The sequence below is a fragment of the Oncorhynchus clarkii genome, chromosome 15 (assembly GCF_045791955.1).
Source record: "Oncorhynchus clarkii lewisi isolate Uvic-CL-2024 chromosome 15, UVic_Ocla_1.0, whole genome shotgun sequence".
NCBI lineage: Eukaryota > Metazoa > Chordata > Actinopteri > Salmoniformes > Salmonidae > Oncorhynchus > Oncorhynchus clarkii.
Window position 1 is genome coordinate 13,820,759 of NC_092161.1, and position 72,089 is coordinate 13,892,847.

The 72,089-nt window shown below is 43.1% G+C and overlaps 2 protein-coding genes and 1 pseudogene across 4 annotated transcripts in view; 1 reads left to right on the forward strand and 2 right to left on the reverse strand.

Annotated features, from left to right (window-relative positions):
* Positions 1–14,090: 14,090 nt before the first annotated feature.
* Positions 14,091–40,942, reverse strand: LOC139366919 (hepatocyte nuclear factor 4-gamma-like). Of its 2 annotated transcripts, none has more exons than XM_071104672.1 (10): positions 40,750–40,942; positions 25,840–26,005; positions 25,519–25,613; positions 18,793–18,899; positions 18,500–18,655; positions 17,691–17,778; positions 15,844–15,912; positions 15,219–15,455; positions 14,960–15,079; positions 14,091–14,219 (listed from the first exon to the last, which is right to left on the reverse strand). In XM_071104672.1, the coding sequence occupies exons 2-10, from the start codon at positions 25,998–26,000 to the stop codon at positions 14,176–14,178; spliced, it is 1,077 nt and encodes a 358-aa protein (XP_070960773.1). In that variant the 5' UTR covers positions 26,001–26,005; positions 40,750–40,942; the 3' UTR covers positions 14,091–14,175. The 2 variants fall into 2 exon arrangements, with proteins under 2 accessions (XP_070960773.1, XP_070960772.1); XM_071104671.1 differs by having other exon boundaries at positions 15,760–15,912; positions 40,750–40,937.
* A 462-nt stretch (positions 40,943–41,404) lies between these two features.
* LOC139366794 (probable G-protein coupled receptor 141) lies at positions 41,405–51,925 on the reverse strand (annotated as a pseudogene).
* Positions 51,926–69,865: 17,940 nt separating this feature from the next.
* Positions 69,866–72,089, forward strand: part of LOC139366920 (RAB11-binding protein RELCH homolog) — a 64,727-nt gene continuing 62,503 nt past the window's right edge. For both annotated transcript variants that reach the window (XM_071104674.1, XM_071104675.1), the window contains exon 1: positions 69,866–70,340. In XM_071104674.1, the coding sequence (XP_070960775.1) occupies positions 69,884–70,340 (457 nt within the window). In that variant the 5' untranslated portion in view covers positions 69,866–69,883. The remainder of the gene's footprint in view (positions 70,341–72,089) is intronic.

Consider the following 72,089-nt stretch of genomic DNA (forward strand, 5'->3'; position numbering starts at 1 on the left):
TCTGATGGCACAGCTGGCGCTGCAGTACAGCGCCCTTAACCACTGCGCCATCCGGGAGACACAACTTTCAAAGAAGGAACCACTGTATCTCTCTATCAATCCATTTCTATCTATCTATCTCTCAATCTATTTCTATGTATCTATGTATCTATGTATGTATGTATGTATCTATCTATCTATCTATCTATCTATCTATCTATCTATCTATCTATCCATCTATCCATCTATCTGTGTATGTCTCTATTTCTCTCTCTATCTCTATCTATCGCTCTCGCTATCTATATCCCTATCTCTCTCTATCCTTCTCTTTCTCTTTCATTTTCTTTCACACTCTCTCTACTTCACTCTTTCTCTCTTTCTTTCTCTCTCTCTCTCTCTCTCTCTCTCTCTCTCTCTCTCTCACTTTTACTCTCTCTCTCATTCTCTATTTATTTCTCTCTCTCTATTTCGCTCTCTCTCTCGCCCTTTCACTCTCTTTTACCATAGTGTGTGTGTGTGTGTGTGTGTGTGTGTGCCTGTTTTAGTATACTTCTGAGTACCAGAAGTCCTCACAATAATAGGAAACCAAGGAGAATGTTGACAATGCTGATATGTTGCTGGTCTTCGTAAGGACAACAGCAATTTCAGGCTTAGGGGCTAGGTTAGGTTGAGGTTTAGGGTTACAATTAGAGTTATTGTTAGGGGCTAGGGGTTAGGTTGAGGTTTAGGGTTACAATCAGAGTTATGGTTAGGGGCTAGGAGTTAGGTTCAGGGTTAGGGTTATAATTAGAGTTATGGTTAGGGGCTAGGGGTTAGGTTGAGGGTTAGGGTTATAATTAGAGTTATGGTTAGGGGCTAGGGGTTAGGTTGAAGGTTAGGGTTATAATTATAGTTATTGTTAGGGGCTAGGGGTTAGGTTGAGGGTTAGGGTTATAATTAGAGTTATTGTTAGGGGCTAGGGGGTAAGGGTTAGGAAAAATATGATTTTGATTGGGAGTCAATTGTTCCCCAAAAAGTCCACTCGTGAGGACTCGTGTGTGTGTGTGTGTGTGTGTGTGTGTGTGCGCACAAATATGTGTGTGTGTACAACATTGTGCGTGTGTATGTCTATGCTATTTGATTTGTGTGCCCTCATAGCTAGGCAGTCAAATATATTAAGGAACAACGTGACAGGTTTAATAGAGAAAGATTACTCCTCGCTACATCAATTTGATTTGAATTGAATGCATTTTCCACTACCAGCCGACCGGCGTTCTCGGATGGAGGAGCTGTGTTGATGTTTATGTGTGTGTAAGAGAGAGAGAGAGACAGAGAGAGAGAGAGAGAGAGTGTTGTTGAGTCCTAATGTGTGTCTCCAGGTTGCTTGTCCTATTCCTTCTTCATATATGTAAGACGACAGAAATTAGATTTGTTTTCTTCCTGAACCATAGTGGTTTAATCAGAGAGGATATGTACACGGAATCAGGAATCATTCTGGACAATAGGTCGTTATGAATAAAACATCACAATACGTTTCAGAGCTCTTCATTTGGCTGCTGGGGGGCAAGGAGACCCCCAGCTTCACTAAAACCATTGACAACTGAATGCCGTTTTCAAGGAATTGTTAAATAAATGTAAACTATTGTGTTGTAATATCATCGCCTCTTAAAGAACATAGACAGAACTACACAGTTCCCATTATTCCACATTTAGCTCTATCATCAGAGTGATACAGCAAGCAACTGCATGTTTTTCATGATCAGTAAAACATCAATTGATCATGTAATTTCAGATATGTAAGGGTAGCCTATCAATTTGGCATGTAGCTAGTTAGCTAAGTAACAACGTTAGTCTTTTGGAAAGAGCTTTATATCAGCAAGTCCTCGTCCTGGTAAAGTTGTCAGTCTGACTACTGTCATCGCCACGATAGATGACAAGCAAATCAAACAATAATTGGATAAAGACATCTAGTTTATCCCCTGAAGGTTAACTTGTTAACTAGCCATATTGACTTGATCTGTAGTTAACTTGTTAACTAGTCATATTGACTTGATCTGTAGTTAACTTGTTAACTAGCCATATTGACTTGATCTGTAGGTAACTTGTTAACTAGTCATATTGACTTGATCTGTAGTTAACTTGTTAACTAGCCATATTGACTTGATCTGTAGTTAACTTGTTAACTAGTCATATTGACTTGATCTGTAGTTAACTTGTTAACTAGCCATATTGACTTGATCTGTAGTTAACTTGTTAACTGGCCATATTGACTTGATCTGTAGTTAACTTGTTAACTAGCCATATTGACTTGATCTGTAGTTAACTTGTTAACTGGCCATGTTGACTTGATCTGTAGTTAACTTGTTAACTGGCCATATTGACTTGATCTGTAGTTAACTTGTTAACTAGCCATATTGACTTGATCTGTAGTTAACTTGTTAACTGGCCATGTTGACTTGATCTGTAGTTAACTTGTTAACTAGCCATATTGACTTGATCTGTAGTTAACTTGTTAACTAGCCATATTGACTTGATCTGTATTTAACTTGTTAACTGGCCATATTGACTTGATCTGTAGTTAACTTGTTAACTAGTCATATTGACTTGATCTGTAGTTAACTTGTTAACTAGTCATATTGACTTGATCTGTAGTTAACTTGTTAACTAGCCATATTGACTTGATCTGTAGTTAACTTGTTAACTAGTCATATTGACTTGATCTGTAGTTAACTTGTTAACTGGCCATGTTGACTTGATCTGTAGTTAACTTGTTAACTAGTCATATTGACTTGATCTGTAGTTAACTTGACCTCTTAAGTCTACCCCCTCCTTTTTCGAACATTCTGTTAAAAATCGCGCAACTTTTCAGCGTCCTGCTACTCATGCCAGGAATATAGTATATGCATATGATTAGTATGTGTAGATAGAAAACACTCTGAAGTTTCTAAAACTGGTTAAATCACGGCTGTGACTATAACAGATCGTGTGTTTCATTGAAAAGCGCAAGAAAAACTGCTCTCTGAAAGCTAAAAATTATTTCTATGCGTCACTTTCATGGGTTGTTAAAAGGGCACAAAATTAATTATCGACCTGCATGCAATTCCTACAGATTCCACACGATGTCGCCATTGTCATTTTCAAGGGACTTTTTTCTTGGTAAATCCAACTAACTGGATTCCATTTCTTCCGGTCTCCACCAGGATGTTTTGAATGTGCACATTGGCAGCCATTGATTTGAAAACGAGGAGCTATTGAATATACATCGCCCTGTAATCATTTTGATAGATTATAAACGTTTACTAATACCTAAAGTTGGATTACAAAAGTATTTCGAAGTGTTTTGTGAAAGTTTATCGTCGACTTTTTTAATTTTAAAAAATGACGCAGCGTTTAAAAACAATGTTTTTTTCTGAATGACACAGCTTCCATAGAAAGCTATTTTGGGTATATATGGACCGATTTAAACGAAAAAAAGACCCAATAGTGATGTTTATGGGGCATATAGGAGTGCCAAGAAAGAAGCTCGTCAAAGGTAATGAATGTTTTATATTTTATTTCTGCGTTTTGTGTAGCGCCGGCTAAGCTATATCTTTGTTTACATCGCATTCAGGCATTTTGGGGTGTTGCATGCTATCAGATAATAGCTTCTCATGCTTTCGCCGAAAAGCATTTTAAAAATCTGACTTGTTGGCTAGGTTCACAACGAGTGTAGCTTTAATTCAATACCCTGCATGTGAATTTTGATGAAGGTTTGAGTTTTAACGAGTACATTTAGCATTTAGCGTAGCGCATTTGCATTTCCAGGTGTCTACTTGAGACATCTGCGTCTCAAGTAGGAGCAAGAAGATAACTAGCCATATTGACTTGATCTGTAGTTAACTTGTTAACTAGTCATATTGACTTGATCTGTAGTTAACTTGTTAACTAGCCATGTTGACTTGATCTGTAGTTAGCTTGTTAACTGGCCATATTGACTTGATCTGTAGTTAACTTGTTAACTAGCCATGTTGACTTGATCTGTAGTTAACTTGTTAACTAGTCATATTGACTTGATCTGTAGTTAACTTGTTAACTGGCCATGTTGACTTGATCTGTAGTTAACTTGTTAACTAGTCATATTGACTTGATCTGTAGTTAGCTTGTTAACTGGCCATGTTGACTTGATCTGTAGTTAACTTGTTAACTAGTCATATTGACTTGATCTGTAGTTAGCTTGTTAACTAGCCATGTTGACTTGATCTGTAGTTAACTTGTTAACTAGTCATATTGACTTGATCTGTAGTTAGCTTGTTAACTAGCCATGTTGACTTGATCTGTAGTTAACTTGTTAACTAGTCATATTGACTTGATCTGTAGTTAGCTTGCTAACTAGCCATGTTGACTTGATCTGTAGTTAGCTTGCTAACTAGCCATGTTGACTTGATCTGTAGTTAGCTTGCTAACTAGCCATGTTGACTTGATCTGTAGTTAGCTTGCTAACTAGCCATGTTGACTTGATCTGTAGTTAGCTTGTTAACTGGCCATGTTGACTTGATCTGTAGTTAACTTGTTAACTGGCCATGTTGACTTGATCTGTAGTTAGCTTGTTAACTGGCCATGTTGACTTGATCTGTAGTTAACTTGTTAACTGGCCATGTTGACTTGATCTGTAGTTAACTTGTTAACTGGCCATGTTGACTTGATCTGTAGTTAGCGAGATAGACAATTTGATGTGGCCCATGACCTTCGCCTGCCGAGTAGAAGGTCAAGATTATTTTGTTGCGACAATAATGATCAAATTAATCCTAAACCTGAATATGACCCAGAGGAAGTGGAAGAGTAAGAGAGTTTTGCTTTCTCTCTCCTTTCCATTCCCTGAACCCGAATACAAAGTGAGGCTGTGTAGCAGTATCAGAAATATGAGAAATATTAAATAACTACGCTATATGAGATTTAAGGTCAGACTTAAAGGGTAAGGAAATTAAAATAACTTTGCAAAGAACATCCATTCTTTCTAACATAGTCAGATAATGTTGACAGAGGGTTTTTAGTTCATTCATAACTGCCTTCATGGAGAGGCAGAGAAGGGTTTCTGAAGATACTATAGAGTAGTACTGCCATCTGGTGGTGGAGTTCTGTATATCAAGCTGTCTGAAGCCTGATCCTTTATCAACACAAAGCCCTGGGCTCTGAGGCACTGTGTGTAGAGCGGGAAGGATTGGAAATGTAGAGCATAGGAAAGGATTGGATGTGTGCAAAATATATGCCCAGGGGATATTAGCCAGGTTTTTAATTTGAGATTGGGCAGGTTATAAACTGTAATTCTCTGCCATTGCCTTCATCATGACCATAACCACACAAAGAATTGATGTGTAGAGCAAATGAAAAGGCAAATCTGATTATTCCACGCCATTCCTCCCTCCCTACATCCTTCCTACATCTTTCCATCCCTTCATGTGCCTGCTGGGTGGTAATACAGAGCTGCCAGTCATGAGACGAACGGGGTGTGTGTGTGTGTGTGTGTGTGTGTGTGTGTGTGTGTGTGTGTGTGTGTGTGTGTGTGTGTGTGTGTGTGTGTGTGTGTGTGTGTGTGTGTGTGTGTGGAGGGGGGTGGGGGCAAGGGGGGTTGTCTGAGATGAGATATGTGACCAGAATTTTAACACACAGGTTTGTCTGCTACAGGAACCAGAATCACACACACACACACATACACATACACACACAGAAACACATGCACACAAACACACACAAACACACACACACCATGCAATGTTGTTTCAACCTGACATGGTTTTCTACTTCATTATAGAGTTGATAGAGAGCCATGTTGATTTCAGACACCATCTTCTCCTTCCCACACACACAGAATGGAGTAGGTCAGGCATCAGAGTAAACAGGGTTGGGAAGTAATGAATTACATTTAAACCATTTATTTTATATTAGTAATCCCTTACTTTACCAGCAAAAATATTGTATTCAGATTACAGACACTTTTGAAAAACTAAATGATTGCTTCTAGGATTATTTTTAAATTCAGAAAGGCTGTTTGTGGAAAACAAATATACATGACACATTTTGTTCAATGACATTCAAATTAGCATTGAAAGAAGTTTACGTCTGTTCCGCTTGAGTCAGAGACCACTATGATGACAAACCAATGTGTTTGATGGATTGTGAACAAAGCAGGAATAGGCTTTTTTTTGCAGTCGCATCCAATTTGAATAAACGCCTGGGAGGTTAGGAGACAACAGCTGTAGCCTACTGACAATACCTATATCACTTATTATTGATATCCACATAGCACATTGACATGAATCACACTGCTGCTCTCTCATTTAGCTATTTGCGCATTACAGATTGTGGTTGTTGTGGATGTGTCACGTTCTGACCTTAGTTCCATTGTTATGTCTTTCTTTTTGTATGGTCAGGGCGTGAGTTGGGTGGGTTGTCTATGTTCGTTTTTCTATAATTTGGGATTTCTGTGTTCGGCCTAGTATGGTTCTCAATCAGAGGCAGCTGTCAATCGTTGTCCCTGATTGAGAATCATACTTACAGTGCCTTGCGAAAGTATTCGGCCCCCTTGAACTTTGTGACCTTTTGCCACATTTCAGGCTTCAAACATAAATATATAAAACTGTATTTTTTTGTGAAGAATCAACAACAAGTGGGACACAATCATGAAGTGGAACAACATTTATTGGATATTTCAAACTTTTTTAACAAATCAAAAACTGAAAAATTGGGCGTGCAAAATTATTCAGCCCCTTTACTTTCAGTGCAGCAAACTCTCTCCAGAAGTTCAGTGAGGATCTCTGAATGATCCAATGTTGACCTAAATGACTAATGATGATAAATACAATCCACCTGTGTGTAATCAAGTCTCTGTATAAATGCACCTGCACTGTGATAGTCTCAGAGGTCCGTTAAAAGCGCAGAGAGCATCATGAAGAACAAGGAACACACCAGGCAGGTCCGAGATACTGTTGTGAAGAAGTTTAAAGCCGGATTTGGATACAAAAAGATTTCCCAAGCTTTAAACATCCCAAGGAGCACTGTGCAAGCGATAATATTGAAATGGAAGGAGTATCAGACCACTGCAAATCTACCAAGACCTGGCCGTCCCTCTAAACTTTCAGCTCAAACAAGGAGAAGACTGATCAGAGATGCAGCCAAGAGGCCCATGATCACTCTGGATGAACTGCAGAGATCTACAGCTGAGGTGGGAGACTCTGTCCATAGGACAACAATCAGTCGTATATTGCACAAATCTGGCCTTTATGGAAGAGTGGCAAGAAGAAAGCCATTTCTTAAAGATATCCATAAAAAGTGTAGTTTAAAGTTTGCCACAAGCCACCTGGGAGACACACCAAACATGTGGAAGAAGGTGCTCTGGTCAGATGAAACCAAAATTGAACTTTTTGGCAACAATGCAAAACGTTATGTTTGGCGTAAAAGCAACACAGCTCATCACCCTGAACACACCATCCCCACTGTCAAACATGGTGGTGGCAGCATCATGGTTTGGGCCTGCTTTTCTTCAGCAGGGACAGGGAAGATGGTTAAAATTGATGGGAAGATGGATGGAGCCAAATACAGGACCATTCTGGAAGAAAACCTGAAGGAGTCTGCAAAAGACCTGAGACTGGGACGGAGATTTGTCTTCCAACAAGACAATGATCCAAAACATAAAGCAAAATCTACAATGGAATGGTACAATAATAAATATATCCAGGTGTTAGAATGGCCAGGTCAAAGTCCAGACCTGAATCCAATCGAGAATCTGTGGAAAGAACTGAAAACTGCTGTTCACAAATGCTCTCCATCCAACCTCACTGAGCTCGAGCTGTTTTGCAAGGAGGAATGGGAAAAAATGTCAGTCTCTCGATGTGCAAAACTGATAGAGACATACCCCAAGCGACTTACAGCTGTAATGGCAGCAAAAGGTGGCGCTACAAAGTATTAACTTAAGGGGGCTGAATAATTTTGCACGCCCAATTTTTCAGTTTTTGATTTGTTAAAAAAGTTTGAAATATCCAATAAATGTTGTTCCACTTAATGATTGTGTCCCACTTGTTGTTGATTCTTCACAAAAAAATAAAGTTTTATATCTTTATGTTTGAAGCCTGAAATGTGGCAAAAGGTCGCAAAGTTCAAGGGGGCCGAATACTTTCGCAAGGCACTGTAGGTAGCCTGGTTTCACTTTTGAGTTGTGGGTGTTTGTCTTCCCTGTCAGTGCTTGTTGCCACACGGGACTGTTTCGTTTATTCACGTTTATTGGTTTGTTCCAGTGTTCTGTTGTGTTTTGATTAAACATTATGGACACTTACCACGCTTAGCATTGGTCCTCCGATCCTTCTCGCTACTCCTCTTCAGAAGAGGAGGACGAGATCCTTTACAGGATGGCTGTTCACAAATGTATATGTGTATTTTAACCCAATAATGGTTGAATTTAAGAAGTTTACACTGCCTATCAATCATTGTTTTTGCGACCAGTGGACAGACAGTGAAAAGTGTGCTCTTGCAAGAGGTGCATATTGAGGATCCCAGCCTTTAGTATGGAATAACAGTTTGAGGGAGTCTTCTCTTCTAAACTCATCCATATTGTGCTCCACGTACAATCTAATTTGTGCTGGTTAAAAAAAATCTCCACAGGCATAATGAACACATCCTCAAACTTGCACACTTTTGATATATTTAAACAGTTGCATATTATCAAGATATCAGAGTGTCACCAACCTAAAGGTAAACAATAGGCCTATAGCAAATGCGGCATATGATCTTCATTTTTCACATGCAAATTGCATTTTTCGGTAGTGCTCAAAGTCATTCTGTGACACCAGCATTTATTTTTTTACTCGAAGCAATGAGCCCAACCAGTCCTCCATTACAACATAATGAACAACAGTGTAGGCTACTAAACCGTTCGTTTTTGGATTACGCTCAGCTAAAATGATTAGGCTGATCTATATTTCCATATTTTCTGAGTCCTATTCTTGAAAATTAAAATGAATTGGAATGACTGGAAATCTGACAGACATACTGTAGTTTATAATTAATGTAAAGGAATAGCCTAATCGTTGTATTATCTGTATTGAAGTAGAAAGCGATGGGTAAGAAGAAGCCTACATAACCCATAAAGTAAAATGCAACATTTATGGCTAGCTATGTAAACTCTAGCATTAATTTATCCCGCAATCATTTTGTTCAATTGGTAATATTCATTGTGGTCTTCTTCTAATGCATCTTAAGGGGAAAGTAATCTAAAAGTAACTAAAAGTAATCAGATTATGCTACTGAGTTTGGGAAATCCTAAAGTTACTTACTGAAACTGAAACTGTTTATATGAAGGCACATTTATTTCTAGACTATTTTTGTGTTTTTCTCATTTTCTTTTAGATGAGGGGGCAAAATGAGCTTTCACTCAACTCAAATCAACAAACAGAGCATAACCCAGACCAATCCAGCCATGGGCACACACCACGTAACCCAGACCAATCCAGCCATGGACACACACCACGTAACCCAGACCAATCCAGCCATGGGCACACACCACATAACCCAGACCAATCCAGCCATGGACACACACCACGTAACCCAGACCAATCCAGCCATGGGCACACACCACGTAACCCAGACCAATCCAGCCATGGACACACACCACGTAACCCAGACCAATCCAGCCACGGGCACACACCACATAACCCAGACCAATCCAGCCATGGACACACACCACGTAACCCAGACCAATCCAGCCATGGGCACACACCACGTAACCCAGACCAATCCAGCCATGGACACACACCACGTAACCCAGACCAATCCAGCCACGGGCACACACCACATAACCCAGACCAATCCAGCCATGGACACACACCACGTAACCCAGACCAATCCAGCCATGGGCACACACCACGTAACCCAGACCAATCCAGCCATGGACACACACCACGTAACCCAGACCAATCCAGCCATGGGCACACACCACGTAACCCAGACCAATCCAGCCATGGGCACACACCACATAACCCAGACCAATCCAGCCATGGGCACACACCATATAACCCAGACCAATCCAGCCATGGACACACACCACATAACCCAGACCAATCCAGCCATGGGCACACACCACATAACCCAGACCAATCCAGCCATGGGCACACACCACATAACCCAGACCAATCCAGCCATGGGCACACACCCCATAACCCAGACCAATCCAGCCATGGGCACACACCCCATAACCCAGACCAATCCAGCCATGGACACACACCCCATAACCCAGACCAATCCAGCCATGGACACACACCATATAACCCAGACCAATCCAGCCATGGACACACACCCCATAACCCAGACCAATCCAGCCATGGACACACACCCCATAACCCAGACCAATCCAGCCATGGACACACACCACATAACCCAGACCAATCCAGCCATGGACACACACCACGTAACCCAGACCAATCCAGCCATGGACACACACCACATAACCCAGACCAATCCAGCCATGGACACACACCACATAACCCAGACCAATCCAGCCATGGACACACACCACATAACCCAGACCAATCCAGCCATGGGCACACACCACATAGACCAATAGAACATAGACAGGCATGCACATAGACCAATAGAACATTTATAAGAACAGTCGGGGAAAGGTCATGGAGCAAATGAAATATGGAACCTATCTATACAATGAATTAATAACAAATATCTCACATACTTTCTCATCCTCTCTGACCATATTGACACCTTGGCCATCTAGTGATTACAGAATTGATATGTCTAAACAAACCACATGGGGGAGCCAGTACCCTTCATTTCTCTACTGTGGGACAACGTGGTTGCTGGGTTCGTTCTATTACCTCTGTAAAAGGTTTTCCTCCTCTTCCTCTGAAGAGGTGTAGCAAGGATCGGACCAAGATGCGGCGTGGTAAGTGTCCATGGTTTTTAATATGAAAAAACTCAACATGAACACAAATACAAAATAATAAACGTGAACAAAACCGAAACAGTACCGTGTGGCGAACAAACACATACACAGACACAGAAACAATCACCCACAAAACAACAGTGAAACCCAGGCTACCTAAGTATGATTCTCAATCAGAGACAACTAACGACACCTGCCTCTGATTGAGAACCATACTAGGCCGAACACAGAAAACCAACCTAGAAACACAAAACATAGAATGCTCACCCAACTCACGTCCTGACCAACTAAAACAAACAAATAACACAAGAACTAGGGTCAGAATGTGACAGTACCCCCCCCCCCCCAAGGTGCAGACTCCGGCCGCAAAACCTGAACCTATAGGGGACGGTCTGGGTGGAAATCTGTCCGCGGTGGCGGCCCTGGCACTGGGCGTAGTCCACCATAGTCTTAGTCCACCTCTGTGGCCACCTAGGAACAGCAACCCTTGCCGCCGACCCTGACCTGGGAACTGAGGGACACCCCTGTGGACTTAACAAATTCCTCCGGACTGAGGGGCAGCTCAGGACTGAGGGGTAGCTCAGGACTGAGAGGTAGCTCAGGACTGAGGGGTAGCTCAGGACTGAGGGGTAGCTCAGGACTGAGGGGTAGCTCAGGACTGAGAGGTAGCTCAGGACGGAGAGGTAGCTCAGGACTGAGAGGTAGCTCAGGACTGAGAGGTAGCTCAGGCTGGTTGATGGCTCTGGCAGCTCCTGGCTGGATGACGGCTCTGGCAGCTCCTGGCTGGTTGATGGCTCTGGCAGCTCCTGGCTGGTTGATGGCTCTGGCAGCTCTTGGCTGACTGACGGCTCTGGCAGCTCCTGGCTGGCTGACGGCTCTGACAGCTCCTGGCTGGCTGACGGCTCTGGCAGCTCCTGGCTGGCTGACAGCTCTGGTGGCTCCTGGCTGACTGGTGGCTCTGGCAGCTCTTGGCTGACTGACGGCTCTGGCAGCTCCTGGCTGGCTGACAGTTCTGACAGCTCCTGGCTGGCTGACGGCTCTGGCGGCTCCTGGCTGGCTGACGGCTCTGGCGGCTCCTGGCTGACTGGCGGCTCTGGCGGCTCCTGGCTGACTGCCGGCTCTGGCGGCTCCATGCTGACTGGCGGCTCTGGTGGCTCATGACAGACTGGCGGCTCTGGCGGCTCATGACAGACTGGCGGCTCTGGCGGCTCAGGACGGACTGGCAGCTCTGGCGGCTCAAGACAGACTGGCGGCTCTAGCTGCACTGGACAGGCGGGAGACTCTAGCAGCTCTGGACAGGCGGGAGACTCTAGCAGCTCTGGACAGGCGGGAGACTCTAGCAGCTCTGGACAGGCGGGAGACTCTAGCAGCTCTGGACAGGCGGGAGACTCTAGCAGCTCTGGAGAGAGGGAAGGCGCTAGCAGCGCTGGACAGGCGGGAGCACCTGTAGCCAAAGGATGGAGAGACAGCCTGGTGCGGGGGGCTGCCACCGGAGGGCTGGTGCTGGAGGTGGCACTGGATGGACCGGACCGTGAAGGCGTACTGGAGATCTTGAGAGCAGGGCTGGAGTATGGAGAGCTGACCCAGGTGCCATCAAATCCCCGACACGCTCCATCAGACGAATGCCGTGCCTCATGCACCAACACAGCACCTCCCTCATAACTCTCTCTCTTCCAATTTCCCCATTAACTCCTTCACTGTCTCTGCTTCGCTCACCTCCAACACCGCCCTGACCGGCTCATGTTCCATCCTTGGCTCCTTACGGTAAACAGGGGGAGTTGGTTTAGGTCTGACTCCTGTCTCTGCCACACTCTCCCTGTGCCCCCCCAATACATTTTTGGGGCTGCCTCTCGGGCTTCCAGCCGCGCTGTCATGCCAGCTCCTCGTGATGCCGCCTCTCTGCTTTCGCAGCCTCCAGCTCTGCTTTGGGTCGGCGATATTCCCCCTTCCTTTTCCATCCAACTCGTCCTCCCATGTCCATGAGTCTTGTGATGCTGGCCGCTGCTGCTGCTGCTGCTGCTGCTGCTGCTGCTGCTGCTGCTGTTGCTGTTGCTGCTTCTCCTGCTGCACTTTGGGGCGGCGATATTCCCCTGGCTTTGCCCAGGGTCCTCTCCCGTCTAGGATTTCCTCCCACGTCCAGGAGTCTTGTGTCTTCGGCCGCTGTTGCTGCTGCCCGTTACCACGCCGCTTGGTCCTTGGGTGGTGGGTGATTCTGTAAAGGTTTTCCTCCTCTTCCTCTGAAGAGGTATAGCAAGGATTGGACCAAGATGCGGCGTGGTAAGTGTCCATGGTTTTTAATATGAAAAAACTCAACATGAACACAAATACAAAACAATAAACATGAACAAAACCGAAACAGTACCGTGTGGCGAACAACTAAAACAAACAAATAACACAAGAACTAGGGTCAGAACGTGACAACCTCTGTATTTTTTCATAACTATGTCCATGTTCATGCAAAAGCAGACAAACGCAGAGGCAACAATTCAATGAAAATAGTGTTCTGTCATAATCACAATACACAGCTTACATTGTCTAAAGTGTATACACCATTTGACAGTCTCAAGAAGTTCAATAAGATTCATTTGACAAATACAACTGAATTTAAACACCAAATTTGACAGTTTTCACATGATATCATATCATAACAGTAATCTCAAAAGACTTAAAGCCACTGCAGAGTTGATTAAGAACTAAATATATAGTGAGTTATATTATTGACAAATACATTATGCTCCAGTAAAGCACCACACCACAAGCAGCATGGCAACACGCGAACATCATGTGTCACAGACACAGTCCTAATCACTTTGAGAAACACATACTGTATATAATGTACACGGTGATAGCAAATCTCTCACTCCATCTTCAACGATGAGCCTATGGAAAGCTTAAATACATACGGTCATTTACACCATAATAACAGAGGCTCAGAGACTAGGAATAATCTAATGATTTATAGATGCTACAATTTACACAGATTACTCAATTTGTAAACTACCGAACTGGAGTGAAAACCTATGGCACTAAATAGGGTTGAAAACATCAAATATTTTACACCTTTACACACAGAGGGCAAACTCAGGTTTTGACACTACCATTGAATGCATGATTTACGAGTTACGCATGGAATGTATATCTCAAATGAGTATTTTGCCCATCGAACAGACTTTCTGTAGTTTTTTGTAGTTGTTATTCGCGGGTCGGGTGCTGTACACTCAGGGGGAGGGGGAGGGATATGCCTTTGTGGGAGGCGGAGCCAGCAGGAAGGAGGGGCTTGAAGTTGACTTGATAATCTATGGACCCTGAGGAGGAGATGGGATAGGAGTGTCTGGAGACGCTGTGAAGAGAGAAGAGGGAAAGAAAGGGGGAGATGGGGGGGAGAGGGGGAGAGAGAGAGAGATGAGCCACACCAGAGGGACAGAGGGAGAGAGAGAGAGAGAGAGATGAGCCACACCAGAGGGACAGAGAGGAACAGAATGAGACAGAGAGACAGAGAAAGAGAGAGAGAGAGATGTGCCACACCAGAGGGACAGAGGGACAGAGAGAGAGAGAGAGAGACAGAGAAAGAGAGAGAGATGAGCCACACCAGAGGGACAGAGAGGGACAGAGAGAGACAAAGAGACAGAGAAAGAGAGAGAGATGAGCCACACCAGAGGGACAGAGAGGGACAGAGAGACAGAGAAAGAGAGAGAGATGAGCCACACCAGAGGGACAGAGAGGGACAGAGAGAGACAGAGAGACAGAGAAAGAGAGAGAGAGAGCCACACCAGAGGGACAGAGCGGGACAGAGAGAGAGAGAGAGACAGAGAAAGAGAGAGAGATGAGCCACACCAGAGGGACAGAGAGGGACAGAGAGAGACAGAGAGACAGAGAAAGAGAGAGAGATGAGCCACACCAGAGGGACAGAGGGGGTAATATGGAGCAGTCATTGTTGCTTGCGTGTGTGTGTGTGTGTGTGTGTGTGTGTGTGTGTGTGTGTGTGTGTGTGTGTATCTTACCTATCTGAGAAGTGTGTGTAGCAGGCATGGCGCTGATGACCAGTGCGTGTGTGTGTGTGTGTGTGTGTGTGTATCTTACCTATCTGCGAAGTGTGTGTAGCAGGCATGGCGCTGATGACCAGTGTGTGTCCAGTCAAAGGGTCCTGGGCTAACTGGGTGTGGCCTGGTTGGTGCAGGTGGGCGGACTCTGATGCCAGACCTGGAGACAGGCAGACAAACCAGCCAATCAGGACAATATATTTACCATTAAATGTACACACTACTACTCACCTCCAAGTAGCGTCATAACATCTATATTTCTGAACAATACTATTAATATGGTGTAATCAAACAGCCACCTCCCAGCATCATCTCCTGCAGTAGGTTGTCTATCTTGGCCAGGCCACAGAGTTTAACAAACTGCAGTTGTTCTATCATCTGCCAGGTGATGGACTGTAGAGTAGGCAGCAGTAGCAGCAGCTCTCCGAACCTCCCTCTGGAGTCATACTGACGGTCGTTAATATAGTCCTCTAGACTCATCTGGACCTGCAGACGCATCGCCTTGATCTTAGACGGATCACGCAGAGACTTGGCATCTGGACAGAAGGAGAGATGGACGGATGAAGGGATGGATGGAGAAAATGTATTGATGAATGATATGAAATGAATGTGTGAAGACTTTTGGTGTCTGGGTGGAACAAAAAGAACAGAGAACAGTCACATGTCAATGATTAACAAAACCATTCAAATTAACTTTGTTCAGTTGAATAAATTAAGCTATTGTGTAGTGTCTGTGATGTGTATGGGTGTGTGTGGTGTGTGTGGGTGTGTGTGGTGTGTAAAAGTGTGAAAATACAGTATGGAAGGTTGCCTGGTTCGAGAAACGTTCAAGTGCTTTACCGGGGTCAAAGAAGACGAGTGCCTTGAGAGCAGCATACTCATTGTCGTCTATCTGGATGTCCTGGAAGGGCAGGACCAGCTCACCTAGAACACGGTTAGCTACGCGGCCGATCTCTGGCTCCGCGCTGCTGCCATGGATCACACACCCATTACCTGGAGAGGGAGAGGGAGCCGTGTGTGTTTTGGGAGGGGGGTTGAGTGTGTGTTTTCCATGTGTTATAAGGGATGTACTGTTTGTGTGTGTCTGTTAGTGATTAGATTTTTTTTTTTTTTGGTTGACAGCTAGTTTTTCTAGCGTCCGACTCATAACGAATAAAACATTACAGACAAAAGCCTATAACATTTACATACAGTACATTTAAAAACATTAAAATGTAGTGTGTGTGTGTGTTTGTGTTTGTGTGTGCATCTATCAGTTACACATACTGTACATGTCAGTACATACACACAACAAGTAGGTCACATGTCAGTACATACACACAACAAGTAGGTTACATGTCAGTACATACACACAACAAGTAGGTCACATGTCAGTACATACACACAACAAGTAGGTCACATGTCAGTACATACACACAACAAGTAGGTCACATGTCAGTACATACACACAACAAGTAGCTCACATGTCAGTACATACACACAACAAGTAGGTCACATGTCAGTACATACACACAACAAGTAGGTCACATGTCAGTACATACACACAACAAGTAGGTCACATGTCAGTACATACACACAACCAGTAGGTCACATGGGGGAGAGCGTTGTACCGTGAGGTGCTGCTCTATCTGTTTTTTAAAACAGGTTTGCTGGTCACTTGCGCTATGTGAAATGGAAGGGAGTTCCATGCACTCATGACTCTGTATAATACTGTACGTTTCCTTGACCTGGAGACTGTGAAAGACCCTTGGTGGCATGTCTGGTGGGATAAGTGTGTGTGTCAGTGCTGTGTGTAAGTTGACTGTACAAACAATTTGGAATTTCCAACACATTAATGTATATAATATGTGTATGTTTCTTATTAAAAAACAAGCAGTGATGTAGTCAGTCTTTCCTCAACTCTCAGCCAAGAGAGACTGGCATACAGAGTATTAATATCAGCCCTCTAACTACAATGAAGAACAAGTCGTGCCGCTCTGTTCTGGGCCAGCTGCAGCTTAACTAGGTCTTTCTTTGCAGCACTTGACCACAAGACTGGACAATAATCAAGATAAGATAAAACTAGAGCCTGCAGGACTTGTTTTGGGGAGTGTGATGTCAAAAAAGCAGAGCATCTCTTTATTACGGACAGATTTCTCCCCGTCTTTACAACCATTGGATATATCTTTTGACCACGACAGTTTACAATCTAGGGTAACACCAAGTCATTTAGTCTCCTCAACTTGTTCAACAGCCACACCATTCATTACCAGATTCAGCTGAGGTCTAGGGCTTATGGAATGATTTGTACCAAATACAATGCTCTTTTAGAGATGTTCAGGACCAGTTATGGTCAATGATATCAAAGACTGCACTGAAATCTAACAGTACAGCTCCCACAATCTTCTTATTATCAATTTCTTTCAACCAATCATCCGTCATTTGTGTCAGTGCAGTACATTTAGTCTGTTATTAATTTGTACAATGTGTGTGTGTTAGTACCTGCGTTGTGTGTATGTACCACCACTTACTAACTCGTTATCTGGATAGTTTTACCATCTACAAATCATCTGTAGGGGCAATCCATGTCTTCTATGTATTTTCATCTCTGATAAGAAGTGTTTAAGCCAGAGGCCTCCATAGATAAAGCCTTGGTCAATGATTATCAGGGTATATAACAGTCTTGCAGGGCAACGACCTGTTAGACTCAAAACAAGCCTGGCAAAGCAGTATGGCAGGTTTTGACTGGGTGTTACTGAGGCATAAAGGAGAGGTAATTGGTCAGTTCTTACCAAGAAGCAGGAAGTCCTTATAAGGCATTGACCTCTTGGCGACCCCAAGTAGAAGGTGTTCCCCTGCATGAGCTCTGAGCAGACTCACCTGGACAAACACACACACACACACAAAACAAATCACACACACACACACACACACACACACACACACGAAACAAAACACACACACACACACACAAACACACACACACAAAACAAAACACACACACAGCATGAGAAACAAGGACATGAGTAACCAAACACCGGCTACAAACATCTCAGCCTCATTTGACTCTAAACCATTAGCTACGGACTGGAGCCAGAAACATTACTGTGTGTTTCTGGAAGGTCACAGGCACATTCAAAAGGCTTTAGTTGAGTCATGGCAAAACTTTGACAACCACTGTTTTGTTTCAGTCCAGTGCCAGTCACTTCTTGGTAGTCATGTAGTTGTCCTAGCCTAGTCAGGTTGTGTACCTGGTCAGTCACTTCTTGGTAGTCATGTAGTTGTCCTAGCCTATTCAGGTTGTGTACCTGGTCAGTCACCTCTTGGTAGTCATGTAGTTGTCCTAGCCTAGTCAGGTTGTGTACCTGGTCAGTCACTTATTGGTTGGTAGTCATGTAGTTGTCCTAGCCTAGTCAGGTTGTGTACCTACCTGGTCAGTAACTTCTTGGTAGTCATGTAGTTGTCCTAGCCTAGTCAGGTTGTGTACCTGGTCAGTCACTTCTTGGTAGTCATGTAGTTGTCCTAGCCTAGTCAGGTTGTGTACCTGGTCAGTTACTTCTTGGTAGTCATGTAGTTGTCCTAGCCTAGTCAGGTTGTGTACCTGGTCGTCCAGGGGCAGCTCTCCGAAGGCAGGAATGTACTTGGCCCATTCCACCAACACAAGCAGCTGTTGTCTCATGGAGTCACAGACATCCCCCACACCAGCTGACTTCTGTTCTGACACATCTACTGCACCCCTGGGACTGGATACATTGATCTAGAGAGAGAAGGAAGCTGTCATACAGATGAATGGAGACTCTCATGATGATTTTAACCACCTTCGACATGATTGCTTAGAGCAATTGTATTTGTCCTCTGTGTGTGTGTGCGTGTGCGTGTGTATGTGTGTGTTACATGTTGAGACAGGGACTCCGCCTGGGCAAGAACAGTGATAGGTAGGAGATCCTGATTGTCCTGAATGCTTCTTCTGGAGCTGATACGATCTCTTTCATTCTGAACCGCTGAAATACACACACACACACACACACACACACACACACACACACACACACACACACAGACACACACACACACACACACACACACACACACACACACATCATATGAGATATATCACTATGATATTACTGTGTTAACATTTCCCACAGCTAAGGTGTAAGACTAACAACCGCATGGATCTGGATAGATTCAAGTCCCCCCTGAATTTGCTGATACCATCCTAGAAAAAGAGCTGTGTAGAGAGGTGAAGTCAAACGTTAACCAATAGCAGCCTTGAACAACATGTCATTAAACTCTATGCCAAGGTTATAGGGCCCATAAACACACACACACACACACACACACACACACAATCCTTCTCTGATACACCTCATGAACACAGCGTTCTCTGAATAATTACTTCTGGTTAATAACATAGTTAGTTTCAGACTCCCAGACTCCCAGGGCTAGCTTCAGCCTCCCAGCCACCCAGCATCCATAATTTCAGCCTCCTAGCCACCCGGAGTTACTTTCAGCCTCACAGCCTCCTAGCCACCCAGAGTTACTTTCAGCCTCACAGCCTCCTAGCCACCCGGAGTTACTTTCAGCCTCACAGCCTCCTAGCCACCCAGAGTTACTTTCAGCCTCACAGCCTCCTAGCCACCCAGAGTTACTTTCAGCCTCACAGCCTCCTAGCCACCCAGAGTTACTTTCAGCCTCACAGCCTCCTAGAGTTAGTTTCTATCTCCCAGCCACACAATATCTAGAGTTTCAGCCACTGAGCCTCCAAGAGTAGGTTTAATAAGACTCCCAACCAAGCAGCATCCATAGTTTCAACCTCCCAGCCACTCGTATCCATAGTGTCAGCCTCCCAGCCACCCAGCATCCATAGTTTCAACTTCCCAACCACCAAGTCTCCATAGTTTCAGCCTCCCAGTCACCAAGCATCCATCGTTTCAGCCTCCCAGCCACCCAATATCCATCGTTTCAGTTTACCAGCCAGCAAAGCATCCATAGTTTCAACATCCACCACCCAGTAGCCTCCCAGCCACCCAGGTTCCTTCATATCAACCTCCCAGCTACCCAGCAGCCATAGTTTCAGCCTCCCAGACACAAAGTATCCATAGCTTCAGCCTCCCAGTCATGGAGGCTTTTTTTTTTTGCATCAAATCCACCCAGTATCCAAAATGTAAGCTTCCCAGTCACCAAGCATCCACAGTTTCAACCTTCCAGCATCCCAGCATTCATATTTTCAGCCACCCAGCATCCATAGTTTAAACCTCCCTGCCACCCAGTAAACATGGTTTCAGCCTCCCAGCCACCCAACATCCATAGTTTCAGCCTCCCAGTCACCAAGCATTCATAGTTTCCAACTCTCAGCAACCCAGCATTCATAGATTCAGCCTCCCAGCCACCCATCATCCATAGTTTCAACCTCCCATCGACCCAGTATCCATAATGTCAGCCTCCCAGCCACCCTGTATGCATACGTTCAGTCTCCCAGCAGCCCAACATCAATAGTTTCAGCCAACCAGAATCCATACTTTCAGCCTCTCAGTCACCAAGCATCCCATAGATTCAACCTCCCAGCTACCCAGTATGCATAGTTTCAGCCTCTCAGCATCCATAGTTTCAGCCTCCCAGTATCCATCATTGTAGCTCCCCAGCCACCCAGTATCCATAGTTTCAGCCTCTCAGCAACCCAGAATCCATAGTTTCAGCCTTCCAGCCACCCAATATGCATAGTTCCAGCCTCTCAGCAGCCAGTATCCATATTTTCAGCCACCCAGTATCCATAGTTTATACCTCCCAGCCACCCAGCATCCATAGTTTCAGCCTCTCAGCAACCCAGAATCCATAGTTTCAGCCTCCCAACCACCCAGCATCCAAATATTCAGCCTCCCAGCCACCCAGCATCCATAGATTCAACCTCCCAGCCACCCCAGCATCCACAGTTTCAGCTTCTCAGCAATCCAGTATCCATAGTTCAGCATCCCAGTAACCCCTTGTCCATAGTTTCAGCCTCCCAGCCACCCAGATTCCATAGTTTTAGCCACAAAGCATTCCATAGTTTAAGCCACCCAGCATCCGTGGTTTCAGGCTCCAAGCCACCCGGTATACATATTTTCAGCCTCCCAGTATCCCAGCTACACAGTATACATAGTCTCAGCCTCCCAGTATCCATCATTTCAACCTCCCAGCCACCCAGCATCCATAGTTTCAACATCACAGCCACGCAGTATACATAGTTTCAGCCTCTCTCTCAGCCTCCCAGCGTCCCTAGTTTCAACATCCCAGCCACCCAGTATACATAGTTTCAGCCTCTCAGCAACCCAGAATACATAGTTTCAGCCTGCAGGGATCCATTGTTTTAGCTTCCCAGCCACCCAGCATCCATAGGTTCAACATCCCAGCCACCCAGTATACATAGTTTCAGCCTCCCAACCACCCAGTATGCATAGTTTCTGCCTCCCAGCCACCCAGCATCCATAGTTCCAGCCTCTCAGCAGCCAGTATCCATATTTTCAGCCTCCCATCATCCATAGTTTACACCTCCCAGCCACCCAGCATCCATAGTTCCAGCCTCTCAGCAGCCAGAATCCATAGTTTCAGCCTCCCAATCACCCAGAATCCATAGTTTCAGCCTCCCAATCACCCAGAATCCATAGTTTCAGCCTCCCAATCACCCAGAATCCATAGTTTCAGCCTCCCAATCACCCAGAAGCCATAGTTTCAGCCACCAAGGATCCATAGTTTCAGCCTCCCAGCCACCCAGTATCCATAGTTTCAGCCTCCCAGCCTCCCATCATCCATAGTTTACACCTCCCAGCCACCCAGCATTCATAGTTTCAGTCTCCCAGCCACCCAGGATCCATAGTTTCATCCACCCAGCATTGATAGATTTAGCCTCCTCCCAGACACCCAGCATCCTTACAGTGGTTCCTCCTTTAAAAGTTGCGTTATACTGCAGTACACCTTGTAGGCTGCTGCAGCATTCTGTGGCATATTATTTTATTTTTCAGCCATTGATTCTGTTAATAGGTTAAACATTTCACTTTAAATTCAACGTATCCTGAAAATGACAGCTGCTGCTTTAGATTGAACTGTCATATCTCAGTTATTGTTTTCATAGATACAAAAAATAAGCTATTTTCTTTACTTTCAGAGTGCGAGCTGATCAAGGGGTCAAAACTTTAGATATTGCCAGATGTATGTTCACTGTCTGAGGAACAGGCCGTGGAAGCTTTATTGCTGGCAAAAGTGTCCATAACCAGAAGTAAACTGTTCAGTGTTCTTTTTCTCTCGTCTTGTTGTACATGGAACTTGTTTCACACTCATTCATTAAAAAACCTTAAGATGTCAGCTGCTAATTTTCAGATTTACACCACATAAACAATCCATTTTCACTGAACTATCAAGCCCCTGTTGCTGCCAAGTCATCATTTCCCTGGGGGTTAACCTTGCAATAACCAAGTGGTGAGACACAACACAACGCCCTCTATGTTTTAATGTTTCAGGTACACTCAGATAGGTGTCTGCGTCACATACAGTCAGTACCCACTCACAGAGGCACACACAACTTGCATTTCTATAAACTCTGACCCAACTCAGTGTTCATTCTTCATGGAGGAAGACCACAGGAAGCCCCCCCCCCCCCACCCACCCACAAAACCTTTTATTTCTCTATTAGGGTGGAATGCTTGTGGAGAGATGTTTGGAGTGCTGTGACATATCAGTACTACAACTTGCTGCACAGTTTGGAGGAAGAAGGCTACCTTGACCTGTTGAATTCCATCCACATCTTCTGTGTGGGACATGTGTTCTTACCTCGTCTGTGGGCAGATCTGCAGCATTTCACAGAGAGTTGGAATAATCACCCTTTGAGTACAGAGGTGAACCTGACACCTCACCAGCTGTTGCCTTAGCACTACACAACAAATTCAAATGATCATCATCATCAAGCTTCAAGTGGTATTTATGTATTCATCTGTGATCTGATAATGTAAAAGTCTAGTAATGATATTATCTTATACTGTTTGTCCTCGTGTGTCTGTTTTTCAGCATAAAGTACTCTGTAGCCACTTAGTGTGGACACCAGGTGAGACTTCACACACACAGATTCCTGTTGAACACAGTCTCTTTAACTACCTTATTTTCTCAATAACAGTCTCTCTCCTTCACTTCATCCCTCTCCCCCTCTCCCTAAATCCACTAGGTTATATCAGCTGTGTTGGTGAACCCCTCCCACATCTGAACTGGCGGACACAGAGGGCACAGCATGATCATAAGTGAGAGGTCACTTTGTCGGGTCAACAGGAAGTGTAATTAAAGAGATGCTTTACATTGACACACCGATAGAGATGTAGTAGTCCCAGCGTTAATGATCCAAGGTCAGTTTTGCATTTCACCTCCTGATGATTATGATTACTGACTGTGTTAGAATAAAAAATCTAAAAAGCTTAATCATGCCCTCTCTCTATCCATCTGTCTCTTGTCTGCAGGTATGTTTTGATGTGAGAGAGGATGCCAACCCCCAGTCCCGTCATCGCCACCTCACCCGCTACTAAGATAACCTTCGGGCCAACTGGGAGCCCCGGGCTGGTTAGGAGACACCACTAGAGACAACATTATGTAATTGTGATGAACTGAGAGAATATTAGGGTAGCACTGTGATTCATTAATCATATGCTGTCTTCCCTGTTCCTCTGTTTTACCTCTTTCCTTTCCTGTCTTCTACACCCCCCTCTCCTCACCTCCTCTTTCTTCCTCTTGTGTTTATAATGCACACCATATGTGCATTGAAGTACAGATTGAACTTGTATTTATAATATAATATTACAATTATAATATTTATAATGCATTTATTATGTATCTATAACACCTGGATAATGAACTTCTTTCAATAAAGCGTTTCACAGTATCGCATTGAAATACTATCCTGTGTCCTCAGATTAATGCAGATGAAGGGAGTTAGATATGTATAGGAAATGTAGTGTACTGATTTTATCTGTATATATGAATTACAAATCAGCCTTTACTTAAATCATGTTTCTAGTCTTTTGCATATTAATAATGTTTAATCGTTGATGTCCCAGGAGAAGGAGTGGTAAACACTGTTGAAGTGTATCATTGTAATACATACTGTACATGCAGACACAGCATCATTCAAAGAATGGAGTTTGATTCACCTGGTATTGGATATGACTGAAAAAAGAATGTCTCACAGAGATTCATACCTGAACCACACCTTTATTTGCCAAGGAAGAGTACATGATCAGTGAATATATTCAATGTATAGGCTACAATGTGGGGATCTCATGTGTGGTAATAACTACAGTACATGTATTTAGGACTTGAATCATTGGCACAATAAAGTTATTATAATCTACTCAATCCATAGGCTTCATTAATGTCAATCAGACTTGAAGTCGAATCATCAACTATGATTGCTGAGGTTCATATGTTCTGGACTAATATTCATACCAAACGTTTTCGGGTCCATACACAGATCGGCTACATACTGTAGCTAGCTACACATCCATAGGCATACAGTTATTGTAATCCTCCACTACACAATAAGAAAATAAATAGTTAGCTAGCTATGTTACTTCAGCTGCATTGCATGGCAAATATAAGCAAGGAAAGCTTACAAAAATGTACATTAAATTTGCAGTGAATGCTTTAGTTAGCTAGATTCTTTACATCCACTATTTTAGAAGACGACAGCCTGGTTTGCTGGTTTTCTCAGGAGTCCCTAAAACATTAAACACAAATTACAATTTCATACTCATGTCATAACACTAGCTAGCTAGCTGGCTAATGTTAGCTAGTCAGCTAACTTGCTAAATAGCGATTTTTGTAAATTAATGAAAAAAAATATGCACAATCGTTTGTCTCTACATTAACTTACATATTCCTCTCAATTCTACATGTTTTGCTTGACTCGTTATGACGTTATATTACTTACATTTGCTTCCACCGTAATGTTTTGTCAGCCATCTTCGCTGAAGAAAGTCACCAGAGACGGATGGCTCACGTCAAATGTGTCATTGGAACCACTCGATATGATTAGTCATATGAAATCCTTGGGACCCAAATGCATAATGAGTGCTCTAACTCCCCCTTGCGGTGATCTGGAACAATGAAGCCGTGACGCTGGATACCTCTAAGTCCCGCGGTGTAAGCTTGCAACTTTTAAAGGAGGAACCACTGTAGTTTCAGCCTCCCAGCCACCTAGTATACATAGTTTCAGCCTCCCAGTATCTATCGTTTCAGCCTCCCAGTCACCCAGTATCTTTAGATTCAACCTCCCAACCACCCAGCATCCATAGTTTCAGCCTCCCAGCCACCCAGCATCCATAGTGTCAGCCACCCAGCAACTATAGTTTCAGCCTCCCAGTATCCATAGTTGCAGCCTCCAAGTCACCCAGTATCCATAGTTTCAGCCACCCAGCATCCATAGATTCAGCCTCCCAGCCACCCAACATCCATAGTTTCAGCCTCTCAGCCCTGATTCCCACCTCACACTGACTGCTTCACTTTTCCTCTTGTAATATGTTGAATTTGCAAGTACAGAGTTAGTGCTGGGCTGGAACAAAAGTCTGTATTGATATTCAGTAGTACTGGTTTGATGTGGCCCACCTTCTTTCTTCATGCCAGCTCTGAAACACTGGTGGAGCCTGCAGAACCGACACTGGTTCCTCTTGTCCTTGTCCACCACACACTGACGGTTAAACCTGGAGACGCACAGACAGATACACATACAGGATCCATGTCAACATCTGAACACTATGGGCCTTCCTTGTAGTTCTGTACATTCCAGCATTACCAACTAGTGACTTCTCTACTTGCAGCAGCGTAAGGATTACTGTGACGTTAACATCTCATATTATGTCTGTTGTTATCATAGACATAGGCTCTGGTGAATGCAGCTGTAGGCTGAACACACACACACACACCTACCTGCAGGAGTAGATGTGGTTCTTGCGTATGGAACGTCTGAAGAAACCTTTACATCCGTCACAGCTGGAGGCTCCATAGTGTTTCCCTGTAGCTTTGTCTCCACAGATAGCACAGTTACCGTTCACTACATCTGCCTGGGACAGGCCCGGCTCCGCTGGCATACTGTCTAGAACACACACATTACCCAAAGACTGGGTTAGTTTGCTGAGCTTAAGTCTAGGTGTTAGTGCAGGGGAGCTAATGCACATTTTATGGTCACAGTAAAGGTTGCACGCACGAGCGCACGAGCGCATACACACACATCCTTCTGGCATCAGAAAAACCTCTTCAGTTCAAATAGGGAAATCAGTCGTTTTGTGCATGGGAAATCAAGGCATCTTGGCAGAGGAAGAGAAGGACAGGGACTATAGCTTTGTGCTAGCTGACTGCTATCTGCCTATTACAGTATGGGGGACAGTGGGAACTAGTTTAGGACAGCTTTGGGTGCTTTCATCTGGTTTATTTGTTGATATTGTGGTGTTGAAGTTGTGCCTAGTGGTTAGTGGTTATTTTTTTATTCTTCTTGTTTTATTTGTAATTTGTACATTCATATCTCTACTCACACCAGACATATTCCTGCATACACCAACCATGTCCAAGGTGGAAGAATACATATTGACAATGCCAAAGAGAATAAAGTAAATGTTTGACCAACTTCCCTTTAATATTCCTTTTATCAGTCGTGTTGAGATGACATCAGTGGATGTCCCAACTTCTTTTCATATTGTAGGCCCACAATAAACCTGTCTTTATGACACACTGCAGATCCCTATCGAAACAGACCTCTTATCATTCATGGATTATGAATTAATGGATAAATACAATATTCAACTGTTTTAGGGATTGCATTAGGGATTGTGAGTGTATAAGCAGAATGACAAATGACAATCATCAATGTTATTCAGACAGGTGAAGCTGCTCTAATTTAGCCCCATGGAGCTGAATGGCAAAAATAATTGTGTGCATATTTTGGCAATTTGATTGTGTTCTCCACACCACATTTCTCCACACCGCATTTCTCCACACCGCATTTCTCCACACCACATTTCTCCACACCGCATTTCTCCACACCGCATTTCTCCACACCGCATTTCCCCACACCGCATTTCCCCACACCGCATTTCTCCACACCGCATTTCTCCACACCGCATTTCTCCACACCGCATTTCTCCACACCGCATTTCTCCACACCGCATTTCTCCACACCACATTTCTCCACACCGCATTTCTCCACACCACATTTTAAGCCATCAGTGTGCATTACAGAGCAATTATTTATGGAAATACAGCCATGGAGCTGGTTGGCGGCCATATTGGAAAACTGCCGCCGTAGAAAATCAAATCACATTGTATTTATCACGCTTCTTAAACAACAGGTGCAAATGCTTACTTAATGCTTACATCCCAACACTGCAGAGAGAAAAATTATGAGGAATAAATACACAATGAGAAATTATAAGTTGGCTATTTACACAAGGTACCAATACCGAGTCGATGTGCATAGGTACGAGGTAATTGAGGTAATATGTATGTGTAGTTAGAGGTAAAGTCACTATATACAGATAATAAACCGAGAGTAGCAGCGGCGTATAAATGGGAGTGGGGGGGGTCAATGCAAATAGTCCGGGTAGCCATTTGATTAGCTGTTCAGGAGTCTTATGGCTTTGGGTAGAAGCTGTTAAGAAGCCTTTTGGACTTAGACTTGGTGCTCCGGTACCGCTTGCCGTGCGGTAGCAGAGAGAACAGTCTATGACTGAGTGGCTGGAGTCTTTGGCAATTTATAAACACCGCCTGGTATAGAGGTCCTGGATGGCAGGAAGCTTGGCCCCCGGGATGTACTAGGCTATACGCACTACCCTCTATATTGCCCTAAGGTCAAGAGGCCAAGCAGTTGCCATACCAGGTGGTGATGCAACCAGTCAGGATCCTCTCAATGGTGCAGCTGTAGAACATTTTGAAGATCTGAGGACTCATGACAAATCTTGTCACTTTCCTGAGGGGGAATAGGCTATTTCGTACCCTATTCACGACTGTCTTGGTGTGTTTGGACCATGATAGTTTGTTGGTGACGTGGACACCAAGGAACATGAAGCTCTCAACCTGCTCTACTTCAGCCCGGTCAATGAGAATGCCCTCCTTTTCCTGTAGTCCATGATCATCTCCTTTGTCTTGATCACGTTGCGGGAGTGTTTGTTATCCTCTGGCCTGCTCCCTATAGGCTGTCTCATCGTTGTCGGTGATCAGGCCTGTTGTGTCATCGGCAATCCTGTAGCTTAGCATCTGCGTCATCTGACCACTTCCGTATTGAGCGAGTCACTTGTACTCCTTGCTTTAGTTTTGCTTCTAACCAGGAATGAGGAGGGTAGAGTTATGGTCAGATTTGCCAAATGGAGGGCGAGGGAGAGCTTTGTATGCATCTCTGTGTGTGGAGTAAAGGTGGTCTAGAGATATTTTCCCTCTGCTTGCACATGTAACATGCTGGAAGAAATGAGGTAAAATGGATTTTAGCTTCCCTGCATTAAAGACCTCGGTCACTTGGAGCGCCGCCTTTGGATGAGCATTTTCTTCTTTGCTTTTGGCCTTATACAACTCTTTGAGTGCGGTCTTAGTGTCAGCATTGGTTTGTTGTGGTAAATAGACAGCTACGGAAACATTTAGATGAAAACTCTCTTGGTAAATAGTGTGGTCTACAGCTTATCATGAGATAATATACATTAGATGAGCAAAACCTCGAGGTTTCCTTAATATTTGATTTCTTGCACCAGCTGTTATTGACAAATAGACACAGACCGCCACCCCTTGTCTATCTTCTATCTTGCCGATGTACGGAAAACCCAGCCAGCTGTATGTTATCCATGTCGTCGTTCAGCCACGACTCGGTGAAACATAAGATATTATTTTATTTTTTTTCCCGTTGGTTGGATAGTCTTGATCAGAGCTCATTCAGTTTATTATCCAATGATTGCACGTCGGCTAATAGGACTGATGGTAGAGGCGGATTACCCACTTGCTGTCGGATCCTTACAAGTCACTCCGACCTACGTCCCCAATATCTTAGTTTCTTGTTCATGTGAATTTGGGCTTTGTCCGGTGTCAGAATTAAATCCTTTGCGTCTGGCTCGTTAAAGCAAAAATATTCATCCAGTACGAGGCCTACCACCGTTGTGCCGTCAGCAAACTTAATGATGGTGTTGGAGTCGTGCGCTGTCGCGCAGTCGTGGGAGAACTGGGAGTACAGGAAGGGACTAAACATGCACCCCTGAGGGGCATCCGTGGCAGATGTGTTGTTGCATACTCTTAACACCCTAGGGGTGGCCCATCAGTAATTCCAGAATCTAGTTGTAGAGGTAAGGGTTTAGTCCCAGGGTCCTGAACTTAGTGATGAGCTTGGAGTAACAATGAGCTGAGGTCAATTAACTGCATTCTCATTCTCGTTCCACTTGTCCAGGTGGTAAAGGGCAGGGTGGAGTGTAAAAGAAATTGCATGGATCTGTTGAGGTCGTATGTGAATTTGAGTGGATACAGGGTGTCTGGGATGATGGAGTTGATGTGAGCCATGACCAGTCTTTCAAAGCATTTCATGGCTAGAGATACAATTTAAGTCGGAAGTTTACATACACCTTAGCCAAATACATTTAAACTCAGTTTTTCACAATTCCTGACATTTAATCCTAGTAATAATTCCCTGTCTTAGGTCAGTTAGGATCACTACTTTATTTTAAGAATGTGAAATGTCAGAATAATAGTAGAGAGAATTATTTATTTCAGCTTTTATTTCTTTCTACACATTTCCAGTGGGTCAGTGTAACGGCTGTTTGAAGAAGAGGACTAAGGTGCAGCGTGGTACGTGTTCATGATTTTTAATAAAACTGAACATTAGAACAAAAAATAACAAAGCAGAACAAACGAAACAGTTCTGTCTGGTGCAGACACACAAAACAGAAAATAACTACCCACAAAACAGAGGTGGGAAAAGGCTACCTAAGTATGGTTCTCAATCAGAGACAACGATTGACAGCTGCCTCTGATTGAGAACCACACCTGGCCAAACACAGAAATAGAAAACATAGAACACAAAACATAGAATGCCCACCCCAACTCACGCCCCCTGACCTAACCAAAATAGGATCTCTAAGGTCAGGGTGTGACAGTCAGTAGTTTACATGATTTATTTGAGCTTTTATTCATTTCATCACATGGGTCAGAAGTTTACATACACTCAATTAGTATTTGGTAGCATTGCCATTAAAATTTTAGCCTGGTTCAAATGTTTAGTGTAGCCTTTCACAAGCTTCCAACAATAAGTTGGGTGAATTTTGGCCCATTACTCCTGACAAAGCTGGTGCAACTGAGTCAGGTTTGTAGGCCTCCTTGCTCGCACACACTTTTTCAGTTCTGCCCACAAATGTTCTATGTGATTGAAGTCAGGGCATTGTGATGGCCACTCCAATACCTTGAATTTGTTGTCCTTAAGCCATTTTGCCACAATTTTGGAAGTATGATTGGGGTCATTGTCCATTTGGAAGACCCATTTGCGACCAAGCTTTAACTTCCTGACTGATGTCTTGAGATTTTGCTTCAACATATGCACATAATTTTCCAACATCATGACGCTGATCTATTTTGTGAAGCGCACCAGTCCCTCCTGCAGCAAAGGACCCCCACAACATGAAGCTGCCACCCCCGTGCTTCACAGTTGGGATGGTGTTATTCGGCTTGCAAGCCTCCCCCTTTTTCCTCCAAACCTAACGATGGTCATTATGGCCAAACAGTTCTATTTTTGTTTCACCAGACCAGAGGACATATCTCCAAAAAGTACAGTATTTGTCCCCATGTGCAGTTGCAAACCGTAGTCTGGCTTTTTCATGGCGGTTTTTGAGCAGGTTATGTCAAGATAGGACTCGTTTTACTGTGAATATAGATACGTGTGTACCAGCATCTTCACAAGGTCCTTTGCTGTTGTTCTGGGATTGATTTGCACTTTTCGCACCAAAGTACATTCATCTCTAGGAGACAGAACACATCTCCTTCCTGGGCAGCATGACGGCTGCGTGGTCCCATGGTGTTTATACTTGCGTTCTATTATTTGTACAGATGAACGTGGTACCTTCAGGTGTTTGGACATTGATTCCAAGGATGAACCAGACTTGTGAAGGTCTACAATATTTTTTTCTAAGGTCTTGGCTTATTTCTTTTGATTTTCCCATGATGTCAAACAAAGAGGCACTTAGTACACCTCCAATTGACTCAAATGATGTAAATTAGCCTATCAGAAGCTTCTAAAGCCATGACATAATTTTCTGGAATTTTCCAAGCTGTTTAAAGGCATAGTCAACTTAGTGTATGCAAACTTCTGACCGACTGAAATTATGATACAGTGAATTATAAGTGAAATAATCTGTCTGTTAGATTAGTTGTGTTGAAATTAGTTGTGTCGTGCACACAGTAGTTGTCCTAACCGACTTTCCAAAACTATAGTTTGTTAACAAGAAATTTGTAGAATTGTTGAAAACAAGTTTTAATGACTCCATCTTAAGACTATGTAAACGTCTGACTTCAACTATACACCTGTTCTGAAAGGCCCCAGAGTCTGCAACACCACTAAGCAAGGGGCACCAGTGGAGATTGGAGTATCTGTCCACAGAGCTGGGTTTTACGGAAGAGTGGCCAGAAAAAAAGCCATTGCTTAAAGAAAAACATAAGCAACATGGTGTTCGCCAAAAGGCATGTGGGAGACTCCCCAAATCACTGTATTTAACTTGTGTAAAAAGATACTTTGAAAGTGAAAATATTCCAATTTTACTGCGATTTCCTTTTATGTTTTTTCATCATTGTTGTGCTCATCAAGGTAAAAACAAAGACTATTTGGTTTTTGTTGTTGACCAAATTTGCTCCTCTAAAACCAATACAAAATGTTAAGCTATTTGAAGCCATGTAGACCCAACACAAGGGAAGCCATGACCCAAAATGCATTATCACCATCGACCTTTAAGGCCGACGCAAGCCTTTGCTGAAATGGCACTATATCAGGTTTTGTTCAGCAAGACAAATTATGCAGGTGTGCCAATTTTTACACTTTAATACCATATTGAACAATTTGGTCTTTTTTGGGAGCGTATCTACTGGAGTAAATGTACAATATCACATTTGAATGTTTATATTCAAGCTTACAAGGAAAAAGGTCAAGTTGACTTTAGGCTTTTTACTGAAGTCAGAATTCAGATATTGTATTTCTACTAATCATTTATTGACTGCTGGTAGAGGGATCAGGATGAAGCATATCTGACCTTACATTTCAGAAGACACAAAATGACCACACAGATATGTTGCTAGCACCTGTTAACTTGTCATTTTAGCAGACCGTGTGTGTGTGTCCAGTCCACTCACCTCTCCTACCATAGAGGATGTCAGCGTGTTCGAAGCCCAGGCTGCTGTACGTTGGGTCCAGTCCCTCACTGTAGTTGGCTACATCCATGTCCAACAAGGAGTTACTCACTGACACAGACGGATACTTCAACCCTCACTTTCTATCCCTCTGTCACTGTCCCTCTCTCTAACTCTTTCTCTCTCTAACTCTTTTCCTCTGCCTCCCTTTTTCTCTGTCTCCCTTTTCCTCTGCCTCCCTTTTCCTCTGCCTCCCTTTTCCTCTGCCTCCCTTTTTCTCTGTCTCCCTTTAATTTGTTCCAATGTATTTTCCTAGCACTATTTCTATTCCTTTACCACTTCCTGTCTGCCTCGGTCTCCCTACCCTTCTCTTCCTCTCTCTTTTTCGTATTCCTCTGTCACATTCAGTTCCTCCACCGTCTGGAGTGTAGAAGGTAAACTAAGTTCCCTGCAATTTGATTGGTACTTTTTTAAGAAAGTGGGTGGGGCCTTGGCAAAGACTTCTCCCCTTATCACTTCTTATTTAATCTCTCCTTCTTTCCCTCACTTATCACAGGGATGGAGAGATAGATATTCCCTTCCCTCTCCATTCTCTCTCTTTTCCTGAGGCATATTGGCAAGTTTGACAGGGTGGAGACGATGTCATGAAGAGGGTGTGTGGGCATGCGTGTGTTAGTGTGTGTCGCCAGTATGCTGTGGCCTACATAGTCTGCCTGTCAAATCAATAGTCAAGCAATAGAACAGCCTCTACCATGATCACATCTAATCTTCAGGGAGGCAGAGCACAGAGAAAAACACCACTGATAACTTCCATTGATTAACTTCCATTGATTAATCAGACTCTCTAAGTGAAACTAGGGAATACCCATTGACTCCCATTAACTTCCCTCTATGGAAGCCACTGATCAAATCCTTCTGTACAGACAACACACTACTCTTACTACCAGTTACAAAGTTTCACTGCACTAAATACAGTGCCTTGCAAAAATATTCACCCCCCCCCTCGCATTTTTACAATTTTGTTGCATTACAATCTGTAATTTAAATACATTTTTATTTGGATTTCATGTAATGGACAAACACAAAATAAACTGGTGAAGTTAAATCAAAAAAATGACTTGTTTAAAAAAAAAGTGGTGGGTGCATATGTGTTCACCCCCTTTGCTATGAAGCCCCTAAATAAGATCTGGTGCAACCAACTACCTTCAGAAGTCCCATAATTAGTCCACCTGTGTGCAATATAAGTGTCACATGATCTCAATATATGTACAAATGTACAGATGTACATTTGTTCTGAAAGGCCCCACAGTCTGCAACACCACTAAGCAAGGGGCACCACCAAGCAAGCGGCACAATGAAGACCAAGGAGCTATCCAAACAGGTCAGGGACAAAGTTGTGGAGAAGTACAGATCAGGGTTGGGTTATAAAATATATCCGAAACTTTGAACATCCCACAGAGCACCATTAAATCCATTATAAAAAAAAAGGAAAGTATATGGCACCACAACAAACCTTCCAAGAGAGGGCCGCCCACCCAAACTCACAGACCAGGCAAGGGGGGCATTAATCAGAGAGGAAACAAAGATATCAAAGATAACCCTGAAGGAGCTGCAAAGCTCCACAGCAGAGATTGGAGTATCTGTCCATAGAACCACTTTAAGCCACTTTAAGCCATACACTCTGCAGAGCTGGGCTTTACGGAAGAGTGGCCAGAAAAAAAAGCCATTGTATGAGAAAAAAATAAGCAAATACGTGTGGTGTTAGCAAAAAGGCATGTTGGAGATTCCCCTAACATATGAAAGAAGGTACTCTGGTCAGATGAGACAAAAATTTAGCCTTTTTTGCCTTTGAAAAAAATGCTATGTCTGGCGCACACCCAATACGTCTCATCACCCCGAGAACACCATCCCACCATGTTTTTCATCGGCAGGGACTGGTCAGAATTGAAGGAATGATGGATGGCGCTAAATACAGGGAAATTCTTGAGAGAAACATGTTTCAGTCTTCCAGAGATTTGAGACTGGGACGGAGGTTCACCTTCCAGCAGGACAATGACCCTAAGCATACAGCTAAAGCAACACTGACGTGATTAAAGGGGAAACAGTTAAATGTCTTGGAAATGCCTAGTCAAAGCCCAGACCTCAATCCAATTGAGAATCTGTGGTATGACTTAAAGATGTCTGTACACCAGTGGAACCAATCTAACTTGAAGGAGCTGGAGCAGTTTTCCATTGAAGAATGGGCAGAAATCACAGGGGCTAGATGTGCCAAGCTTATAGAGACATACCCCAAGAGATTTGCAGCTGTAATTGCTGCAAAAGGTGTCTCAACAAAGTATTGACTTTGGGGGGGTGAATAGTTATGCAAGTTTTCTGTTTTTTTTTGTCTTATTTCTTGTTTGTTCCACAATAAAAAATATTTTGCATCTTCAAAGTGGTACAGTGTTGTTTAAATCAAATGATACAAACCCCCCCAAAATCTATTTTAATTACAGGTTGTAAGGCAACAAAATATGAAAAATGCCAAGGAGGTGAATACTTTCACAAGCCACTGTAGCTGTTAGAGAATATATGCAATCTGATTGAGGTACTATAATGGACATAAAATAATTGAATGACCTGCATCATTCAGTTTATGAGTGGGGCAAAAGGCATGAGGGTAGTGAGTAAAGTGTAGGGATATATAGCTGATTGCTGTGCAATTAGTTAAGAGCGAGTGAGAGAGAGCGTGAGTGAGAGAGAGAGAGAGAGACAGAGAGAGAGAGAGAGAGAGAGAGAGAGAGCGAATGAGAGAGAGAGAGAGAGAGAGCGAGAGAGAGAGAGAGCGAGAGAGAACGAATGAGAGAGAGAGCGAGAGAGAACGAATAAGAGAGAGAGAGAGAGAGAGAGAGAGTGAGAGAGAGAGAGAGAGAGAGAGAGCGAGAGAGAGAGAGAGAGAGAGAGAGAGAGAGAGAGAGAATGAGAGAGAGAGTGAGAAAGAGCGAGAGAGAGAGAGAGATAGAGAGAGAGCAAATGAGAGAGTGAGAGAGAGAGAGAGAGAGAGAGAAAGAGAGAGAGAGAGAGAGAGAGAGAGAGAGAGAGAGAGAGAGAGAGAATTTGAAAACAAACCCAATTTTGATATACTCCCATATCTATTGGGTGAAAAAATACCACAGTGTACCGTCACAGCAGCAAGATTTGTGACCTGTTGCCACAAGAAAAGGGCAATCAGTGAATATAAACCATTATTATGTTTATTTTCCCTTTTGAACGTTTACTATTTGCACATCATTACAACACCTTATGTATACATAATATGTCATTTGAAATGTCTTTATTCTTCTGTGAGTGTAATGTTTACTGTTAATTGTATTGTTTATTTCACTTTTGTTTATTATCTACTTCACTTGCTTTGGCAATGTTAACATATGTTTCCCATGTCAATAAAGCCCTTGAATTGAAATTGAATTGAATTGAATTTAAAGAGAGAGAGAGAGAGAGAGAGAGAGAGAGACAGAAACAAAGAGAGTCTGTGTGTTTGTGTGTGTGTGTGTGTGTGTGTGTGTGTGTGTGTGTGTGTGTGTGTGTGTGTGTGTGTGTGTGTGTGTGTGTGTGTGTGTGTGTGAGAGAGAGAGAGAGAGCGAGAGAGAGAGAGAGAGAGAGAGAGAGCGAGAGAGAGAGAGAGAAAGGACATTGACCATGAGCCAAATTATGATTTTTCAAAAGACAAATCATAAGGAAATAAATATCACTTAAAATCTTAAAACTCCACTATCCAACCAGTCCTTGTGTATAGCTTAACACTTAAAACTCCACTATCCAACCAGTCCTTGTGTATAGCTTAACACTTAAAACTCCACTATCCAACCAGTCCTTGTGTATAGCTTAACACTTATAACTCCACTATCCAACCAGTCCTTGTGTATAGCTTAACACTTCACTATTACAGTGAAATATGGGGACTACTATTACAGTGAAATATGGGGACTACTATTACAGTGAAATATGGGGACCACTATTACAGTGAAATATGGGGACCACTATTACAGTGAAATATGGGGACCACTATTACAGTGAAAATATACATCATGGGACAAAACACCCACAGAAGAATGTTTGTCTGTCTGTCTGTCTGTCTGTCTGTCTGTCTGTCTGTCTGTCTGTCTGTCGCCCTAATGGACAGTAATGATAAGACCTTCCTACCTGCATGGTGACATCTTTAAACAACAGAGATGCAGCAATAATGCCACAAATCCCGAGTCTGGATTTCAGCCCATCTGCAGCCCGATGTCCCTTGGTTGGGTATAATGCTACTTTAAAGCCATTGGTCTAATATAAGGAAGTCATGCACAATGAGGTTGACTACAGCCATGAGCAAACAAATGTTTTATGGAACTGTATGAGGAAGTTCTCACACAATTATTGAATTCATGCAAGTAGCTTAAAGTAAGCTATGGTGTAGCCCACCTACCACATTAAATGCATCATCACATTTGTGGTCACTTTTGATAGTGTTGTTTACCCGCTAATGGAACATTCACGCTTACTGTATAGCCACTAGCCTACTAGAAAAAATAAAACATTGTAATACTGCCGTGTGCACACTGCTGCTCTTATAATGTGAAGAAATACCCTAATAGTTTATCAACATTTTAAGTTTAAACATTCGGATCTGTTGCATCAGCCTCATTTTGTAAAAAAGTGGTTGTATTAATTTGGGATCTATCGCGTCCCACAAGTAGCCAGACTATGTTTGTAATATGTATTTCTCCCACAGAATAGAATAGGTGGACCTTTGTACTCTGGGGGATAGTAGATTAACATAGGCTAGTGCTTTTGCTGTTCGTTAGGCCTACTCAGTGAAGGGGTGGCTCTCCCATAGGCACCACTGCAACAGCAGCTGGGTCTATTCTAGCCTCTGATCATGGCTGTCATTTCCATTACATTACACATAAAGGTAGTTGGAAGAAGGCATCTTCGGTATGGGGGGGGGGGGGGGGGGGTTAAGAGCCGCAGCGCTCGGCCTGAACATTAACACGCATTGCTTGTGGAACTGTTTTGGAAGCATAAGGACCTTATCTTTGATATCGATGAGAAATCATTTTCAAAAAGACTAAGGTTAAATTGATACACACCTTTATAGGGTTAGGGTTCCAACACGGCCCTATCTCCATGTTACAGAGCTTGTTTACGGAAAACAAACGGAAGACAGTCGACTACCTGTGCTAATTAGGAATACCACCCCTACCTTGTCACAACACAACTGATTGGCTCAAATGCATTAAGGAAAGTAATTCCACAAATTAACTTTTAACAAGGAACATCTGTTAATTGAAATGCATTCCAGGTGACTACCTCATAAAGCTGGTTGAGAGAATGCCAAGAGTGTGCAAAGCTGTCATCAAGGCAAAAGGTGGCTACTTTGAAGAATCTCAAATATATAAAAAATGTTGATCTGTTTAACACTTTTTTGCTTAATACATTATTCCATATGTGTTATTTCATAGTTTTAATGTCTTCATTATTATTCCACAATGTAGAAAATAGTAAAAATAAAGAAAACCCTGGAATGAGTATGTGTCCAAACTTTGGACTGGTACAGTATATACAGTGCATTTGGAAAGTATTCAGACCCCTTGACTTTTTCCACATATTGGTATGTTACAGCCTTATTCTAAATTTGATTCAATTGTTGATTTGTTCCCTCATCAATCTACACATGATACCCCATAATGACAATGCAAAAAACTATTTTTAGAATTTTTGGCATATTTAAGTATTCAGACCCTTTACTCAGTACTTTTTTTAAGCACCTTTCGCAGTGATTACAGCCTTGAGTATTCTAGGGTATGATGCTACAAGCTTGGCACAGCTGTATTTGGGAAGTTTCTCCCATTCTTCTCTGCAGATCTTCTCAAGCTCGGTCAAGTTGGATGGGGAGCATTGCTGCACAGCTATTTTCAGGTCTCTCCAGAGATGTTTGATCAGGTTCAGAATGGGTCACTCAAGGACATTCAGAGACTTGTCCCGAAGCCACTCCTGAGTTGTCTTGGCTGTGTGCTTAGGGTCGTCGTTCTGTTAGAAGCTGAACCTTCATCCCAGTCTGAGGTCCTGAGCGCTCTGGAGCAGGTTTTCATTAAAGAGCTCTCTGTACTTTGCTCCGTTCATCTTTGTGCTGTTGTCTGTGCACAACATTGGTGTACCATGTTTTGTGCTTGCTACCATGTTGTGTTGCTACCATGTTGTTGTTATCTTAGGTCTCTCTTCATGTAGTGTTGTGTTGCTTCTCTTGTCGTGATGTGTGTTTTGTCCGATATTTATATATATATTTTTTTATATTTAATCCCACGTCCGACAGGAGGCCTTTTGCCTTTTGGTAGGCCGTCATTGTAAATAAGAATTTGTTCTTACCTTGCCTAGTTAAATAAAGGTACAAAAAAAAGAATATGTATCTTTCCCTCAATCCTGACTCGTCTCCCAATCCCTGCTGATGAAAAACATCCCCACAGCATGATGCTGCCACCACCATGCTTCACCGTAGGGATGGTGCCAGGTTTCCTCCGGACGTGACGCTTCGCATTCAGGCCAAATAGTTCAATCTTGATTTCATCAAACCAGAGAATCTTGTTTCTCATGGACTGAGAGTCCTTTAGGTGCCTTTTGGTAAACTCCAAGTGAGCTGTCAAGGCCTGATTGGTGGAGTGCTGCAGAGATGGTTGTCCTTCTGGAAGGTTCTCCCATCTCCACAGAGGAACACTGGAGATCTGTCAGAGTAACCATCGGGTTCTTGGGCACCTCCCTGACCAAGGCCCTTCTCCCCCGATTGCTCAGTTTGGCCAGGCGGCCAGCTCTAGGAAGAGTCTTGGTGGATTCAAACTTCTTCCATTGAAGAATGATGGAGGCCACTGTGTTCTTGGGGACCTTCAATGCTGAAAAACATTTTTGGTACCCTTCCCCAGATCTGTGCCCCGACACAATCCTGTCTCAGACCTCTACGGACTATGCCTTTGACATCATGGCTTGGTTTTTGCTCTGACATGCACTGTCAACTGTGGGACTCAATAAAGACAGGTGAGTGCCTTTCCAAATCATGTCCAATCAATTGAATTTACCACAGGTGTACTCCAATCAAGTTGTAAAAACATCTCAAGGATGATCAATGGAAACAGGATGCACCTGAGCTCAATTTCGGGCCTCATGGAAAAGGGTCTGAGTACTTGCAGTATGTAAACAAGGTATTTCAGTTTTTTTTTCTAAAACATTTGCAAAAATTCTAAAAACTTATTTTTGCTTTGTCATTATGGGAAATTGTGTGTTGATTAATAATGGGAAAAAACAATTTAATACATTTTAGAATAAGGCTGTAACGTAACAAAATGTGGAAGTCAAGGGGTCTGAAATACTTCCCGAATGCCCTGTATATGACAGACATTTGTTGGTCTGAGCCTCTGCAGTCACCAGAAGAGTGCATATTAATCCCCTTCACATTGAGTTGACATTTTAAAGCTGCAATATTAAACTTTTTGGGAGCCCAAGTCTAACAAGTGGCAGATCTGGTCTGTGTGTGCTATTTATATGCTTCCCATTCCTAAGATTGATTATTTTACTTTAGGTTTTGTACCCCTGTTTCAAACAGCTTGAAAATACAATATTTTTGCTTATAGAAAATACATTTCACAGCGGTTTAAATTGTACAAAGATTATCTACACTATATTTGCATGTTTTGTCACAAACTGAAATTAGACAAACTATCAGAATTGTAGCAACCAGGAAATGGTTGAGCAATTTCTGCATAGCGCATCTTTAAAATGGTTACGGTAAGAGTTAAGGTTAGGGTTAGGTAAGGGTTATGGTTAGGGTAAGGGTTAAGGTTAGGGTTAGGTAAGGGTTATGGTTAGGGTAAGGGTTAAGGTTAGGGTTAGGTAAGGGTTATGGTTAGGGTAAGAGTTAGGGTTAGGTAGGGGTTATGGTTAGGGTAAGAGTTAAGGTTAGGGTTAGGTAAGGGTTATGGTTAGGGTAAGGGTTAAGGTTAGGGTTAGGTAGGGGTTATGGTTAGGGTAAGAGTTAAGGTTAGGGTTTAGGTAAGGATTATGGTTAGGGTAAGGGTAGGGGTTAAAGTTAGGGTTTAGGGTTAGGTAAGGGTTATGGTTAGGGTAAGGGTTAAAGTTAGGGTTTAGGGTTAGGTAAGGGTTATGGTTAGGGTAAGGGTAGGGGTTAAAGTTAGGGTTTAGGGTTAGGTAAGGGTTATGGTCAGGGTAAGAGTTAAGGTTAGGGTTAGGTAAGGATTATGGTTAGGGTAAGGATAGGGGTTAAAGTTAGGGTTTAGGGTAGGGGTTAAAGTTAGGGTTTAGGGTAGGGACGTCCCAAGGATCCCTGATAACACGACTAATTCATTGCGGCCGATAGGTCAAACGAAAGACCAAAATGAACGAGTCACAGAACCATATAAGATTTAGGCAACAAACATCATATGTTAATTATTTATTATTTCAAAGGAGACCGCTTACCTTTCTCTTGGTCCGTCAGCGATGTGCATCAATCCAACAGGACGCTAGTCCACCTGTAAACTAGCCACCAGTTCTGTCACTTGTCCCCCTTGTCACCACACGAAATGAGAGAGTCGTGGGCGAGGAGTTGCAACAACACACGGAGGTTTGGAAAGGGAAGCTATGGGCCTGTAATTCATTGAGCGACACATTGGATGGTGCTGGCTTCGGTTGTCATTAGATCGATTTACTAAACAAACTGAAAGTAGGGTGAGGACGTTAAACAGTAACTAGCCTCCATAAAACTGAGAGGGGAAATAATATGGGTGTGTGTGTGGTCAGCCTTGCCTATGCTGTCGAGACGGGGGTAAAGGGTGAGGAGGAGGTAATGCTTCACAGAATAATAGTAGAACAGTAACATTTTAGACATTTATTTATTTATTACAATATTTACGTACTCTGTAGCCTTACACAAAGTTTTTTCAAAGATTGAAATCGACATATTGAGAGAAATGTCATTGGCACCGCTTACTGTATTTTAAATTCCAATATGAGAGCAAATACATTTTAGTCCAGTATAGTCAAACTGCAATAGACCTACAGTACAGTAGACTATGTTGTGTAGTTATATAAACAAGCAGATGGTGCTAAAGTGCTGCTTAAAAGGGAAGCAATATTACAGTGAGGTTTTGGCTCTGAGTTCATAGTTTAGGTAATGTGAGAAGAGGTCACACATATGGCAGTGTCCCCTCCCTAGGAAAGTAAACATGTCGAGACATCTGAGGGCCGTGAGACTGAGGAACACCTCGTTAGTGTGCTCCAGCTGCTGCAGGTGTTCCAAGTAGTAAATCCTGAACATGTGATAGGGCATGAAACACACCAGCAGCACCACAGTAAAACACAGGCTCTTCAGCTGAGCCCAGAATTCCTGGTGAAACATGCAGTCTAGCTCGTACTTCCTGGTCAGAAGGCTCATGACGTGACACTGCAGTGCCGTCTGCACACAGGCCACGATAACGATCACAGAGCTCATGATGTAGTTCAGCTTTTTAACACCAGAGTGATTTTTCAGGTGGCTGCCGAACTGGAAACAGTCAGTCATTGGAGGCCATTTTGCTTGTGTGGTTGTTGTTAGTGTCTTCATGGACTTCCTTGCCGTAGTTGAAATAGAGGATTGGGAAAATGACCACAAAGGTCACCACCCACACCACCACGCTGGCGATTAAAGCAACTTACTGGAAAAGAGCAAAGAAGAGAAGAGAACTTCAGTGATTTTGTGAGAAACTGATATTTGCCTTTCCCATTCTATATGCCATGACACACATTGAGAGGTGTATGGTCCAACCCTCCAACCTCTACTTCTAGAACACTGTCAACTACAAGTACAGTGCCTTGCGAAAGTATTCGGCCCCCTTGAACTTTGCGACCTTTTGCCACATTTCAGGCTTCAAACATAAAGATATAAAACTGTATTTTTTTGTGAAGAATCAACAACAAGTGGGACACAATCATGAAGTGGAACCACATTTATTGGATATTTCAAACATTTTTAACAAATCAAAAACTGAAAAATTGGGCGTGCAAAATTATTCAGCCCCCTTAAGTTAATACTTTGTAGCGCCACCTTTTGCTGCGATTACAGCTGTAAGTCGCTTGGGGTATGTCTCTATCAGTTTTGCACATCGAGAGACTGACATTTTTTCCCCATTCCTCCTTGCAAAACAGCTCGAGCTCAGTGAGGTTGGATGGAGAGCATTTGTGAACAGCAGTTTTCAGTTCTTTCCACAGATTCTCGATTGGATTCAGGTCTGGACTTTGACTTGGCCATTCTAACACCTGGATATGTTTATTTTTGAACCATTCCATTGTAGATTTTGCTTTATGTTTTGGATCATTGTCTTGTTGGAAGACAAATCTGCGTCCCAGTCTCAGGTCTTTTGCAGACTCCATCAGGTTTTCTTCCAGAATGGTCCTGTATTTGGCTCCATCCATCTTCCCATCAATTTTAACCATCTTCCCTGTCCCTGCTGAAGAAAAGCAGGCCCAAACCATGATGCTGCCACCACCATGTTTGACAGTGGGGATGGTGTGTTCAGGGTGATGAGCTGTGTTGCTTTTACGTCACACATAACGTTTTGCATTGTTGCCAAAAAGTTCAATTTTGGTTTTGTCTGACCAGAGCACCTTCTTCCACATGTTTGGTGTGTCTCCCAGGTGGCTTGTGGCAAACTTTAAACGACACTTTTTATGGATATCTTTAAGAAATGGCTTTCTTCTTGCCACTCTTCCATAAAGGCCAGATTTGTGCAATATACGACTGATTGTTGTCCTATGGACAGAGTCTCCCACCTCAGCTGTAGATCTCTGTAGTTCATCCAGAGTGATCATGGGCCTCTTAGCTGCATCTCTGATCAGTCTTCTCCTTGTATGAGCTGAAAGTTTAGAGGGACGGCCAGGTCTTGATAGATTTGCAGTGGTCTGATACTCCTTCCATTTCAATATTATCGCTTGCACAGTGCTCCTTGGGATGTTTAAAGCTTGGGAAATCTTTTTGTATCCAAATCCGGCATTAAACTTCTTCACAACAGTATCTCGGACCTGCCTGGTGTGTTCCTTGTTCTTCATGATGCTCTCTGCGCTTTTAACGGACCTCTGAGACTATCACAGTGCAGGTGCATTTATACGGAGACTTGATTACACACAGGTGGATTGTATTTATCATCATTAGTCATTTAGGTCAACATTGGATCATTCAGAGATCCTCACTGAACTTCTGGAGAGAGTTTGCTGCACTGAAAGTAAAGGGGCTGAATAATTTTGCACGCCCAATTTTTCAGTTTTTGATTTGTTAAAAAATTTGGAATATCCAATAAATGTCGTTCCACTTCATGATTGTGTCCCACTTGCTGTTGATTCTTCACAAAAAAATACAGTTTTATATTGTTTGAAGCCTGAAATGTGGCAAAAGGTCGCAAAGTTCAAGGGGGCCTAATACTTTCGCAAGGCACTGTATATATAAAACAAATCCACTGTTTCTATGGTGGGATTGTGGCTATAGGCTACTTTGAATCAAGGTAAGACATACCTCATAATATGAAGTAAAATGTCCAGGTTTCAAACAATTCAGGAACAGGAAAAATATAGTGATGCTAATGACAGACCTAACCGTCTTCTGGTAGATGGAAAGACTGGGCATCGAGCTCAAAAACTTTCTCTATCAATAAACTAGCTACAAAGTAGCCTATTTCTTCCTGTCAGAATGATATCATGATTATTTGCATCAATCCAGCAGCCATTTGTTTTGCAAACTCCATCTCATGTGCTACACAAACACTGCAAGCCAACCAACAGTGCTAGGTGCATGCAAAGTGGAACTAAAGGGTAACTACATTCCAAAATCAAAATGCCCATTTTTTTCATTGATTTAATCCATTTTAGAATAAGGCTGTAACGTAACAAAATGTGGTTATTTTGAATGGGTCTGACTATTTTCCAAATGCAGTGTATTGGCAAGGGTTTTGCTAGGCCTGAGACAACAGGTTATCAACATATTCAAATAATGATTGACATTTTCATTAAAAAAAATATTTTGATGAATTTATTCTTACTATTTCATCCTTCCACAAGATATAGTCCCGACACAAATCAAGGGTTGCTACCCAAGCCAGCTGGTCGTTCGTTCTATCGGTTCGGTTGCCAGAGACACGACCCAGTCGTTAAGTCTTTTTGTTCTAAATCTATCCCTTGCTTGGTAGCTAGCCAGCTTTTGTTAACACAGTCACATCAAACAGTGCAGCCAGAATAATGGCAAAGTAGCTGGATTTGCATTTGTTTAAGCTATTTTCTCGTGACATTTATTTGGATAACAATGGGCTAATGATGAGTGATTTCGCCTGGCATAGAAAATGTGCTCTCTCGTCAGGACACTGTTGTTCAGAGGAGCTAGTCTGTATATATCCATAAAGATTATGCTGATTCATGATTTTGACTGGCTGAGAAAAGCTGCCTGCTTGTCTGTCTCCTCCCGACTCCCACCCCTCACCTTCATTACTATGGGACAGCTGGAGATTGAATTTCAATATTGAAACAATGTTGCAAATGTCAGAGCGCCAGACAGCAAGGCTTATACAAATCTCTGCTATTGAAAACCAATTGCTAGTCTAAAAGAAATGGGGGGTGATGTCTAGATGCGGTTTACAGTGGAGATAAAGTTGATAAATAGTCTGTCTGGGCTGATGAGACAGTAGATTGTGCAATGAGATGGAACAGAGTAAGTAGGCATTTCAACATCATAGCTTTAGCCGGTGGTAACTTGTGGAATAGACACCGACTGGAATCGGGTTTTCACCAATCAGTATCCAGGATTATACCGACCAATTGTATAACTGCCTGTAGAACACGGCTAACTACCTGTAGAACACGGCTAACTACCTGTAGAACACAGTTAACTACCTCTAGAACATGGTGATCTACCTAGAGGACACAGTTAAATACCTCTGAACACAGTTAACTACCTATAGAACACGGCTAACTACCTGTAGAACACAGTTAACTACCTCTAGAACATGGTGATCTACCTAGAGGACACAGTTAACTACCTCTGAACACAGTTAACTACCTATAGAACACGGCTAACTACCTGTAGAACACAGTTAACTACCTCTAGAACATGGTGATCTACCTAGAGGACACAGTTACCTACCTCTGAACACAGTTAACTACCTCTAGAACATGGTTAACCACATGTAGAACACAGTTAACTACCTCTAGAAGGTAGTTAAATACCTGTAGAATACAGTTAAATACCTCTAGAAGGTGGTTAACAACCTGTAGAATACAGTTAACTACCTCTAGAAGGTGGTTAACTACCTGTAGAATACAGTTAACTACCTCTAGAAGGTGGTTAACTACCTTTAGAACCCAGTTTAACTACCTCTAGAAGGTGGTTAACTACCTTTAGAACCCAGTTAACTACCTCTAGAAATTGGTTAACTACCTGTAGAATACAGTTAACTACCTCTAGAAGGTGGTTAACTACCTGTAGAATACAGTTAACTACCTCTAGAAGGTGTTTAACTACCTGTAGAACACAGTTAACTACCTCTAGAAGGTGGTTAAATACCTGTAGAATACAGTTAACTACCTCTAGAAGGTGGTTAACTACCTGTAGAATACAGTTAACTACCTGTAGAATACAGTTAATTACCTCTAGAAGGTGGTTAAATACAGTTAACTACCTCTAGAAGGTGGTTAAATACCTGTAGAATACAGTTAACTACCTCTAGAAGGTGGTTAACTACCTGTAGAATACAGTTAACTACCTGTAGAATACAGTTAACTACCTCTAGAAGGTGGTTAACTACCTGTAGAATACAGTTAACTATCTCTAGAAGGTGGTTAACTACCTGTAGAATACAGTTAACTACCTCTAGAAGGTGGTTAACTATCTTTAGAACCCAGTTAACTACCTCCAGAAGGTGGTTAACTACCTTTAGAATACAGTTAACTACCTGTAGAATACAGTTAATTACCTCTAGAAGGTGGTTAAATACCTGTAGAAGGTGGTTAACTACCTGTAGAATACAGTTAACTACCTCTAGAAGGTGGTTAACTACCTTTAGAACCCAGTTAACTACCTCTAGAAGGTGGTTAACTACCTTTAGAACCCAGTTAACTACCTCTAGAAGGTGGTTAACTACCTGTAGAATAAAGTTAACTACCTCTAGAAGGTGGTTAACTACCTGTAGAATACAGTTAATTACCTCTAGAAGGTGGTTAAATACCTGTAGAATACAGTTAACTACCTCTAGAAGGTGGTTAACTACCTTTAGAACCCAGTTAACTACCTCTAGAAGGTGGTTAACTACCTTTAGAATACAGTTAACTACCTGTAGAATACAGTTAACTACCTCTAGAAGGTGGTTAACTATCTTTAGAACCCAGTTAACTACCTCCAGAAGGTGGTTAACTACCTTTAGAATACAGTTAACTACCTGTAGAATACAGTTAATTACCTCTAGAAGGTGGTTAAATACCTGTAGAAGGTGGTTAACTACCTGTAGAATACAGTTAACTACCTCTAGAAGGTGGTTAACTACCTTTAGAACCCAGTTAACTACCTCTAGAAGGTGGTTAACTACCTTTAGAACCCAGTTAACTACCTCTAGAAGGTGGTTAACTACCTGTAGAATAAAGTTAACTACCTCTAGAAGGTGGTTAACTACCTGTAGAATACAGTTAATTACCTCTAGAAGGTGGTTAAATACCTGTAGAATACAGTTAACTACCTCTAGAAGGTGGTTAACTACCTTTAGAACCCAGTTAACTACCTCTAGAAGGTGGTTAACTACCTGTAGAATACAGTTAACTACCTCTAGAAGGTGGTTAACTACCTTTAGAACCCAGTTAACTACCTCTAGAAGGTGGTTAAATACCTGTAGAACACAGTTAACTACCTCTAGAAGGTGGTTAACTATCTTTAGAACCCAGTTAACTACCTCTAGAAGGTGGTTAACTACCTGTAGAATACAGTTAATTACCTCTAGAAGGTGGTTAAATACCTGTAGAAGGTGGTTAACTACCTGTAGAATACAGTTAACTACCTATAGAAAGTGGTTAACTACCTTTAGAACCCAGTTAACTACCTCTAGAAGGTGGTTAACTACCTTTAGAACCCAGTTAACTACCTCTAGAAGGTGGTTAACTACCTGTAGAATACAGTTAACTACCTCTAGAAGGTGGTTAACTACCTTTAGAACCCAGTTAACTACCTCTAGAAGGTGGTTAACTACCTGTAGAACACAGTTAACTACCTCTAGAAGGTGGTTAAATACCTGTAGAATAAAGTTAACTACCTCTAGAAGGTGGTTAAATACCTGTAGAACACAGTTAACTACCTGTAGAATACAGTTAACTACCTCTAGAAGGTGGTTAACTACATGTAGAATACAGTTAACTACCTCTAGAAGGTGGTTAACTACCTGTAGAATACAGTTAACTACCTCTAGAAGGTGGTTAACTACCTTTAGAACCCAGTTAACTACCTCTAGAAGATGGTTAAATACCTGTAGAACACAGTTAACTACCTCTAGAAGGTGGTTAAATACCTGTAGAACCCAGTTAACTACCTCTAGAAGGTGGTTAACTACCTGTATAATACAGTTAACTACCTCTAGAAGGTGGTTAACTACCTTTAGAACCCAGTTAACTACCTCTAGAAGGTGGTTAACTACCTGTAGAACACAGTTAACTACCTCTAGAAGGTGGTTAACTACCTGTAGAACACAGTTAACTACCTCTAGAAGGTGGTTAACTACCTGTAGAACACAGTTAACTACCTCTAGAAGGTGGTTAACTACCTTTAGAACCCAGTTAACTACCTCTAGAAGGTGGTTAACTACCTGTAGAACACAGTTAACTACCTCCAGAAGGTGGTTAACTACCTTTAGAACACAGTTAACTACCTCCAGAAGGTGGTTAACTACCTGTAGAATAAAGTTAACTACCTCTAGAAGGTGGTTAACTACCTGTAGAACATAATTAACTACCTCTAGAAGGTGGTTAACTACCTGTAGAACATAGTTAACTACCTCTAGAAGGTGGTTAACTACCTGTAGAACATAGTTAACTACCTCTAGAAGGTGGTTAACTACCTTTAGAACAGAGTTTTTTAAAATTGTTTATTTTTATATGTTACCTTTATTTAACTAGGTAAGTCAGTTAAGAACAAATTGATATTTTCAATGACAGTCTAGGAACAGTGGGTTAACTGCCTTGTTCAAGGGCAGAACGACAGATTTTGTACCTTGTCAGCTCGGGGATTTGATCTTGCAACCTTTCGGTTACTAGTCCAACACTCTAACCGCTAGGCTACGCTGCCGCCCCCCAAATCTATTATCCCTTATCCAACTATCCCTTATCCACTAACCCTTATCCACTATCCTTTATCCACTATCCCTTTTCCAACTATCCCTTATCCAACTATCCCTTATCCAACTATCCCTTATCCAACTATCCCTTATCCAACTATCCCTTATCCAACTATCCCTTATCCAACTATTCCTTATCCAACTCTACAGTTTTACAAGTCCAGTGCACATGAAAAGTCAGTCCACGTCATCTTGGACAAATATCTCAATGAATTACATTTCAGCCCATATCAACATAATAAAATAGTCATAACTGCTTTGCAATACATGAGGAGAGAGAGAGAGAGAGAGAGAGAGAGAGAGAGAGAGAGAGAGAGAGAGAGAGAGAGAGAGAGAGAGAGAGAGAGAGAGAGAGAGAGAGAGAGAGAGAGAGAGAGAGAGAGAGACTAACACATACACACAAAGAGAAAGACTTACACACATACAAAGAGAGAGAGATAGTGTTCAGGGAAATTCATCTTGCATGTCCTCCACAGCGTTACTCTCCTGGAGGTGAGGAAGTGGGTCATCAGACTCAGCAACATCAGGAAGATGGTCATGGACATCACAATCACATAGCGTCTGATACTGGACACAGAGATACACAGGGTAAGGGTGCGTATGTGTGTGTTTGGCTGTGTGTGTGGCCAGAAGAACTACAGCATGCAGTGGAATGAATGGAGAGGTATCAAACACATTTCTATTCGCTACAGTGTGTCCCATACTCCTACACATTCATCACCATCCTCATGATAAGCTTTTAAAAACGTTATTTTATGTTCGAGGCAATTCTACCAGTCCCCCCAAAAAACGCAACGAAGCACCTATGCAGAGCATTCACTTTGTCACTCAGAAGCTTATTCCAGTGTCTGCCTGCCAGCTGAACAGCTTTCCCCGTGTGTGTGTTTGTGCTAAATGTCCCTCTCCTCCCCTCTGAAGCACAAGCTACACTAGCCCCTCCCACCTTCGAAGCATAGGCTAACGTACTGACGTTACCATAGGCTATTGTACTGACGTTACCATAGGCTAACGTACTGACTTTACCATAGGTTACTGTACTGATGTTACCATAGGCTACTGTACTGATGTTACCATAGGCTACTGTACTGATGTTACCATAGGCTACTGTACTGGCGTTACCATAGGCTACTGTACTGATGTTACCATAGGTTACTGTACTGATGTTACCATAGGTTACTGTACTGATGTTACCATAGGTTACTGTACTGATGTTACCATAGGCTACTATACTGATGTTACCATAGGCTACTGTACTGATGTTACCATAGGCTACTGTACTGATGTTACCATAGGTTACTGTACTGATGTTACCATAGACTACTGTACTGACGTTACCATAGGCTAACGTACTGACGTTACCATAGGCTAACGTACTGACGTTACCATAGGCTAACGTACTGACGTTACCATAGGCTACTGTACTGACGTTACCATAGGTTACTGTACTGACGTTACCATAGGTTACTGTACTGATGTTACCATAGGCTAATGTACTGATGTTACCATAGGCTACTGTACTGATGTTACCATAGGTTACTGTACTGATGTTACCATAGACTACTGTACTGACGTTACCATAGGTTACTGTACTGATGTTACCATAGACTACTGTACTGATGTTACCATAGGTTACTGTACTGATGTTACCATAGGCTAATGTACTGATGTTACCATAGGCTACTGTACTGACGTTACCATAGGCTACTGTACTGATGTTACCATAGGCTAATGTACTGATGTTACCATAGGCTACTGTACTGATGTTACCATAGGCTACTGTACTGATGTTACCATAGGCTACTGTACTGATGTTACCATAGGTTACTGTACTGATGTTACCATAGGTTACTGTACTGATGTTACCATAGGCTACTGTACTGATGTTACCATAGGCTACTGTACTGATGTTACCATAGGCTACTGTACTGATGTTACCATAGGCTACTGTACTGGCGTTACCATAGGCTAACGTACTGATGTTACCATAGGTTACTGTACTGATGTTACCATAGGCTACTGTACTGATGTTACCATAGGCTACTGTACTGACGTTACCATAGGCTACTGTACTGACGTTACCATAGGCTACTGTACTGATGTTACCATAGGCTACTGTACTGACGTTACCATAGGCTACTGTACTGATGTTACCATAGGTTACTGTACTGACGTTACCATAGGCTACTGTACTGGCGTTACAATCGTGATTCTGAAGATCAGGAGAGAGATGACTGGGAATGCAGATAAGGTCACAGATACCTTAAAAAAAAGTAGGGGTGTGGATCAGAAAACCAGTCAGTATCTGGTGTGACCACCATTTGCCTCATGCAGCGCGACACATCTCCTTTGCATAGAGTTGATCAGGCTGTTGATTGTGGCCTGTGGAATGTTGTCCCACTCTTCTTCAATGGCTGTGCGAAGTTGCTGGATATGGGTGGGAATTGGAACATGTTGTCGTACACGTCGATCCAGAGCCTCCCAAACATACTCAACGAGTGACATGGCTGCTGAGTATACAGGCCATTGAAGAACTGGGACATTTTCAGCTTCCAGGAATTGTGTACAGATCCTTGCGACATGGGGCCATGCATTATCATGCTGAAACATGAGGTGATGTACTGGTGAATGGCATCACAATGGGCCTCAGGATCTAGTCACGGTATCTCTGTGTTTTCAAATTTCCATTGATAAAATGCAATTGTGTTTGCTGTCCATGGCTTATGCCTGTTGTGGCAGACCAGGGGGTTTGATCTAGACTTTTACACAGATCAGACATGGACACAAGTGTGATAACTCAGTTTCAAGAGTGTTTATTTAAACCGATAAAGGAAAAGAAACAGGTCTCCTCCAGGAGACCTCTTCCGGGTTACCGCCGGGGAATGCTGTCTCCACTGGGGTAGAACACAGAGCACATCTGTTCGAGCAGACCGTGAGGACGTCACGAACCGCCTGGACCTTCCTCTCCTGGGGCTTGATGTTCCCCCGTCCATCCTTGCATTTCTTGGAGTTTGCGTGGGTGGGGCTCCAAGTAGACCGAACGGGAGGACTTGGTATTGGTATTAGCCGTCCGGTGTCGAGAATGCCATCTTCTCCCAAGCGGAGAAGGATACCTGCCAATATCCCTTGGTCAGGTCCAGGGTGCGGATGTACCAGGCCTTTCCCAACCGGTTGATGAGCTCGTCCACTCTTGGCATGGGGTAGGAGTCGAACAAACTTATGTCGTTCACCCCCTGCACCATTTTCTGTGTGGAATCCTCAATGACTCCCATCCTCAGCATAAATCAAATAAAATCAAATGTATTTATATACCCCTTCTTACATCAGCTGATATATCAAAGTGCTGTACAGAAACCCAGCCTAAAACCCCAAACAGCAAGCAATGCAGGTGTAGAAGCACGGTGGATAGGAAAAACTCCATAGAAAGGCCAAAACCTAGGAAGAAACATAGAGAGGAACCAGGCTATGAGGGGTGGCCAGTCCTCTTCTGGCTGTGCCGGGTGGATATTATAACAGAACATGGCCAAGATGTTCAAATGTTCATAAACAGCAAGGAGTCATCATGCCAGGTAGTCCTGAGGCATGGTCCTAAGGCTTAGGTCCTCTGAGAGAGAGAAAGAAAGAAGGAGAGAAAGAGAGAATTAGAGAGAGCATAGTTAAATTCACATAGGACACCGGATAAGACAGGAGAAATACTCCAGATATAACAGACTGACCCTAGCCCCCAAAACATGAACTACTGTAGCATAAATACTGGAGGCTGAGACAGGAGGGGTCAGGAGACACTGTGGCCCCATCCGATGACACCCCCGGACAGGGCCAAACAGGCAGGATATAACCCCACCCACTTTGCCAGAACCACCAACTTACCATCCTGAGACAAGGCCGAGTATAGCCCACAAAGATCTCCGCCACGGCACAACCCAAGGGGGGGCATCAACCCAGACAGGAAGACCACGTCAGTGACTCAACCCACTCAAGTGACGCACCCCTCCTAGGGATGGCATGGAAGAGCACCAGTAAGCCAGTTTCTCAGTGCCTGTAATAAGGTTAGAGGCAGAGAATCCCAGTGGAGAGAGGGGATCCGGCTAGGCAGAGACAGCAAGGGCGGTTCGTTGCTCCAGCGCCTTTCCGTTCACCTTCACACTCCTGGGCCAGACTAAACTCAATCATATGACCTACTGAAGAGATGAGTCTTAAGTAAAGATTTAAAGGTTGAGACCGAGTCTGCGTCTCTCACACAGGTAGACAGACCATTCCATAAAAATGGAGCTCTATAGGAGAAAGCCCTGCCTCCAGCTGTTTGCTTAGAAATTCAAGGGACGATTAAGAGGCTCTTGTGACCGTAGCGTACGTGTAGGTATGTACGGCAGGACCAAATCAGAGAGATAGGTAGGAGCAAGCCCATGTAATGCATTATAGGTTAGCAGTAAAACCTTGAAATCAGCCCTTGCCTTAACAGGAAGCCAGTGTAGGAAGGCTAGCACTGGAGTAATATGATACATTATTCTAGCAGCCGTATTTAGCACTAACTGAAGTTTATTTTGTGCTTTATGTGGGTAGCCAGAAAGTAGAGCATTGCAGTAGTCTAACCTACAAGTAACAAAAGCATGGATTATTTTTTCTGCATCATTTGGAAAGACATTTTCTGATTTTTGCAATGTTACGTAAATGGAAAAAAGCTGTCCTTGAAACAGTCTTGATATGTTCGTCAAAAGAGAGATCAGGGTCCAGAGTAACGCCGTGGTCCTTCACAGTTTTATTTGAGACGACTGTACAACCATCAAGATTAATTGTCAGATTCAAAAGAAGATCTCTTTGTTTCTTGGGACCTAGAACAAGCATCACTGTTTTGTCCGAGTTTAAAAGTAGAACGTTTGCAGCCATCCACTTCCTTACGTCTGAAACACAGGCTTCTAGCAATGTCAATTTTGGGGCTTCACCATGTTTCATTGAAATGTACAGCTGTCATCCGCATAGCAGTGAAAGTTAACATTTATGTTTTCAAATGACATCCCCAAGAGGTAAAATGTATATTGAAAATAATAGTGGTCCTTAAACGGAACCTTGAGGAACACCAACATTTACAGCTGATTTGTCAGAGGACAAACCATTCACAGAGACCAATTGATATCTTTCCGACAGATAAGATCCAAACCAGGCCAGAACTTGTCCGTGTAGACCAATTTGGGTTTCCAATCTCTCCAAAAGAATGTGGTGATCGATGGTATCAAAAGCAGCACTAAGGTCAGGGAGCACGAGGACAGATGCAGAGCCTCGGTCTGATGCCATTAAAAGGTAATTTACCACCTTCACAAGTGCAGTCTCAGTGCTATGATGAGGTCTAAAACCAGACTGAAGCATTTTGTATACATTGTTTGTCTTCAGGAAGGCAGTGAGTTGCTGCACAACAGCTTTTTCTAAAATTTTGGAGACGAAAGGAAGATTCGATATAGGCCGATAGTTTTTTTATATTTTCTTGGTCAAGGTTTGGCTTTTTCAAGAGAGGCTTTATTACTGCCACTTTTAGTGAGTTTGTTACACATAGAGATGGAAAGAGAGCTGTTTATTATGTTCAACATAGGAGGGCCATGCACAAGAAGCAGCTCTTTCAGTAGTTTAGTTGGAATAGGGTCCAGTATGCAGCTTGAAGGTTTAGAGGCCATGATTATTTTCATCATTGTGTCAAGAGATATAGTACTAAAACACTTGAGTGTCTCCCTTGATCCTAGGTCCTAGCAGAGTTGTGCAGACTCAGGACAACTGAGCTCTGGAGGAATACGCAGATTTAAAGAGTCCGTAATTTGCTTTCTAATGATCATGATCTTTTCCTCAAAGAAGGTCATGAATTTATTACTGCTGAAGTGAAAGCCATCCTCTTTTGGGGAATGCTGCTTTTTAGTTTGCTTTGCGACAGTATCAAAAATAAATGTTGGATTGTTCTTATTTTCCTCAATTAAGTTGGAAAAATAGGATGATTGAGCAACAGTGAGGGCTCTTCGATACTGCACGGTACTGTCTTTCCAATCTAGTCGGAAGACTTCCAGTTTGGTGTGGCGCCATTTCCGTTCCAATTTTCTGGAAGCTTGCTTCAGAGCTCGGGTATTTTCTGTGTACGAGGGAGCTTGTTTCTTATGACAAATGTTTTTAGTTTTTAGGGGTGCAACTGCATCTACGGTATTGCGAAAGGATAAATTGAGTTCCTCAGTTAGGTGGTTAACTGATTTTTGTCCTCTGACGTCCTTGGGTAGGCAGAGGGAGTCTGGAAGGGCATCAAGGAATCTTTTGTCTGAGAATTTATAGCATAGTCTCCACCTATGCTTGACAGCCTTCCTTCAGGCCTCAGGGATCTGATATGATGAGCTCCCGGAGCGCTTGCTTCTGAGCTGGTCCAAGGGTCCTCATTGCTCAGAACCACCACTGGTCCAGTCAACGTCCTGGTTTTGACCACAACAAGGCCAGGGCTGTCCTCACCTGTCACCTCTTCAATAGGTTCACGTTGTAAATCTGTTCCAGTCTCCCCGGCTGACGGAAAACCCACATGGAACTCTTGGTTTGGGCACGCTGGGCCTTCTCCATATGTTCCCTTACCATATGGCTGTCATCTGCTCCCTCATCATCACATTGGCTGGGCGCCCCACACCTACTTGGCGAGATCCAGTAGGCCGGGTGGTCTCCCGGTTGGCTTGTCCTCAGTACGCCAACAACGATGAGGCCGTCTATAGGGAAGAGGTCAGAGGCCTGGCAGTGTGGTTCCAGGACAACTACCTCTCCCTCAACATTAGCAAGACGAAGGACATGATTGTGGGATACAGGAAACGGAGGGACGAACGCTCCCATTCACATCAATGGGGCTATAGAGGAGCGGGTCGAAAGCTTTAAGTTCCTCCGTGTCCACATCACTAAAGAATTAACACGGTCCACACACAGTTGTGAAGAGGGCACGACAGGGCCTCTTCCCCCTCAGGAGGCTGAAAAGATTTGTAATGGGCCCTCAGATCCTCAAAATGTTACACAGCTGCAACATTGAGAGCATCTGACCGGCTGCATCCCCGCTTGGTACGGCAACTGCAAGGCACCCGAACACAAGGCACTACAGAGGGTGTTGAATACAGCCCAGGACCTCTATACCAGGCAGTGTCAGAGGAAAGCCCAAAAGTCTGTCAAAGAGTCCAGCCACCCAATCCATAGACTGTTCCCTATGCTGCTGCACAGCAAGCGGGACCAGCGTACCAGGCCTGGAACAAACAAGACCCTGAACAGCTTCTATCCTCAAGCCATAAGACTGCTAAACAAGAGCTAAATATCTAATAAAATGGGCTACCCGGACTGCCTGCGTGACCATTTTTCCACTAACTCTCCTGCACTGACTATGCACACACACTGGATTCTACTCACACACACACACACACTTCATTTGGCCACACACACATAGCACGCCCGCACATGCACTCTGACTCCACACCACAGGAGGTTGGTGGCACTTTAATTGGGGAGGACATGCTCGTGGTAATGGCTGGAGCGAAATAGTTGGAATGGGATGAAATACATGGTTTCTATGTGCTTTATGTCATTCCATTCGCTCTGTTCCAGTCACTATTATGAGCCTTCCTCCCCTCAGCGGCCTCCACTGAACCACTCACACACACTTTCACACTCACCACAAACTCTGCTGCTACTGTTTATTATCTATCCTGTTGCCTATTCATTTTACCCCTACCTACATGTACATATCTACCTCAATGACCTCGTACCCCTGCATATAGCATGCTATTTGTTTTACTCGTTATTGTTATTCACTGTGTATTTATTTCTCATGTCCCTATTTTATATTTATTTTGTCATCTTTAACCCTGCATAGTTGGAAAAGGACCCTTAAGTAAACCTTTAACTGTTAGTCTACACCTGTTGTCTACGTGACAAATACTATTGAGAATGGATGAGTTGACTATCACCAGGATTAAACTAGCATCACCTAACAGGTCATTAACAGGTTATTAACAGACATAGCAGTGTCACCTGGGAAAAAGACTCAGAGAAGTTGGATCTTCTGATGTCATCCAGCTTCAGTTGTCTGAAGTCAAGGGTGGACAGCTGAAAGACAATGACATACATTCATTTCATAATAATAATAAAGCCACTTTGATGTAATGCAGTGTAACACTGCACCGTAAAAGGCGAGACCAGACATTCTACACCAATAGGGTTTTTCCCTACACTCAGAGGATAAACCATGGCATTATGCCGAGCAGAGGAACTAGTGGTTACCTTGTTTACCAGGAAGTAGCTGTATTAGATGGGGTGATTAACAGGATACTGACACTTGATAATGTGGCAGTGCATAGAGGTTGTTGTGTACAGTATAGTCACATTTCTGTTTGCAACGATTCTGAAAGGACAAGATGGCGCCGACAGAGAGGGCGGCCTCACTTCTAGTCCTTTGGAAACTTTGCAGTATTTAGATTTTTCATGTATTATTTCTTACATTGTTAGCCCAGAAAATCTTCAGTGTTATTACATACAGCCGGGAAGAACTATTGGATACTTTTAGAAGCATTTCGCTACAATCGCAATAACATCTGCTAACCATGTGTATGTGACCAATAACATTTGATTTGATTTGATATACATGTAGATTCACGTTTATGTTTCAGGCGTATTTTAGTCATTTAGCACTCAGTCTTATCCAGATCAACTTGCAATAGGAACATTCAAGTAAAGTGAAGAACAAAACAGTACTAAACAGTCAACATTGTAAAGGTAAGTATCTCCTGTCTCCCAGAGATGCCCTGAGAGTCCATGGCTTCCTGCTTTATGTTGATCCACAGCCTCAGACCGGACTCACACACACACATACACACACAGGCACATGTACACGCAAACCATACACAGAATTAATATGGTGCTCGACTTGATACTGGATCTTTGAAAAGCGTTTATGGCTAGCTATGGACCTAGCTAGAGAACATATTGACGTCTGGAGTATGTAGAACGTAAGGGTTAGTGTGTAGAGTAAATATCTTACCCAGTACTCAGTAGTAGGTAGGTGGCTGTGAGAGAGTGGTGTAAAGTACTTAAGTATTGCTTTAAATTATTTTTACTTAAGTACATTTTGGGTATATGTACTCTACTATTTTATATTTTTGACAATTTTTACTTTTACTTCAATGTATTCCTAAATATAATTATGTACTTTTTACCCCATACATTTCCCCTGACACCCAAAAGTACTCGTTACATTTTGAAAGCTTAGCAGGACAGGAAAATGGTTAAATAAACATACTTATCAAGAGAACATCCTGGTCATCCCTTCTTCCTCCTATCTGGTGGACTCCCTAAACAGAGATCATCCCTGGTCATCCCTTCTTCCTCCTATCTGGTGGACTCCCTAAACAGAGAACATCCCTGGTCATCCCTTCTTCCTCCTATCTGGTGGACTCCCTAAACAGAGATCATCCCTGGTCATCCCTTCTTCCTCTGATCTGGTGGACTCACTAAACAGAGAACATCCCTGGTCATCCCTTCTTCCTCTGATCTGGTGGACTCACTAAACAGAGAACATCCCTGGTCATCCCTTCTTCCTCTGATCTGATGGACTCACTAAACAGAGAACATCCCTGGTCATCCCTTCTTCCTCTGATCTGGTAGACTCACTAAACAGAGAACATCCCTGGTCATCCCTTCTTCCTCTGATCTGGTAGACTCACTAAACAGAGAACATCCCTGGTTATCCCTTCTTCCTCTTATCTGGTAGACTCACTAAACAGAGAACATCCCTGGTCATCCCTTCTTCCTCTGATCTGGAGGACTCACTAAACAGAGAACATCCTTGGTCATCCCTTCTTCCTCTGATCTGGTGGACTCACTAAACAGAGAACATCCCTGGTTATCCCTTCTTCCTCTGATCTGGTAGACTCACTAAACAGAGAACATCCCTGGTCATCCCTTCTTCCTCTGATCTGGTAGACTCACTAAACAGAGAACATCCCTGGTTATCCCTTCTTCCTCTTATCTGGTGGACTCACTAAACAGAGAACATCCCTGGTCATCCCTTCTTCCTCTGATCTGGAGGACTCACTAAACAGAGAACATCCCTGGTCATCCCTTCTTCCTCTGATCTGGTGGACTCACTAAACAGAGAACATCCCTGGTTATCCCTTCTTCCTCTGATCTGGTAGACTCACTAAACAGAGAACATCCCTGGTTATCCCTTCTTCCTCTGACTCACTAAACCCAAATGCTTCCTTTGTAAATCATGTCTGAGTGTTGGCTATCCATACATTTTAAAAACAATAAACGATGCCGTCTGGTTTGCTTAAAATAAGAAATTATTTATACTTTTCCTTTCCTTCCAAAGTCAGGCAGGTACCAGACGGCACTCAGGATTGCAAGGTGGCTCAGGCGGACTCAGAGTCAGGACAGGCAGGCTCAGGACAGGCAGGCTCAGGACAGGCAAAAAGGTCAGAACCAAGAAGAATAGAAACAAAACCTGAGAACAGGCAAACTGGAAACACTCTGGTACGACAAGACAAACTGGAAACACTCTGGTACGACAAGACAAACTGGAAACACTCTGATACGACAAGACAAACTGGAAACACTCTGATACGACAAGACAAACTGGAAACACTCTGATACGACAAGACAAACTGGAAACACTCTGATACGACAAGACAAACTGGAAACACTCTGATACGACAAGACAAACTGGAAACACTCTGATACGATAAGACAAACTGGAAACACTCTGGTACGACAAGACAAGACAAACTGGAAACACTCTGATACGACAAGACAAACTGGAAACACTGATACGACAAGACAAACTGGAGACACTCTGGTACGACAAGACAAGACAAACTGGAAACACTCTGGTACGACAAGACAAACTGGAAACACTCTGGTACGACAAGACAAACTGGAAACACTGATACGACAAGACAAACTGGAAACACTCTGGTACGACAAGACAAACTGGAAACACTGATACAACAAGACAAACTGGAAACACTCTGGTACGACAAGACAAACTGGAAACACTCTGGTACGACAAGACAAACTGGAAACACTCTGGTACGACAAGACAAACTGGAAACACTCTGGTACGATAAGACAAACTGGAAACACTGGTACGAAAAGACAAACTGGAGACACTCTGGTACGACAAGACAAGACAAACTGGAAACACTCTGGTAGGACAAGACAAACTGGAAACACTCTGGTACGACAAGACAAACTGGAAACACTGATACGACAAGACAAACTGGAAACACTCTGGTACGACAAGACAAACTGGAAACACTGATACAACAAGACAAACTGGAAACACTCTGGTACGACAAGACAAACTGGAAACACTCTGGTACGATAAGACAAACTGGAGACACTCTGGTACGATAAGACAAACTGGAAACACTCTGATACGACAAGACAAACTGGAAACACTCTGGTACGACAAGACAAACTGGAAACACTCTGGCACGACAAGACAAACTGGAAACACTCTGGTACGACAAGACAAACTGGAAACACTGATACGACAAGACAAGACAAACTGGAAACACTCTGGAACGACAAGACAAGACAAACTGGAAACACTCTGGTACGACAAGACAAGACAAACTGGAGACACTCTGGTACGACAAGACAAACTGGAAACACTGATACAACAAGACAAACTGGAAACACTCTGGTACGACAAGACAAACTGGAAACACTCTGGTACGATAAGACAAACTGGAGACACTCTGGTACGATAAGACAAACTGGAAACACTCTGATACGACAAGACAAACTGGAAACACTCTGGTACGACAAGACAAACTGGAAACACTCTGGTACGACAAGACAAACTGGAAACACTCTGGTACAAGACAAGACAAACTGGAAACACTCTGGTACGACAAGACAAACTGGAAACACTCTGGTACGACAAGACAAACTGGAAACACTGATACGACAAGACAAGACAAACTGGAAACACTCTGGTACGACAAGACAAACTGGAAACACTGGTACGATAAGACAAACTGGAGACACTCTGGTACGATAACACAAACTGGAAACACTGTTACGACAAGACAAGACAAACTGGAAACACTCTGGTACGACAAGACAAACTGGAAACACTCTGGTACGATAAGACAAGACAAACTGGAAACACTCTGGTACGATAAGACAAACTGGAAACACTCTGATACGACAAGACAAACTGGAAACACTCTGGTACGACAAGACAAACTGGAAACACTCTGGCACGACAAGACAAACTGGAAACACTCTGGTACGATAAGACAAACTGGAAACACTCTGATACGACAAGACAAACTGGAAACACTCTGGCACGACAAGACAAACTGGAAACACTCTGGCACGACAAGACAAACTGGAAACACTCTGGTACGACAAGACAAACTGGAAACACTGATACGACAAGACAAGACAAACTGGAAACACTCTGGAACGACAAGACAAGACAAACTGGAAACACTCTGGTACGACAAGACAAGACAAACTGGAGACACTCTGGTACGACAAGACAAACTGGAAACACTGATACAACAAGACAAACTGGAAACACTCTGGTACGACAAGACAAACTGGAAACACTCTGGTACGATAAGACAAACTGGAGACACTCTGGTACGATAAGACAAACTGGAAACACTCTGATACGACAAGACAAACTGGAAACACTCTGGTACGACAAGACAAACTGGAAACACTCTGGTACGACAAGACAAACTGGAAACACTCTGGTACGACAAGACAAACTGGAAACACTCTGGTACGACAAGACAAACTGGAAACACTCTGGTACGACAAGACAAACTGGAAACACTCTGGTACGACAAGACAAACTGGAAACACTCTGGTACGACAAGACAAACTGGAAACACTGATACGACAAGACAAGACAAACTGGAAACACTCTGGTACGACAAGACAAACTGGAAACACTGGTACGATAAGACAAACTGGAGACACTCTGGTACGATAACACAAACTGGAAACACTGTTACGACAAGACAAGACAAACTGGAAACACTCTGGTACGACAAGACAAACTGGAAACACTCTGGTACGATAAGACAAGACAAACTGGAAACACTCTGGAACGACAAGACAAACTGGAAACACTCTGATACGACAAGACAAACTGGAGACACTCTGATACGACAAGACAAACTGGAAACACTCTGGTACGATAAGACAAGACAAACTGGAAACACTCTGGTACAACAAGACAAACTGGAAACACTCTGATACGACAAGACAAACTGGAAACACTCTGGTACAATAAGACAAGACAAACTGGAAACACTCTGATACGACAAGACAAACCGGAAACACTCTGGTACAAAAAGACAAGATAAACTGGAAACACTCTGGTACGACAAGACAAACTGGAGACACTCTGGTACGACAAGACAAACTGGAGACACTCTGGTACGACAAGACGAGACAAACAGGAAACACTCTGGTACGATAAGACAAGACAAACTGGAAACACTCTGGTACGACAAGACAAACTGGAAACACTCTGGTACGATAAGACAAGACAAACTGGAAACACTCTGGTACGACAAGACAAACTGGAGACACTCTGGTACGACAAGACAAACAAGAGACACTCTGGTACGACAAGACAAACTGGAAACACTCTGGTACGACAAGACAAACTGGAAACACTCTGGTACGATAAGACAAACTGGAAACACTCTGGTACGATAAGACAAGACAAACTGGAAACACTCTGGTACGACAAGACAAACTGGAAACACTCTGGTACGACAAGACAAACTGGAAACACTCTGGTACGACAAGACAAACTGGAAACACTCTGGTACGACAAGACAAACTGGAAACACTGATACGACAAGATAAGACAAACTGGAAACACTCTGGTACGACAAGACAAGACAAACTGGAAACACTCTGGTACGACAAGACAAGACAAACTGGAAACACTCTGGTACGATAAGACAAGACAAACTGGAAACACTCTGGTACGACAAGACAAACTGGAAACACTCTGGTACGACAAGACAAACTGGAAACACTCTGGTACGACAAGACAAACTGGAAACACTCTGGTACGACAAGACAAACTGGAAACACTGATACGACAAGACAAACTGGAAACACTCTGGTACGACAAGACAAACCGGAAACACTCTGGTACAAAAAGACAAGATAAACTGGAAACACTCTGGTACGACAAGACAAACTGGAGACACTCTGGTACGACAAGACAAACAAGAGACACTCTGGTACGACAAGACAAACTGGAAACACTCTGGTACGACAAGACAAACTGGAAACACTCTGGTACGATAAGACAAACTGGAAACACTCTGGTACGATAAGACAAGACAAACTGGAAACACTCTGGTACGACAAGACAAACTGGAAACACTCTGGTACGACAAGACAAACTGGAAACACTCTGGTACGACAAGACAAACTGGAAACACTCTGGTACGACAAGACAAACTGGAAACACTGATACGACAAGATAAGACAAACTGGAAACACTCTGGTACGACAAGACAAGACAAACTGGAAACACTCTGGTACGACAAGACAAGACAAACTGGAAACACTCTGGTACGACAAGACAAACTGGAAACACTCTGGTACGATAAGACAAGACAAACTGGAAACACTCTGGTACGACAAGACAAACTGGAGACACTCTGGTACGACAAGACAAACAAGAGACACTCTGGTACGACAAGACAAACTGGAAACACTCTGGTACGACAAGACAAACTGGAAACACTCTGGTACGATAAGACAAACTGGAAACACTCTGGTACGATAAGACAAGACAAACTGGAAACACTCTGGTACGACAAGACAAACTGGAAACACTCTGGTACGACAAGACAAACTGGAAACACTCTGGTACGACAAGACAAACTGGAAACACTCTGGTACGACAAGACAAACTGGAAACACTGATACGACAAGATAAGACAAACTGGAAACACTCTGGTACGACAAGACAAGACAAACTGGAAACACTCTGGTACGACAAGACAAGACAAACTGGAAACACTCTGGTACGACAAGACACGACAAACTGGAAACACTCTGGTACGACAAGACAAGACAAACTGGAGACACTCTGGTATGACAAGACAAACTGGAAACACTCTGGTACGATAAGACAAGACAAACTGGAAACACTCTGGTACGACAAGACAAACTGGAAACACTCTGGTACGACAAGACAAACTGGAAACACTCTGGTACGACAAGACAAACTGGAAACACTCTGGTACGACAAGACAAACTGGAAACACTGATACGACAAGACAAACTGGAAACACTCTGGTACGACAAGACAAACTGGAAACACTCTGGTACGATAAGACAAGACAAACTGGAAACACTCTGGTACGATAAGACAAGACAAACTGGAAACACTCTGGTACGACAAGACAAACTGGAAACACTCTGGTACGACAAGACAAACTGGAAACACTCTGGTACGATAAGACAAGACAAACTGGAAACACTCTGGTACGATAAGACAAGACAAACTGGAAACACTCTGGTACGATAAGACAAGACAAACTGGAAACACTCTGATACGATAAGACAAACTGGAAACACTCTGATACGACAAGACAAACTGGAAACACTCTGGTACGATAAGACAAGACAAACTGGAAACACTCTGGTACGACAAGACAAACTGGAAACACTCTGGTACGATAAGACAAGACAAACTGGAAACACTCTGGTACGACAAGACAAACTGGAAACACTCTGGTACGACAAGACAAACTGGAAACACTCTGATACGACAAGACAAACTGGAGACACTCTGATACGACAAGACAAACTGGAGACACTCTGATACGACAAGACAAACTGGAAACACTCTGGTACGATAAGACAAGACAAACTGGAAACACTCTGGTACAATAAGTCAAGACAAACTGGAAACACTCTGGTACGACAAGACAAACTGGAGACACTCTGGTACGACAAGACAAACTGGAAACACTCTGGTACGATAAGACAAGACAAACTGGAAACACTCTGGTACGACAAGACAAACTGGAAACACTCTGATACGACAAGACAAACTGGAAACACTCTGATACGACAAGACAAACTGGAAACACTCTGGTACAATAAGACAAGACAAACTGGAAACACTCTGGTACGACAAGACAAACTGGAGACACTCTGGTACGACAAGACAAACTGGAAACACTCTGGTACGATAAGACAAGACAAACTGGAAACACTCTGATACGACAAGACAAACCGGAAACACTCTGGTACAAAAAGACAAGATAAACTGGAAACACTCTGGTACGACAAGACAAACTGGAGACACTCTGGTACGACAAGACAAACTGGAGACACTCTGGTACGACAAGACAAACTGGAGACACTCTGGTACGACAAGACAAACTGGAAACACTCTGGTACGATAAGACAAGACAAACTGGAAACTCTCTGGTACGATAAGACAAGACAAACTGGAAACACTCTGGTACGACAAGACAAACTGGAGACACTCTGGTACGACAAGACGAGACAAACAGGAAACACTCTGGTACGATAAGACAAGACAAACTGGAAACACTCTGGTACGACAAGACAAACTGGAAACACTCTGGTACGACAAGACAAACTGGAAACACTCTGGTACGACAAGACAAACAAGAGACACTCTGGTACGACAAGACAAACTGGAAACACTCTGGTACGATAAGACAAGACAAACTGGAAACACTCTGGTACGACAAGACAAACTGGAAACACTCTGTTACAATAAGACAAGACAAACTGGAAACACTCTGGTACGACAAGACAAACTGGAGACACTCTGGTACGACAAGACAAACTGGAAACACTCTGGTACGATAAGACAAACTGGAAACACTCTGGTACGACAAGACAAACTGGAAACACTCTGGTACGATAAGACAAACTGGAAACACTCTGGTACGATAAGACAAGACAAACTGGAAACACTCTGGTACGACAAGACAAACTGGAAACACTCTGGTACGACAAGACAAACTGGAAACACTCTGGTACGACAAGACAAACTGGAAACACTCTGGTATGACAAGACAAACTGGAAACACTCTGGTATGACAAGATAAGACAAACTGGAAACACTCTTGTACGACAAGACAAGACAAACTGGAAACACTCTGGTACGACAAGACAAGACAAACTGGAAACACTCTGGTACGACAAGACAAGACAAACTGGAGACACTCTGGTATGACAAGACAAACTGGAAACACTCTGGTACGATAAGACAAGACAAACTGGAAACACTCTGGTACGACAAGACAAACTGGAAACACTCTGGTACGACAAGACAAACTGGAAACACTCTGGTACGACAAGACAAACTGGAAACACTGATACGACAAGACAAGACAAACTGGAAACACTCTGGTACGACAAGACAAACTGGAAACACTCTGGTATGACAAGACAAGACAAACTGGAAACACTCTGATACGACAAGACAAACTGGAAACACTCTGGTACGATAAGACAAGACAAACTGGAAACACTCTGGTACGATAAGACAAGACAAACTGGAAACACTCTGGTACGACAAGACAAACTGGAAACACTCTGGTACGACAAGACAAACTGGAAACACTCTGATACGACAAGACAAACTGGAAACACTCTGATACGATAAGACAAGACAAACTGGAAACACTCTGGTACGATAAGACAAGACAAACTGGAAACACTCTGGTACGATAAGACAAGACAAACTGGAAACACTCTGATACGATAAGACAAGACAAACTGGAAACACTCTGGTACGATAAGACAAGACAAACTGGAAACACTCTGGTACGACAAGACAAACTGGAAACACTCTGGTACGATAAGACAAGACAAACTGGAAACACTCTGGTACGACAAGACAAACTGGAAACACTCTGGTACGACAAGACAAACTGGAAACACTCTGGTACGACAAGACAAACTGGAAACACTCTGGTACGACAAGACAAACTGGAGACACTCTGGTACGATAAGACAAGACAAACTGGAAACACTCTGGTACGACAAGACAAAATGGAAACACTCTATTACGACAAGACAAACTGGAAACACTCTGGTACGATAAGACAAGACAAACTGGAAACACTCTGGTACGACAAGACAAACTGGAAACACTCTGATACGACAAGACAAACTGGAAACACTCTGGTACAATAAGACAAGACAAACTGGAAACACTCTGGTACGACAAGACAAACTGGAGACACTCTGGTACGACAAGACAAACTGGAGACACTCTGGTACGACAAGACAAACTGGAGACACTCTGGTACGACAAGACAAACTGGAGACACTCTGGTACGACAAGACAAGACAAACTGGAAACACTCTGGTACGATAAGACAAGACAAACTGGAAACACTCTGGTACGACAAGACAAACTGGAAACACTCTGGTACAATAAGACAAGACAAACTGGAAACACTCTGGTACGACAAGACAAACTGGAAACACTGATACGACAAGACAAACTGGAAACACTCTGATACGACAAGACAAACTGGAAACACTCTGGTACAATAAGACAAGACAAACTGGAAACACTCTGGTACGACAAGACAAACTGGAGACACTCTGGTACGACAAGACAAACTGGAAACACTCTGGTACGATAAGACAAGACAAACTGGAAATACTCTGGTACGATAAGACAAGACAAACTGGAAACACTCTGGTACGACAAGACAAACTGGAGACACTCTGGTACGACAAGACAAGACAAACTGGAAATACTCTGGTACGACAAGACAAACTGGAAACACTCTGATACGACAAGACAAACTGGAAACACTCTGGTACGACAAGACAAACTGGAGACACTCTGATACGACAAGACAAACTGGAAACACTCTGATACGATAAGACAAACTGGAAACACTCTGGTAAGATAAGACAAGACAAACTGGCAACAGACAAACACAAAACGCAGGTATAAATACACAGGGGATAATGAGGAAAATGGGAGACACCTGGTGGGGGGTGTAGACAAGCACAAGACAGGTGAAACAGGGTGTGACAACTGTTATGAGGGGTGACTCTCTCTTACCCAGTACTCAGTAGTAGGATGGTGACTGTGAGGGGTGACTCTCTCTTACCCAGTACTCAGTAGTAGGATGGTGACTGTGAGGGGTGACTCTCTCTTACCCAGTACTCAGTAGTAGGAAGGTGACTGTGAGGGGTGACTCTCTCTTACCCAGTACTCAGTAGTATGAAGGTGACTGAGGGGTGACTCTCTCTTACCCAGTACTCAGTAGTAGGAAGGTGACTGAGGGGTGACTCTCTCTTACCCAGTACTCAGTAGTAGGAAGGTGACTGTGAGGGGTGACTCTCTCTTACCCAGTACTCAGTAGTAGGATGGTGATTGAGGGGTGACTCTCTTATACCCAGTACTCAGTAGTAGGATGGTGACTGAGGGGTGACTCTCTATTACCCAGTACTCAGTAGTAGGGAAGGTGGCTGAGAGAGAGAGTTGGTACCCACCCAGTTTAGTCCAGCTGATGATCTGGCTGATGAGAGGCAGACCCTGTTTCAGCTGCAGACTGGAGTGTATGCTGGTCGGTACATAGGCACACACACTGTTACATGAAGCATCTAGAGATATAGGAGGAACAAGACTAATTAACACACACAGGCATCCAGACACATGCACACTTTACCTGGGAGAGGAAGAGGTAAAGGTCAGTCAGGTGTAGTATAGTCTGTTTCATTGCCGACCAGAGGTAAAAGACAGAGATGAACAGGGAGAGAACACCTGCACAGGAACGAGAGAGAGATGGATGGATGGATGGATGGATAGATAGATGGATAGATGGATGGATAGAATGCTGATTTAGAAAGAGTGCCATGAAGCATTAGTGTAATGTCGTAGGGAGGTTAGAATACTTACACCATGTGAACGTTGGGTTCTCTCCCCACAACTGGCATCATGGGAAACGTGGCCAGAAACAAACGACCCAGCTCACCGACAAGAGAGAGAGAGAGAGAGAGATGACACATTTACATTTTACAGTGCTTCGTACTCTTGCCATATTGCTTGCATGTATCCAGTCTTTTCAGAGTTGTGCACATCGAAGAGGAAGGGGCTGAGAACTACAGTTGTGGCCAAAAGTTTTGAGAATGGCACAAATATTAATTTTCACAAAGTCTGCTGCCTCAGTTTGTATGATGGCAATTTGCATATACTCCAGAATGTTATGAAGAGTGATCAGATGAATTGCAAAGTCCCTCTTTGCCATGCAAATGAACTGAATCCCTAAAAAACATGTCCACTGCATTTCAGCCCTGCCACAAAAGGACCAGCTGACGTCATGTCAGTGATTCTCTCGTTAACACAGGTGTGAGTGTTGACGAGGACAATTTCCCTCATTAAAATGCAAATCAATGTATAACATTTTTTACATGCATTTTTCAGTTTTTTGTTGTTATTCTGTCTCTCGCTGTTCAAATAAACCTACCATTAAAATTCTAGACTGATCATTTCTTTGTCAGTGGGCAAACGTACAAAATCAGCAGGGGATCAAATACTTTTTTTCCCTCACTGTATTGGCACAATTTACTTGCTGGAGATGAACAACACCAGTGCCAATATATCCTCCAAACACCAGCTTCTCTGACATTATCACTTAAATAGAGAACATAGAACAGATCTACACCCTCTTAGACTTACTTTCAATGAGAATGACTGATCGATAACTCAAATTCCTATGTGAATTTGATCGGGTCACCCAAAAAGTGACATATTGCAGCTTTAAATTATTAGGGGAGGGCTTAGCCGGGGTATACCATCAATATAAAATAAGAATTTGTTCTCAACTGACTTGCCAAGTTAAATAAAGGTTAAATCAAATGTTTTCATAATGACGGTCCAATGCAAGTATAACGAGGTGTTCCTGCAGACGCAGAAATGACCACATGCAGGAACGCCCCGAATTGCCGCCCACCCTTCTCGTAGTTTCTTCTTAACCTCTCCCGTATCCAATCTAATCCCACTATTCAATGGAAGAGGCGGGTGCTGGAATGACATTCAACCAAACCCTTCCCTGCATTCAACCCCTTTCAGCTGATCGGGGAAAGACGGGCAGATAGTTTAAAATTGGACCCCTCTTCCTGGACGGATGGCTTTCTAGCTAGCTAGGGTAAATCTTCATATTAGAAAAATGGCGGCGGATAGCGTCAACCCGTTTAATCTGAGCGATTCTGAAGATGCGGCAGAGCAGAGAGCAGAGGACGGGGTTGATGCCGAAAGGAGCCTTAGCGATGGAGCGCCAGGGCTCCCGTCCAACAACCCCTTCTCCCCGCAGGCGGACGCCGAGCCCCCGGCCCTTCTGCTGTCCAGCACCCGGACCAGCCCAAGTGTGGAAGGCATCTCGGTAGCAGCCGCAGCAATGCCAAGCGGCTTGGCAGAGACTCGGGTATCTGTAGATGTGATTGCTGCTCAGCTAATACGGGATCAATACATCCTCACCGCTCTTGAATTTCATACCGAATTGTTGGAGTCAGGGAGGGAGCTTCCCCGGTTGCGGGACTATTTCTCCAACCCGGGCAATTTCGAGAGGCAAAGCGGCACTCCACCAGCTTGTAAAGACCAAGGACTGGGGCCAGGTGGACCGCTAAGTAAGTAAATAGCTATTTGCTCATTTGTAACCTAAATTAATTATAATTTAGATGGCTTTATGTGCTAGCTAGTTAGCAGACAGCCTGTTATTCAATGGGGAAACAATGTTGGCACTGTGCTTGTCAGCCAACATTGCTCTGGCTATGTAGAATAAACGAAATTCGATACGACACCTGTTTTTCTCTCTCGTTAGCTAACTAGATTAGACAATAGCAGTGGAAACAACGGATAATTTACTAATCATACAGAGTTATCTCACCTACCCGTGTTAGCCTGTGAGAAGAGTTTCTCCCCTAGGTGCCAGCTGGCTTGGAACAGATGGAACCAAATCAAATAAAACAAGCTTCGTAGACAACAGGTGAACGCTAACAGTGAAATACTTACTTATGGGTCCTTTTCCAACAATGCAGAGTTAAAGATAATACAAAACATTTTAATTAAGAATAGAAATAGTGACACGGTGAATAACGAGTAAAAATAACATGGCTGTAAATATGGAGTAGAAGACAAATAAATAAATCGATGTGCAGGGGAGCAAGGCAACTGAGGTAGTTATGTACTGTACATATAGGTAGGGCTAAAGGGACTAGCAGCAGTGTGTGTGAACGTGTGTGTGGCTTCAGTATGCATGTGTGTGCATGTTATGTGTGTGTTGGGGTGTCCAGTGTGTGGGTGGAGTCCAGTGTGTGTGCATAGTCAATGCAAGAGAGTTTGTGCTTAAAAAGGTACATGCAGGCTGTCCAGGTAGCCATTTGCTAACTAGCAGTCTTGTTTAGAATGCTTATGGCGTTGGGGTAGAAACTTCCCCGGTTCCTGTTGGTTCCACTTGCCCTGCGGTAGCAAAGAGAACAGTCTGTGGCTGGAGTCTTTGACAGTTTTTTTTGGTCCTTCATCTGACACCGCCTGGTATAGAGGTCCTGGATGGTAGGGAGCTTGGCTCCAGTGAGGTATGAGTCTGTACCCACTACCCTGTAGCGCCAAGCAGTTGCCATACCAAGCGGTGATGCAGCCAGTCAGCATGTTCTTGATTGTGCAGCTGTTGAACTCTTTGAGGATCTGAGGGCTCATGCAAAATAATTTCAGCCTCCTGAGGGGGTAGAGGCGGGGGTAGAGGCGTTGTCGTGCCCTCTTCACTACTGTGTTGGTGTGTTTGGACCATGATAAATCCTTAGTGACGTAGACACAGAGAACCATGAAGCCCATGACCCGTTCCACTACAGCCTGTCGATGTGAATGGAGACGTGCTTGGCACTCCATTTCCTGTAGTCCACGAACCAGAATAGTAGTGACTATGAACAGCTAGAGTTACTTCTTTATACCAGTCTAGTAATTGAGATATTTGCATCTTGGCGTCATGTAGGCTGCTGCTGAAGATGGCTATACAGGCTACTCAAACACTAACTAGGCCTATCTTTCTTCTGTCTATCTCTAACTGCCTGTAGCTGTCATTATCTGCCTATACAGTGCCTTCAGAAACTATTCATACCCCTTGATTTATTCCACGTTTTATTTGTTTTATAGACTAAATTCAAAATAAATAAATAAAACAAATTTTCACCCATCACTCAATACCACATAATGGCAAAGTAAAAACATGTTTTTAGACATTTTTGCATATTTAGTGAAAAATTAAATACAGAAATTGACATACAGTACCAGTCAAAGGTTTGGACACACCTACTCATTCAAGAGTTTTAATTTATTTTTGCTATTTTCTACATTGTAGAGTATTCGTGAAGACATCAAAA

Excerpts from the sequence above, each read along its gene's own strand:
- LOC139366919 (XM_071104671.1), bottom strand. The coding sequence starts at position 26,000 with ATGCCAGCGGAGCCGGGCCTGTCCCAGGCAGATGTAGTGAACGGTAAC. Across the intron at positions 18,900-25,518 it reads AGCTGGCATGAAGAAAGAAG|CGGTTCAGAATGAAAGAGAT; the intron begins GTGGGCCACATC and ends TGTGTATTTCAG. Across the intron at positions 15,080-15,218 it reads GCAGGAGATGATGCTGGGAG|GTCTGGCATCAGAGTCCGCC; the intron begins GTGGCTGTTTGA and ends GCCTGTCTCCAG.